This window comes from Lycorma delicatula, chromosome 5, assembly GCF_047948215.1.
Source record: "Lycorma delicatula isolate Av1 chromosome 5, ASM4794821v1, whole genome shotgun sequence".
NCBI lineage: Eukaryota > Metazoa > Arthropoda > Insecta > Hemiptera > Fulgoridae > Lycorma > Lycorma delicatula.
The window spans coordinates 26,360,367-26,432,455 of NC_134459.1; positions in this window are offsets into that span (position 1 = coordinate 26,360,367).

Consider the following 72,089-nt stretch of genomic DNA (forward strand, 5'->3'; position numbering starts at 1 on the left):
TAAGAACTGGTTTTTAAATGATGTACAAAGAAATCAATTTTTCTATTTTATACTCACATGATATTGTTAAGAAAATTATAATTAATCGGGTTTGAAGTGTCCTCCTAATTAGAAAATTCTTAGTTAAAGTTTACTGCAGATAGTTTACAATGTACAATTCATACATAGTTTTAATAGTTAACATTGTATTTACATCAAACAGTCTAATTATTATTATAATATTAAAAGGAAATTTATGTTAAAGACTGAGAGAAGATACAATTAAAATTTTCTTTTTAAGAAGAGTCTACTCTTCTCAAGTTCTACGAACTGTGAAGTTTTATGTTTAAAAGAGAATAATGCTTAAAACTGAATTTCGTAGAACCCTGCATTAATTTGTATCCTGTTAGATATTATCAGGGAACTCTTAACAATGAGAAGGGTCCTTTGTTATAAGTTCAGAGTAATTTGATTTGTGAATTTTGTAATAGAATGACTAGGGAATATTTTCAGGAAGAAAACAATTAAAAACGGGAATTCGTAAGAGTAATAGCTATTAAATATATTAAATTTTATCAACCTGATATAAGTTTCGTGTTACAATGTTTATTTTTAAAAATTATAGAATAATGAATAAATAATATTTTCCTACTATAAGCTGTAATAATAGGTGCTTCTTTGAAAAATAGATTTTTTAATATCTGTAAGGAAAATTTCAATCAAATCTCTAAAAAAATTTTCTTATGAAACTTATTTAAAATTTTAATTATTGTCCATCAAAATATTTTAACAAATCATAGACTGAAAAAAAATTTAAAAAGAAATGTCCTCGTTACATGGTAACGGTTACCGATGGTATTTACGTTATGGTAAAGATGACATTTAAACTTTAAATAAGGTTTTTTTTAAATGTATTTTACGATTATATTTGCCTTAGTTTATTTATCGCTTGAATTTTGTAGCTAAAATGAATATCGGATAGTAAGCACACGACTTGTATGCAACATTGGTTACAGAGACCTTTGTTCTTGATAGAATATTACTTAGAAGAAAAATTTACATAACATTAATGTATATATTACAATGCATGTAAAGAATTATATGCATAACAAAAAATTATACCAAGTATGTAAAAAATAAAAATAAAAATTATACTTGGTAGAATTAAAATAATAAGTAGAATTTTGAAATACGGGACCCGTATTGATCGTATCAACTCATCCTCTCGATCAACCGTAACAAAAAAAGTTAATGGGAATCGTATTCAAAAATTATCCCGCAAAATTTCAAAAACATTTTATAAATGCAGTCTGAAGATATTATGCAAAACGATAACTGACGAAATAAATAAAATACCTATTACCTCTTATTCCTGAATCAAATTAACCGAACACATACCTAAAGTTATATATTCAAAGTCCAGAAACAACGAAAAAATGAAGCAGAATTTTTGCTCCCATCACTTAAGAGCGGTTTGAATAAAACAAAATCAAAAAGTATCTTAGTAACTTAATGGGAATTAAACTGTATGGAAACCTACTTTTATGTAAAATTTTAAGATACGTGATCCACGAAGTCCACATTTTCCTGAATAATTAATTTAAAATTAAATACCATCAGTGTCCTACAAAAAAAAAAAAAAAAAAAAATAATCAACTGTGGGAATTTCATCTAAATCAATACAACTACCTGGAGACATCATTCAAAATTCAGGGTCAATATATTTTTACATCTAAGAGGAAGAAAGTTTTTATTGTTCGGAATAAACAAAAAAACTACTTAACAAAAAATTACTCGATCAATAGCAACCAAATTTAATCCATATTTCTCGGAAAAACTACTAAGGTTTTAGATATATTTCATCTCGAAAAAAAAAGAAATATATATATTTAGTAGAGGAGATTTGCTGATTGAAGCACAAACTTGAATGAATTGCATTAATGAATTTTGAGCTAGAATCGAAGTGAATGATTTAAGTAATCGAATGAATAATATTACAAAAATAATAAAATTAAATTGTTATTTAATAAAACAATATTATTAAACAAATTTCTTTTAAAAATAATGGGTTTTCTGTGGGGACTGTGTGAGAGGCTAGAGTGCTGAGTTTTCGAGCGCCTTGTGGGAGGCTAGACCAATCATCACTATCAACTGCTAACAAACGGACTGCTATTAGGGTGCTGTTCTGAAAAGTGCAATGGGTTGCTCTTATAATACCTCTTCAAATAATCGTCTGATTTTGAAAATTCAAACGGGGTTGTTAGTAGGTTGAAGACTAACTTTTGCATGCATGAGGTTCACTCTCGATCTAACAGATCACGGTTATAAGGAAATATATATAAATAAATTTTGTCTGTTATCGCATCACGCGAGAACCAACTGACAGCTACTTTAAAATTTGCAGGATACATCTGTGTAATTCCAGGGAAGGTTATAAACTATCGACCAAAATCCATGCTCCCTTGAAGGTTAAATATTAAAAATATTCATTCTTTCTTCGCCCTCAAGGAGAGTGCAGTTGTGAATTAAAAATATTCATTAGGGAAAGATAGATTAATCTTTTTATTTCATTATTATATTTCTGCCACCATGGCAAAGAAATAAGTTATTAATTTTTCTTCTTCAAAGGTGTGTGTACCTTAGTTACCATAGTTACTATTCTATTATTCTATCTTTTGTAATTGGGTTCTTTTCAGGTTTCTATAAATCCTGAGCACTAGAATTATTATTTATCAGTATTATTCTCACAACCATGATGATAATATACAGAGCGGGGCTCTAGGGTATAGAGCCCTTTAGGTAAATGGGAATGTTGACCGAAGCAAATTCAGATGGTGTTCGGGGCTCTGGTCATCCTGATAAATTGGGAATAGTGAGCGAAGCAAGCTCTGCGGCCATAGGGTAGCCCCTTGGCTCCGGGAGACCTCGAGTAGCCCCTGAGTTGGCTCCGGGATTCGCCTTTGCTAATCTGAGCCCTGAGGGTCTAGGTTTTGGCTAGACGGCCGGCTAATATATATATATATATATATATATATATATACGAATATCCATCATTAAAAAAATTTCAATACTAAAATTGCCTTTTTTGGTTTGAGGATGTCATGAAACTTCAAAAACTGAAAAAAAATTCCGACCTGCGAAATTTGACCAGAATAGTATATTTTTACTATTTTCGGTGTGACGTATCTCACATAACTCAAAAACGATTAGCCGTAGAAAGATGAAATTTTGGATTTAGGACTATTGTAACATCTAGTTGTGCACCTCCAATTTTGATCCCAATCGATTGGACTAAAAGTTTCCAAAAAAGCCCAAAATCCAATTTTTTTGGATTTTGTGCTTTTTCTTAACCTCATTAATAAGCCCTCATTGAGAACTTTTCAACAATATATCGTAAAGTGGTACTTACTTTTATTGGTTGCAGAGGAATACCCAAATAGAATTTTAAGTAACAAAATATTTGGTTCTTACAATGGGAAGGCATATCGTTCGATTCATCTCCTTTTTTTAACTTATATAAAAAATAAAAAAAATAAAAAAATAAAAATAAAATAAAATAAAGAATATAAGAAGTTATTAATGAAATAAAATTTTATGACTCATTTAAAAAAAAAAAGTATATATATAGTTTAATAGACGCACAAGAAATTCATGTGGTGTCCACATCAGATTTTTCCTTACGCAATGTATACAATATAACTATATCGTCGAAAAATAATAATATGCGTACATGCCAGTAAGAAAGTAAAACGTCCTTCCCATCTCTAAATGAAAAAAAAACATCTCTTAGGAAAGGATTTTTCAATTTGCGTGAACAAATATCTCTATGAAGAAATAACACACATTATGAAGATTTTAATTTTAAAAATTGCTATCCACAGTTAAAATAAATTTGTTCTTCAATAATAAGGTAGATAATTGGCAAAATCAAAATAAAGAAAAAGACTTTCCTGACCTCAGAAGCAAACTTTTAACTGACCTCGTTGTGGAAAACCTTTCCTTTCTCTTTATTACAATTTTATTCTAATAAATATTTTCAGTTAAATGGCTAATGTTTTGAGAACTCGAGTTTATGTGACTGTTACAAAAAAATTCTTATGTAAATCTTTTCCTAATTTCTACTCGGAGAATCCATGTTATTAAGCTACACGTTAGTAAACCCAATATGCTAATTGTAAAATAGACCACATATTGGATTGCTCTATTTCTTTCCTATTTACGAATAAATTCATTTATGCCTATAATAATTCTTAAAATTTATTAAAAGATTTAATAAAAGAATTGATCAGGTCGGCCCAAAGATTCATGAATTTTAATTCAACATCGTTAGAAACAAATAAACGTTCACATCAACATCGCAATTCATGTATTACATTGTTTACCATTCATTTAAATGTTTGAGTATAATGAACGAACGAAGAGCTTAATAATTTTTTTCCAATTATCTTAATCCGTTTAAATGTTTTAAATGGTCTATTAATATATATCTACTTTAACACGTATATAATCTACCCTAATTTAACTGCTGAATATAAATCTCAAATAGATTGTATTTAAATTTTGATCGATTATTCATTTCTGCATGTATATTATATATATATTATATTATATTATATTATATTATATTATATTATACTAAACGATTTAAATAATTAAGTTTAGTTAAAATTTGTTAAATTTAGTGTTCAAATCAGTCGTAAATTACAATATATCAACTAGAAATAATTTTCAAATTTTACTTAATATAAACATTACTTACTCGTATAAACATTACATTTACTTAATATAAACATTTTTTATTGTATTTCCAACTATTTTATGATTAAATAAACTTGAAGTATTAAAATAATACGTAATATAAACTAAGTTGTGGTAGTTTTAATGTGGTTAAGTCTCTTACGGTTAACCATCTTAATATCCGTGCTTAGGTACACAGATTTATAATCCAAATTAATATATGTATTCTCGAACTTCACTGGAAATACATAAACACGCAATATACGCAGAGCGCGCGCGGCCACAGACACACAAAATACTGAAGCTCACATGCACGTACATTTGTTGAAACCAGACAGGATTAGTTAAGACAAACTCAAATTTCAATTATCACCACAGTGATCTTATAAAATATAAAATAGCAAGACATATTTTCCTTAAAAATATTACTTTTATTAATCTCTTAGGTTAACCAATCAACTATACAAACTTAAAAATTAAGTACGCTACATTTCACTTAGAATTCTGTAAGCTTCCTAGTGACAATACACAACTCGTCTACCGATCCTAGATAACAACTGTTTTACATTAGACAAACATCTCAATACCTTTAAAAAAAATAATAAAAAATAGAAGCCCATAAATATAGAAAAAAGGAAGTGACAGCGCTCAGAAAACATACAATAGATCATGAACACTCGTTCAATTTCAACAGCACCAAAATATTAGACAAACAACAACAAAAAATATAAAAGGACCACTCTAGAAATGATAAACATCAAGAAAAATATAAACGCTGCAACAATAGAATTAAAAATATATTTGTATTCTAAACATTATTTTCTGTAAAACTAAATTTACAATAAATTTATCTCTAAATTTCAGTGAGAAAAAAGTAAATTTTTTTAACAAAATTCATTATTTCTTAGAAAGCGATTACAGCTTTGGTTGTTTTACGATCCATACAACCTTAAATTGAAAGGGTGAGGGAAAAACATTTTTTTTATACATTAGTTAAAGTAGGTCAAAAAAAATGTATATAATTTTTTTTTAAATCAATGGGTAAGGTCGTGAGGTAGTCTATACTTAGGACTAATTAAATATCCCGATAAAGATTAGTCACGGAGTTTTAAAAACTTCCTCAGTGAATTGCGTGTAAAAAATGTAACTGTCGAATGTATAGTAATAGTTGAAAGATACCGAGGGTTAATTACCTCTCGTTAAGAGTTAGATCTATAAACTCGATCTTGAAGAAAGTTATAAATTATATTTCGAAATACCACCTTCATTCGAAATATATGTTTGATTTATGAAGTATTAATGAATTTATGATTGAATTATGGAGAATTTTTGAAAAATTATTTCATTAGTTTTGAAAGAACGAGTACTTGTCCTTTGAGATTCGTGATACTGTTAAAACAGTAGATGCTAACATAAAAAGAAATTTATAAAAATTTGATATAATTTATATTTATTTGTTTAAAAAAATATAATAAGCTAAATATAACTAAGGTAATAAATTTTAATAATTTACAAAATATACAGAAAACAAGTTTATTATCATTGTAAAAATATACTATTTTTAGTTTTCGTAGATGACTCGTCTTTCAACTGTTAATATATGCTGAATAGATATTCAATCAACAGAATTATCAGTGTTATTAACTGCAAAATATCGTTATATGTAATGATTATACTGTAATTATTTGTACAGTCGCCGAATGAAAATACAAGCTTGGTTGTGAGAGGCAGGTGTTTGCTGTGATACACATTATATTACTCTTTCTGTAACATTTTACACCTACATCAATCGTATGTTTTTCATGAGTTATTACTTTAATCAATAAATACTAGAAAAAAGGCGGGCCTGTAAAAAGGCGGCGAAAATATTACTGGATTATGTTTTATTACACATAATTTTGTTAACTAAATAACGTTCACGAATTTAACGTACTAACAATAACAAAAAACTTTTACAACGAACACCTTCAAAATCCTGAACATTTTTAGCTGTTTCTTGAGTTGTGATTTTTTTAACACAGCTCTAAACCCAATGGTTTCCTTTTTGTTTCCAAAACCTAAATATAATTTTAGATAAGTCGTTCGAATCAAGAAGTATAAATCGTTCGAACGAATGAATCGCTCGAAAAGTATAAATCGTTCATGCGCTGTGCAAAGCCGCCCGGTGCAAAAATAGCAGCTAAAATGAAAATGTCAGCACATAAAGATACAAAAAACCCACTTTCAATCTTTGTTTTATAGGAAAAAATATTTGAATAAATGAAGAAAGTTTGTTTTATTCAGCTCTTAATTGTATCATTTGTAAATAAGAAATTGTGTTTCAAGTTTACGTATATTTATATATTTTTATATATTTATTTTGAATAATAGTTATAAAAAGCGTTTATTTTTAAAGTTATTGTTATGCTTGTAATTAATATATTAGTGCAATTCTATTATTTTAAAAAACATTTTTTGTGTATTGGTTTTGTTTTTTCAAACCAAAAAATTAATATAATTGTGAAGGATACGTTCACTCCATCCTGCTAAAATACTCTTGTTATCTTTATTCATTTGACAGGCGAGCCCCGATGTGTGTGAGTTCCTACTTGTGTAAGTGTTACTGAATTTCACCGTATAAGTGTAAGCTATGCACGACACTCATCCGTCTCGCGAGTCTATAGCACGGGTGAAGCTGCGCAATATTGTTACTGCGTTACTTAATTAATACTGTTATATGTCTGGTAGTATAGATATAAAATAAAAGTATTCTGTATACATAATATACCTATATTTAATATATTTTTCGTTAATACAGTTAATTAATATTATTTGTTATATCGACTAAAACGTGACCTGTCGAGAAAGATATTACATACGCGTGGGAGTTACAATTATTATCTAACCGATTAACATCATTGTTTAATTTTTCTTTAAAATTATGTATAAACTCATGCCAAATTCCACCAGTATAATAATAAATTATTCTTATTCTACCAAATAATCTTTACTAAAGATTTATTTACAGATAAATTATGTGCTACGTGAGTTTAGCTTTCCCGTAATCTGAGTATAAAAGTTACGGAACTTCTTTCGGTACTAGTACGATATAACACGGTACTAATTAATTTCATTGTTAATTAGAGCATCATTTCTCTACAATAAACTAATTAAAAGTTTTTCTAACAAAATTTCCTATTATTATTTGATTAACTGCTTCACCCGCATTCAATATCAATCCGCTACATACACTTTTATATTTATACAGTTTAATTAAGCATGTCCCCATTCGTATATGATCATTTCTGTTAGATTGCGTATTAATAATGAATGTAGATGAGCTGCGGTATATATCTACGGAGATGTATAATAAACAAGTTTCACACTATAATACGGCATAGATTATCAATGAAATTTTATCTATGGCATGACGTCTGTATGAATTTTTCGTCTACCACGATACCTCTTTTCTTTCTCTTTACCGAGCATATTCATCCCAGATATATAATAGGATATATACGAATTGAATAAAATTAGTATAATTCAAGTTAGATTTAACAATTTATATATATTATAGATCTCAATTTGACTGACCTAGTCTCTTTATTATTTTTTAATAATTTTGATTTTATTTCAATAATATTTTAACATTCAATATAGAAGTACAATGGTGTATGTTATTTTCTTCAATTAAAATAGATCAATGAGTGATTTGATTTTATTAAATGGTTATAAAATCCATTAACCAATTTCCAAAAATCGCTTTCTTATAGTGGATTTTGCGGGTAAAAAACTCAAATTTATCATTTTTAAGGGATAATTTCTTTTACTAGAGAAACAAAAAGATTACTATTCATTAACCTTCTAAAGAGATAAATACGTACTTTTCTGAATACGATTATAGTTCTAATCGGTATAAAAATTATATTAATAAATTAAAGATTTTATTGTATTAATTCAAACTTCAATATTTCAATAATTACTGAACCGTGTTTCATGATTAAAATTGTATTTTCTTTAAATTTTTATAATTGAGTATTTTTCATTTTTATCTACATTCATATTTAAAGACTTTAAAGTATATAATATGATTAGGAAAAATATTTTAATTTGTTAACTTATATTTTTATTTTTATTCATTACAGTAGTCTTCAGTAAGTAGACCAAATAATCTGACTTTCTCAATCATCGACGTCTTTTTTACATTATTATTATCGTAATATTTTATATTAGTCCATCATTAACATATTATGTAGTCTAAAAAGAGAAATTTTATTTCTCCCGTTTACCATATATTCAACGGAATCTTTTTTTCAAATGCGATAATCTACTTTACATTTGTTCTCCAGTTTCCAGAGCCTTTTTTTTATTCATTCGTATTCCAACTGTCAAGTAAATTAATCAGTTACGCTCCGAAATAAGAAAGTTAGTGCCTCCAAACGTCAAGCAGAAAAGTTTAAGTCCAACCAGAATTAAGAAATAATGTCGTCCAACAAACTTCTCCATTCCGATCAAAAAATCTATAATGCAGAGTTAATCTTTTTTTATATACATAAATTACCAATCACCGTAGCAAAGAGATAGCATCTTGGCCTTTTTTTCGAAACGTTCCGGGATTTAATCCCAATCAAGTGAGACATTTTTCATGCGCTATAAAACTCTATTTTCATATTTTCACGTACAACCTTTACTCTATAAGCTTCTGTTATGAAGTAATTCAACAAGAAAAAAAATCTTTATTTTTTTTTTATATACGTGCGTGTGCTTTGTTTAAGTGAAAAGGATCGAATCCTAGTATGATATATATTTCATGAATATATTTAATTACTTTATTAATATGAGTATTTGTTCAAAATTTTATTTTTTTATAATTTACATAATTTTTAAATATAATTTTAATTTATATAATTTTAATTACTTTTAGAGTAATATAACTTTTTTCTTCAGAACTGTTAACAAAATTCTTCTTTGTTTTTTTAATATATATTTTTTGTTATACCAAGGATACGTTTCGACATATATGTATTATACTGATTTATGTAATCACTTAATTCATATGTATATTAGCACAGTAAAACTGTAATGCAAGTAGAATTTACCTTTGTTATATCTAAAATTAACTCATAATAACGTTAGTAAAACCCAACAGTGGACCATATTAAGCCGAAAGTATTAAGACTACGTTATTAAATATGAATATTCGTCTATAATTAGGATTACTTTCAAATCTAACATTAATAAATCAGATTTATACTGAATTTAATGTTATAATATTCGATTAATAAATCAAATCAAATCATATTAAGTTGCAAGGTACATCAGTAACACAAAACGTGCATTCCATTCGACGTTCAATTGATGAATGTTATCAACTTTATCCTCCAAAATTCAGTGTTTCAATTCCAAATTTCTCAGTTATTAATATTTAAAGATGAAATGAATAAATAATTTAATTTCATTATTGTCTTTAATTATAGTATAAAAAATAATTTATCAAAATCGCTTGTAGTAATAGATGTTTATTTTTCTTATTTAATCATAAAAATCTTTATATAGATAAATATTAATAATAAATAAATAATACATCGATTGATTAACAAATAGATAAAATTAAATGAATAAATTGTAACTAACATAAAATTCTCTGGTGAATCACAAGCGCTGCGTAGAATATCGATATTAGTTGCAAAATAACAAAACTAATGATAAGGACAATAACAAAACTTTAAGTAATAATTTCAAATAAACAACCGCTATCGCCACAAACTCTTGATTCTGCTGACGTCAAGCAGTATTTTCTTTTTATTTAAATATTAATACAACCAATATCTGAAGGCGTTAAATGCATAAATTTCGCCGTTATTGTAGTCTTCGAAATCAGATTTCTTTTTCACTTAATCAAACTTAAAATAGAAAAATTTCGATTGGTTCAAAGATAAATTAATGAAACAGTAATTAAGTAAATAACATAAAAATGAGAAAACGTTACAAATCTAACAAACTGATTAAAAAAAAAAAAAATAGTATTTATCAAGTTGTTTAATAACTTGTAACAAACAAGCCCGGGCAAGTATAAGATCAAACAAAGGACATAAAAACAATAATTAACATAATGTCGGATCTGGAAATATCTACGAAACTCAATTAAATATTTACATTATGTTTCATTAAAACTAATAATTATGTTTTCTACAAAATTTAGAAGAATATAATTTTGACAGCAATGAAGGCTGGCTGGCATTTCATGTTTTATTCTTGAAATATTAAACTGTCCCAAAAGAAAATTGGTTGCTGATAAGCTACGGAATTTTGAAGATGATTCTAATATCCTGGATTAGAATATTTTAAAGAAAAGAAATAGCATTCAAATATTTGAATAAAACAGTAAAATTAATGTTTTTTTTATTTTTTTTTAGTAAAAAATCCATATGAAAAATCAATGAAATATTTTCATAAACAAATTATTATTCTGTAGTATAGTAAAATAGTATAATTGTAAAAAAAACTATTAGAAATCTGAATTATTATAATTTTAGGAAAAAATGTATTAAATTCACATTTAAATAAAATTTCAAACAGGAAAATTTATAAAATAAATGGACATTGACGCGTCTTTTGTAAACGTATTGTTATTGTACAGCTGAGTAATGAAGCTAATTAAGATAATTTATTGCCCAGCAAACGAATGTTTCATGAGGAATAAATTGGTGGCTGCAATTGCACATATGGTAACTGCCAAGTAAATTTAATAAAATATAAGCAAATTTGTATTCAAAACAAAATTTATAAAAATTAAAAAAAATATATATCCATGCATTTATATATATCTTGTCGAGTCAGGTTTTGCGCTTAACAAATATGGTTAATATTAAAATGATTCTCAATCATTTCCCGAAACAAATCATTTCCGTCATTCAACACCCGAAACAAAGAATTGTTGCCAATTTTTGTTGAATGCATTTAATTTTGTTGAATGGACAACACTTTTCAATATCCTTCGAGAGCTCGGCAGTGGTTCTAAAATGTTTCATCTGATAGAGAAACCTTAACCATCATAACAGAGTTAAATTAATGAACTAAATTTCAAAATCCTTTCAAGTAAAATCTGGCGTCAGGCAGCGTGATGGATTGCCACCTCCTTTTCATCTGCGTTTTTGACAGGACGCCGGGGAAGGAGAAAAGGAACTCTCTGACCTGAAATTCTTCAACTGAATTAATCTCGGATACATAAAGCATAATCTCAATATCAACTGCTTTGCTTTTCTCGGTGACATCGTTCTACTGTCTGAAAACATAGATACCGCAACCAGACAACTTGAAATCCTTCAAGGAATCACAGCTGAATCTGGTCTCCATTTTTTTGGAAAAAAAAACGATTGATTACAAACATTATAAATTCTTCCAAATGTATTAGAATCTATAACGATCAAATTTCTAAAGGAAGCAAATTCAAGAACCTCGAGGAAATCATCACATCCAACATTATGAAAAAAATTTATGAACGAACGAGCAAGCAAACTGAAACTCTCATACCGACTCTTCAGTAATATCTACAATAAAACTCCATCTAACAAAATTTACTACTGCTACTATAGGACCATCATCCAACCCGTATGCTTGTATGCAGCATATTGCCTGAGATCTCTAACAAAACACTACACCCAGTTCTTGAACGTAAAGAAAGATGCTCACAAAAATCATAGGTACAAGGAAAACCGATGATAAGTACAAACACCAAATCGATAAGGAACTCTACTCGCTTGTGAAAAAACTTATTGAAATATTCCGAAAACACATCAAATTTATGGCTAAATTCCTCGCAAAAATGTCATAAGACTAACAAAACGTATCCTCGTGTACATTAAAACCCTAAAGAACAATTTATGTTCGACGAAATCCGTAAATATGTACAAGAAATAAATATTACCAATGAAGAAACGCAAGACCGGAACACATTTCGAGACAAAATCTAGAATTTCAGATTTTTTAATGAATTAATAAAACATGTCAACAACCAATTTGTGAAAGATTTATTCGAATAGAAAAAGATCAAAACAAAAAAAAAAAAATAACTTGGTATGAATTAAAGAAAGAAAATAATTTTATAGTCTATTCAAGAAAAAAATGAAAAATTACTCTAGTCAAAACAATAAAAACCATAGTAAAGTTGTTCAAGCGATTCGTAGATTGCCTAAATGAGAAAAAGAATTGTATATATATATATATGTCGGAGAATAAAGTACAGTGGAGTATCTTCCGACAAAACTATAGAGAATATTCTTTAGAATATCGGTATTTTTAGTAGTTTTAAGAAATGTACTATTACTTGTAATATTTTGTAAAATAAGGTTTAAATTGTTTTATTGCGGTAGGCTTAGGCCTAGGTAGGCACATGGTTGTCAACGTAGTCGGGATCCCAGGACGATAGGGGTATCATAAAATTAATAAGGAAAAGGAAATATGCAGTAGGTATATTATTTGAGAATATGGAGAAAGGGTAGTCTTGCTTTGGAACCCAGATCGAGCGGACGTCCTGGTGGTCGCGAATTCGTTATTTCCCTGAGCCTCGGTCTATCGCAAGTTGTTTTAATATTATTTGAATTCTAAATTGAATTAATCTTATATTGTAATTCGTGTGCTACTGAGTTATTGATAAGTGATAATTATCATTTGTAATTATTTCATTGTACGAGTTATCTACTCATTTTTATTAATTGAACTTTATTGTAATCTTATATATTCTCCACTTGTAATGGTGGGAATGAGTGAAGCACAAAACGTTGAATCCCTGACAGATCTCCTCGCCTCTCCGACATATATATATATATATATAAATAACATTTCAGTTTTTCTTTAAAAAAGACTTGATTTTTAAGTAGATTAACCTAAAGAGTCATGATTGATGATCTCTGTGTTTAGATTGTGCCAAATGTAACAAAAAAAAATTAATATTTAAAGAAAAATTTAATAAATAATGTTTTTTTTTCCTTTACATATTTCTGCTTTATAATATGGCCCGATATTAGCTTAATTTATATACACATCCCAAAAAAATATGGAAAAAAATTCTTTCTTGAATGTAGTAATATATTTTATTTTTCACCTTAATTTTACAAGTACTCGTAATTCCTTGAATTTTTTCGGGAAAATACTTTAAATATCAAACATCAAGATATTTAATTAAATTAAAATTTCTGGATAAGCATTTTAATAAAGTGTTTCTACCACACGACCTAGATGGTGTAAATGACTTGACGTTGACGTTATCGAGGTTAACATCATTAAAGGATTTCATTGTCGTATTGTTAACCCTGATGTGAGATTAGGCTACTTATTCAAAAATAGATTAGCGACAACAAAAAGTAGACAGGCTTGCAATACCATCTAAAATTTACAAAAAAAATAAAGATTTTTTTTATAACTGTATTCTTTGCTCAGCTAATGCGTTCGATAAAGTCCGGCACCTAGACTTTAATTCCAAACTGAAAATGAAACTCCTTCAATATTATTTCGTTAAATTACATCATTAAACGGGTATTTTAAAATTTAGAAATTTCATAAGAAATAAACAATACAAAAATCCACAAAAATAAACAAAAAAATATTAAAGGAGTCTTAATGGAGTTTATGGAAGACAATTTTGGGGGTTAGAAAATGCCACAAATATTGCAAAGGTTCGGTTGGTTATTTAAAAAAAATTTTTTTATGGTTTTTTTTGTTTAAAAGGCTTTTTGTATTACACTTAGCATATTAAAAATAGAATTACCTCAAGAAAATGTAATGAGTTTGGTTTTAGACATACTATTTACGTCTAATCTAGAAAATGCCAATTCCATAGTCAAAAAGATACAGCTATATTCATGATGAAGAATCTATCCGCAAAGGCTTCCAGATAATTTCAAGGCCACTTCAACGAAAATCAAAATCTGTGTAAAAAGTGATGTATTAAAATCAACTTAGAAAAGTAAATTGTGTCTTATTTAATCTAATAAATGAAGAGTGCCTTAGATAGTCCAAATAACTGACTAATGAAAAATATTTTGAAATGAAGCGCTTTAGAATTCATTTGTATCGCTCGCTGACGTGGGCAAACTTCTATGTAATCTACAAAAGCGATTAGAATTAAAATTTGCTAGATTTAGTATTGGATAATGAGAAAAAGATAATAATTTTTGAAATAAAATTGACCCATCATACAAATGGGAGCTTATGGAATACAATTCTGGGGATAAGCGATTATTACAAATGTTGCTAACGTCCAGAAGCTCGATTTAAAAGTCTTGAGAATCTCTGTGGAATGTTATAATCGATAAATTTCGTAGCCGTTTTTTACAAGTAGAATCGTTAAAAAGATAAATTCGATTTTCCAGCGTGAAATATCAAAATGAATCGGAAAACCATCCTAACGTTTAAGTGCTCACTCTATTGGTTCAGTGAAGACTAATACAAGCTGAAGAGGATCAAATTACTACACCTTACATAAAATTACATGATTAATTAGACTCATTTATTTTACTTCATTCTGTTAAAACGAATATTTTAAATATTTTCTTTACATTCCTCTGTAGTTTTTGTATACATTACAGCTTAATCGTATGTAATTATTATTATTATTATTATTATTAATGATCCTTATTTATTATCATCATAATCTGTGATTATTTTATGACTTTACTCACAATCGTATGAAAAAAAAAAGTTTTAATTAATTTTGTAAATTTATAGGAGTAATACGCATTGTAGTAATATATATCAAATATGGGATAATATAAATAGCATAGATAACATCAGATCTAACTAATATCTACATCTGTTAAATAATTACATTCTACACTGATAGTGAATAGAGCTAATAGTTTAATAAATAAATAAATGTGTATAAACATTAAGCTTTAAAAAATACAACCCTTAAATAAGTTCTCAATAGTTAAGGATAGAAAAATGAAATTTAATAAACGCTTTTGCATTGAAATATGTTTTTTGGTATGAGACTACTACATCCGAAATGATCAGAGAAGACGATTCAAACTTTTAAACGGAAAGAGGAGGGCAGTGACAAATCATTTGACTGATATTAATAAACTTTTAATAAATAGACTTTAATAAACTCTAAATAAACATTAATAAACCTCTTTTGCCTTCGAGAAACCAAGCCCCACGTCCGGGCAAAAAATCTGTGCACACGTCTAAGATGGGCAACAACTTCGGTAGCTTCACTTCTGTCGGCTAACAATGGTCTTGCTCAGGAGCTTCCTGTGGAGTATGGGATTGGCGGTCCCCAGCTGGTTGCGGTTGTGCTCTGGGTTTTGCTGTTTGGAGTTTGGGTGAGAGGCATGGTCGTAATCTATTTAGCCGATGCGGGTGGAGTGTGCTTCGGTGGTGTGCGGACGGGGAGTACCCATCCCTTTCCCCGCTTGTGAAATCGGGTTAAGAATTGGCTGCTGTGAGTTTAGCTCTGCCGAAGATTTGCGCCGCTCAGCATGAATCAGTCACTTCGGCCCGTGGCAGGGATTTTCCTATGCGTAAGGGTATCGGAGCCCTACTGCTACGTGCGAGCCCTGAGATGTCGGGATCTTGGGTCAGGTTGCCTGACCCAAGATACCGACCACGGGCCGGGGAGTCAGGTACTGACCTGACTCCCCGCCCCGGATTAAATTTGGAGGTGGGATGTGACTGTCTGGGGGAATCCAGGTAGAATCTATCCGGGGCACGCCCAACCATCTCTCCGCCCGCACCTTACGACATACTGACTGAGAATACTGTAGGTTATGATAGGTTATTACTAAAAGTTATTACAAGATGTCGGTTCTATGTTCACATCTTCCGTAAAGGGTTCACTTAAAAACCCTCGTCCAGGAGAACCTTTGTCTTCGAATGCGAAGAGAAAGAAGGGCTTTAGTGAGCAAGAGAAGCACATTTCTACTAAGTTTTGACCTAAGAGCTTTGGACCAATTCCAAATTATCTGGTGATAAAAAAGAAAGGAGGGGATTTTTCCAAAGTAAGTCCTTTCGTGATTGCTCATGGGGTCACGGAAGCTGCAGGAGGACCTGTAAAAGAGACCACGAAGACAGCTATGGATTTGTTTGTGTAGACCATCAATAACCTACAATCATCACGGTTAATGAAAGCTACGAAGATAGGACACATTGATGTTGAAATTGCACACTAAGGTACAATCGTGAAAGTCGTACACTAAATACCTCCTAGAGAGTTGCGTACAGGGACTTTCTAAAGCTGCACAGAAGAAATGATCGTCGAGGAGTTTCAGGAACAAGGAGTTGTTGCATGTCGACGTTTGAATACCCGAGTATCGGGGAAGTTGTAATTTCTGTAATCGTTCAGACAAAATTAAGGCTTACTTTCATAGACTGGATGTCAGTACTTTCATCCCGACATCATTGCGGTGTTTTGGATGTCAGAAATTTGGAGATATTGCGTCTAAATGCACTAAGAAACAGATACCTGACCCCCCCCCCCCCACAGACGACCCCTCTTTGTAGCGGTCGTCCCTCCGAACCACCCCTGCAGAGATCTGCCGACTTGTGTAAAATGCCATGGACATCATTCTGCTAGATCGCAAAACCGTCCGATCTATAAGCGAGAAGCTGCAATACAGGAAGTAAAGACCATTCAAAAGGCCAGCTACTTCGAAGCTAGAAAAATTGTGCTCAGCAGATCACTGAAGCCTACGTTCTATTCTTAAGTAATTGCGGCTTCTGCAGCTTCTTTTAAACCAAAGGACGTAATTTCTGAACTGTGACGAGCTTTGATAAGCGTGGTCGAGCGTATCATCGATCAAAAATTGAAGAGTCGACCATCAAGAGGAAACAGCCCAAAGCTAACGCAGAAGAAGGAGGATTTTATCAAGAGAAGAACTCCGTTACGCCCTAGAATGAGCCTACGAACAGACGTAAGTGATGTAAAATGAAGCCAAAACCGACAAAAGGTCTTAGCTAATTACCTCAAAAGTAATGTCCAGATCGAGAAAATCCCCATTCAGGTAACTGCGAAACAGGAGATAAAGCTGTTAGAAAAAGAAGATTTGGATAGAACAAAAATGGAGCTCCCGAATGCAACTAGGCCTATTTGGGAGAGGGCCAGGCTTTCAGCTGCCTTTAGCAGGCAGCGCTTCGAGTCTCGACTCTGATGCACTCCTGATCGTATCATCACAACCGGAATCATCTGATGCCGGCAGCAACAAATCCTCCGTGGTTTACTGCGGAGAATTAGATGATTCCATCTCCGAGCCCTCAGATACATTAGAATTGACGTAGAGGCCTTTAGGAAGATGGAAAAAAGAAGAAAAAAAGGATGATCTAAAGGTAAGCCTAGGCGATACCACCAAAGAATGAGATAGCTTCTATAAACTTGAAGAAATTTAATATTCGTGTGATTATTTGAAAGTTTTTAAAAAATTTCATTGGAAGTAGTTTAGTGTTATAGTCTGTAAGTTTTAAGTGATTTTAAATGACAAGGACCCTTTCCACACTCGCCATATTGCGTTTCTTCTGGTGTTTTAATCCCATGACAAGTTTATTTGTTAGATGACAAGAATTTGTATTGACAAGAATATTCTACTGATTTCGTCGCTAGTGTCTTGTTAGGGGGAAGAGAAATATTTTCTTTATTTTTATTTTTTTTAATTGAAGTGGAAACGGGTTAGTAATCAAAGTAGTAGATGCCCCTAAAACCTCAAAAACATTAAAAATATAATAATAAATTTCTGATGAAAACGTTACCCCAAACAGTGATCCAACACCCAAAATAGATTTGTTTTTAGGAGCATTTAGGGTAATGTATGAAAATTTATTTAGTATTTCCTATACTTTATTTATAATGTAAATATGTGTGTGTGTCAAAATAAATAGAGATGCTTACGAAGATAAATTGGTCTATTTTTTTCTATTTCGTTTCACTTTGCATCTGTCCACCAATTTGTTTTTTTAAATTCATATCTTCAAAACATTTTGTTATATTTTAATGAGATTTGATATTGATATATATGTACACTACACCTTCTACTAAATAAAAAAACTTTGGAAATTTTACCTTCTAAAATTTCTAAAAATTTCCCCATTTAAATTTCTTAATAATTTTATAGCCCGAAAATACTAGTATTATTGAATTATATTTTAGATAAAATGTGTAGAATGTAACTGTGAGTAAAATAACCCATTATTTCTTAAAATTGGTCGCTAAACGACTGAAGTTGTTAAAGCCGATCAACAGTATGCTTGTGGAAACATAATGTAATCAGAAAATTTTGTGGTTGTTCACTTCTTTCATTAATATGTTTTTTAACTCTTCCACCGATAATACTCGTATGAGAAATGTTTAATGTATCAGAAAATCTTCCTCTAAAAAATCAAAAAAATTATAATTATTAAAATAAATGGATTTTATGAAAAAATAAGTCTTGAATAAATATAAAAATATATGAGGGGTTCCAAAGGTCCTCTTTTTTTATAAAAATACGCTGGCATACCGTCAGCGTTAATCCTGAGCCAGGATCAAACTCAATAAAATTATTTTTTTGTTAAAAGAATGATGCTTGACTTGTTTAATTTTTAATAAAAATTGACGGATTAATTCTTGTTCTATTTAATTTTCTAGCATCGTTTTTTTTTTACCTTGTAACCCACTTATTTTTAAGCAGTTAGATAAAATTAATATTTAGTTTTTATTTCAATAAAAGCTTAATTTAAAGAACAAATATTTTCTAATGTATAATAATGAAATGGATTGATGACAAATAATCCATATTGTTTGTTACTTGTATAATATGGACAATTAGAAAATTTATAGCCTACAAAATAATTTTTTTAGAAATTCAGAATTTTTCACTGTCGCATGAATTAATTGTGATGTAAAATTTTTATCTAACACACACACACACACACACACACACACACACACACACACACACACACACACACACACACACACAAACTATTTAAATTCAAAAATTTAAATGATTTTCATTAATAAATTATATAATAGAATATCCATGAGTAAATATTGTCACAGACCGTTTAAAGTTACCAAACGTTAAATTTTAAACCGGTATAAGTAAACGTACAGAAATAAATTAATTGATGTTCCAAGTGAAGATATTTCACAATAATATTGATTAAAATAATTATTAATAATTTCATGATATTACATATTAAAAATATATATGTGTGTTTATATTTAAGGAAAAAAATTGATTTCAATAAAACTAAATTATAAAAAAAAATTGGAATATCAGTCTACAATACTTGGTAACACTAAAAAGCGACATACTTATAACTGAAAGGAAAATCATTTTATTTTTAATAACAAGAAAATTAAAAAAGAGAAGTAAATTAAAAGTTATTTACATACAGTGAATAAATTTCTTGGACAAGCTTTACTAGTAATAATTAAATTTAATATTTCTTTGTAAATACAAACGATTAAGCCAATTTGTTATTCAAATATTTTAAAAACAGATTTTTATATAAATCAAATTGCTAAAAAATGATATTGATTAAAACTGGAATAAAAAAAAAATATATCACGAAATACTCCCAGGAATTTCCTAATCTATTCTACTTGAGAAAATAATGGAAAAACGTTCGTATAAACATATAACCTAAAGTTTTATGTGTTTATTACCCGATTAACAAAGTTCTTGTACGCAAAATATAAAAACAGGGGTTTTCACCTCAATTTATTGGATTTCACCCCGAATTTCTCAAAACTACTGCAGACACGGTTCTGGGACCAATTTTCTTCAATTTATCAGATCAAAAACCATTATAAATTACTAATTATGCCTTTTAATGAACGTCCTAAAAATCTCAGTACAATCTCATTTCACCGGGGTAATAGAAATCCGAGCGAAATCTTTCCTAGCCGTAACTCGCAATCGATGCATTTTAGGACATATGGATTTTTTAAATTATTTTCACTAGTATAAGAAGACTATCAAAGTACCACAAAAATTTCGTGATAGTCTCTGTATATTTGAATTCAATAAAATTTAATAAATAAAAATTTCTTACATAAATCAGAAAACGCTTTGCAATACTATTTCCAAAAAGGAGCAGTAAAATGTTTTAAAATTTAATATGGACTATAAATTACAAACGATGAAGTTAACTCAATCCGGAAATAATAATAATTATACTTATCTATATATATATATATATATAAACATATGACATATATAAACATAAATTAATGTTTGTCTGTCTTTATGTCTCTTATGCCTTCCTAAACCGTTCATCCGATTGCGATGAAACTTTGGTAAGTAGTTGTGCGCAAACCTACGAAGGTTTCTGAATTAGTTTGGACCCGCTACGTGGCACTAGGGGTCGATATATTTCGAAACATTGTATTTATAGTCCGATTTGGCTCATATTCAGAATATATGTTACTTACATAGAAAGAAATGCCTCTACAAAAAATGGATCCGCTAGATGGCACTGGGGTTGAGATATTTTGAAAAATTGTATTTACGGTCCGATATTCAGAATATACATTAGTTATGTGAAAAGACAAATTTTTGCAAAAAACCATAACCGCTAGGTGACGCCGGTTTCGAAATATTTACGAAACAAACAAATATACAAACAGACTTTCTTCTTCTATATATATAAAAGGTAATGTTCGTAAGTATGTCCGCTATAAACTAAAAACTGCTGGACCGATTTAAATACTGGAAAAAGGGAAAAATCAGAAAAGGGAAATAGGGAAAAAGGTAAATAGGGGAAAACTGAAGATGAGAAAAAGGGAAATATGTAAAAGGAGGAAAGGGAAATAGGGGAAAAAGAGATAAAGTGAAAGGTTAAATTTTGTGATGTTCCGTAATGTTCATTTTTTTAATGTTTTATCAAATTTTCAGTTGTGTTTATTTAATATATATATATATATATATATATATATACATACACTCAAAGCTAGCAAAACCGAAGAATTGCCGGGTCTGCTAGTTCTTAATAGTTTTAACTAAAAATTTAATAATTACAATTTTTTGAGAATTTTTTTAACGTCAACCTAAATTATATTAAAATATAATTTTATATTAAGTGAAAGAAAATAGATTTTTTATATAATATTTTTCATATTAAATCAAAATGTATATTTTAAAGCTCTTAATAACGTCACGTTTTTCACTTATCACCTATCTTATCACTTATAACTTACAGTTATGTATTACGTCATTAAAACTTTAGTATATAAAAGCTACACAAACTTGTTATTGTTGTTTTAGTGATCATGTTTATTCATGACTGATTTCCTATCTGTCCAACGTTGAAATTTATTACTACGGATTGCTTAATTTGTTTCTGCTCTGAATTTAATGGGTTGATATATGACCTGCGTACAACATACGATATTGGCTATTGATGATTGATATTGATGACCGGCTAAGCTGTAATCTATAGATTTATACAAAAATAAGCGTTACTCTAGTTGTAGTTTTTTGAATTATTCTTTTCGGCCTACGCAGTAGCTTTACAAAATACTATTTTTTTCTAGTGTTTATGGGGCAGTAGAGCTACCTATCAATATTATTCCTTAATTAGACTGGTCAAAAAAAAAAGATTTTACTCCAGGGCAGCAAAATGTTAAAAATGCTCCACTTGTTGAGCCTCACCAAGTAATTTTATCACATTTACGTATAAAACTAGAACTAATGAAGACTTTTTGGAAAGAATTAAAGACATGATGAAGAAGGCGTGGAAAACCTTTTTTAAATGTTTAAAAAAGGTTTTCCACGATTATATGAATTTAAATTAATAGATGGAATATTCATCAGGTCTGAAATCAAAAGTTAATACTTGACCATATATTTGATATCAACTTGTATCTTCAGGAAAGAGCATCATGGATATCATTAAAAGACGTTTTTAAAGGTTTTCTTGGAATAAATAATGCTGGATATAGTCCGTTAATACAGAAGCAGTCACTGAGAAATTTAGGCTGAACAATGTTAATGAAAATTATTTTTTTTTTACGTTTTCATCTAGATTTATCCCTTCAGAAAAAAGAGAAAAATTCCAAATATGTTAAATAAAACAGCGTTATCAAAGACAAAACTTAGTACATAAATAATGAGTAATGATCCGTATTCGAACCAATGTGCCTTCCCCCTGTAAGATCCAAATATTTCATTAATTAAAATTTTATTTGGCTACAACTGTAGAACCAATGAAAATAAGTACCACTTATGATATATCGTTGAAAAATACTCAATGAGGGTTCATTACTGCAGTTAAGAAAAACCCCGAAATCCAATTTTTTTTTTAAATTTGGGCTTTCTTTGGACACTTTTGATTCATTAAAATTAATATACAAACTTGTTAATAGACACTTTTGGTTCAATCGATTGCAATCAAAACGGGAAGGGCAAACTAGTTAGAACAGAACGTGTTAGAACAGTCCTAAATCCAAAATTTCAACATCCTACGGCTAATCGTTTTTGAGTTTTGCGAGATACAGACGTCACGCCGAAACTAGTTAAAATGGATTCAGGGATGATCAAAACGGATATTTCCGATGAAATCTGAAAACCGAAATTTTTCACGATCACAATACTTCCTACACTTCGTATAACGAAGGAAAAATAGATTTAATGTTTACGCTGTGATAAAGTTGGAACTGATCTTTTTCTGATAACGTCTCTGTTAGAAAATGGTATAGGAGTACATAAGTTAAAATAATTAAAAGTTAGAAAATAACTGTAAAAATAGTATTTTTAGTGGTAAAAATGTTTCGAATTGAGAATATGAAAGAAGATATTTCCATTATTACTGGATGAGCTAAGCGATTTTCTATTTTAAATCGACCTTTAGATATTTCATCTGTTTATTTATTTGTGACGCTATTGAAAAATGTTTTTTCCTAATTTTTATTAAATTTTGTTGGGTGGTTCGGGCTTTAGGAGGATTGAAAAATTTTCTGCTATTATTTTTAGGTAAAGTATTGGGAGATCAGTAATGAGAGCGTTTCCATCACCAAGTCACGTTGCCTCTATCCACTTTGGTCACGAGTTGCCAATGGCAACACCTGATAAAACATATGCTGATACAACAGCTACTATTTCCAGTTTAACTTTTATTGGGTATGCGTTAGATAATCTTTGTTTAAGGAAAGAAAGCTCTTCAACGAGAAACAAAAAATCCGCCTTACATTAAAAATTTAATTGTTTTTTTTTAAATCTCATTAAAATATAATTTCTTTTAGATATATTATATTATATTTCTTGTAGATATTTTACTGGACTTATAATAATTTGTTACTTTCGATGAAGTTCAAAAATGTTTTTAGATTTTAGAAAAATAAAATTTTTTATCGATAAAACCTAGTAATGTTTTGATTTAATCAGAATTACTACTAAACCAGCCAACATAAAACAGAGAAATTTAGTTTGTAAATTCTTTAAATTCAATTTAATAAATACGTATTATATGTCCAAGTTTCAGAAACGTTTATGTACCAGTATTCTGAAAAATATATAGACTGACTTCAAAAGAAGCATTTCGAGAAACTGTTCAGCCATAAATAACTTCATTGCATATTAAAACTGTACGATGTAGTTAAACGGATAAAATTTATTTTCCGTAAAAAAATTTTTCGTCTAGAATACGATATTTTTATTTTAAAATACCTTACATTCATAACGGCAAGATTAAAAAAACCCTTCTTCATTCTCTACCTTTTCCTTATATTTAATCCTTTGAGATCGTTTTCCTACTACTGTACAGTATCGTACCTTTCTAATTAAATTATTAAATGAACTCTTAAACAGGTTTCAATAAAATTATTATTTTAACTATTTTTAGCTCCCACTCCTTTACACATGAAAAAAAAAAATTTTTAAATACAAAAAAAGAAAATGGGTATATAAGTAGAAGTATTTCCTGTGTAGTTTTCAGTTTATGACACGGAATGAATGTTTACGTACTAATAATACATATTAATTTCGGCATTCGTGGCGCGAGTGATAGCGTCCCGGCCTTTTCATCTGGAGATCCCGGGTTCGAATCCCGGTCAGGCATGCCATTTTCACACACGCAACAAATCATTCATCTCATCCTTTGAAGCAATACCTAATGGTGGACCCGGAGGTTAAACAAAAAAAAACAATTTTTTTTTCTTTCTGACTATTCTCAGAATTAATTACTATTTCCAGTTATGTTTATTTTAATTTTCAATTTATTAATTGAATCGTAGTTCTAACCGTAATTTTTTTTTATAAAATGATGAATATCAAATGTTTACAGTTCTACTAAAGACATTTTTTAAAATCCAAAATAAAACTTACACGTTAAAATTCCAATCCTCTTTAAAATATAAAACTTCCTCAATATATTCTCAAGTTCTCAATAAATTTTACAAAGATTTTTCAAAAAATTATAAAGCTGGTAGATGCTAACCAACAAACATGCACACAATCATTCATTCATATACAGAATTTTAAAACAAATTCTTATACTTTTGCAATCAGAGGACGTCGAAAAGTCAATGATTTAATATTACAGAATATGATATCGATAACAATACATTTATTACATATTAAATCTATCAGGAAATTATAATATTTAAAAAAATTGACAACTTATAATTTTTTTAATATTACACTGAAATTATTACGTAGTTTTAAATTTATTTTTTCAAGTATTCTTTTACAATTTTTTATCCTTATACAACATTTGCCTTAACTTAAAACAATTTATTTTATATCATGAAATAAATTGTTTAAGTTTATAATTTGAAGATTCAGTATGATGTTGATTTGAAGTAATTATCTATTTTAATTTTAATGATATATGATTTATACAGTGACCTGATTATATAATTTACATGTTGACTCAATCAACAATTAATAAACAGTCCAAATTTACATTGCTTATTTACATAATTCTAATTATTATTTAAAATTAATATAATGAATTTATTCAGCCGACCTCCGTGGCTTATTAGGAAGCTTCTCGGTATATTGTGTGAAGATCCCGGATTCGAATTTCGGTCAAGGCGTGCCATATTCTCATACGCTACAAATTTCCACCGGGCTAATAACCATAGCTGTTGATGACCGCTCTTTCTTAATAATTAAAACTTATTTTTTAAATTTTTTGATAAATAATATTTTTTTTTAAATCCAAAATAAAAATTACACGTTAAAATTCCAATCCTCTTTAAAATATAAAACTTCCTCAATATATTCTCAAGTTCTCAATAAATTTTACAAAATTATACAATGATTTTTCAAAAAATTATAAACCTGGTAGAAGCTTTAATATATAGAATTAATATATATATTTTATATACGTCCAAAGAGTACAAATATAAAATTGGATGTACGGAATTAAACAATGAGGACAAGTAAATCGGAGAACGGACGTGTGTGACGTTTCAGACAAATGTTGAACACTAGGAAGATTGATGAAGTTGGAAATGAAGAAATTTAAAGACAAACTAGTCTGAGGCTAATTCTTATAGAATTTAGTTGTTAAGAAAAAAAGACATATATTAAAATACACAAGGTTTGTTAATTTACTTTTAGAAAGTGATCTGGTACGAAAAATTATACAGGAAGGAAAACATTTACATTAAATTTTGTAAATAATTGAATATCTAATATAGTTATAATAAAAAAAAAATAAAAAAGATATAAAGATAAATTCATTATAGAGATTTTTGATAAATATTAGATAATTTTTTAAATTACAAGAATTAATAGTCTTTAGAATTAATCTACAAATGTTAATACGTCTATACATAATACAACTTCCTATCCTTAATAGCTGATTAAATAATGCAAAAGAAGCATGGCTTGGAATTAAAAAAATACGCTTATATAACATCTATTTCCAAATCACTGTCAGTTCAGTGATGGTATTAATGTTGAAAGCTTCATGAGAAGAAGTTTTATGTGTAAAGCCCATTTGTCATCAGGAAAGAAGTTAAAAAAAATAATTTTGTTTTTAAAATAGGTTAAAAATAATTTTTAAAAAATGATTGAGCGACGTCATCTGGCAGTTAATATAAAATTGTACAAACACTTGTTCACATTGCTTTTAGCAAGAAATGTTTATTAAATTTTTATGCTACGTGCTCATTTTCATATTTTTGTTTTATTTTAAATAACTACAATTATTTCAACGTCAAAAATATTTTTCCAAAAAAATAATTCAAATCAATGTATTTGTTTTTTTTTTTAATTTATCATTTTTTATTATTAAACAAAAAATATACATCTAGCTATTATTAATAAAAAATATAAAATAATAAATTATAAAAACAAAAATATATATATATATAAAATAATACGCCCTGACTAATTCATCAATGCCCAGCAAAAACTACTGTAGATAAATTGATAAAAATTTGTATACATGTTCTTCATATGTAAGTGCAGACTAAGAAAGAACTGTTTGAAATTACTCCATTTTAAAAGGTTAAAATAGAGTAACAACGAAATTTATTTTTTTTTAATTTTTTATATAATTTCTCGGTAACAGATAAAGATATCATCTTAATTTTTGGTGGGCGTAATCTTCATGTGAATTTATAAAATGTAATTCTAGATTTTTTGAAATTTCGAGTTTAAAGGGTTAATATGGATTTTGAATTTGTTTGAAACCCGGTTATTCTTTTAATTACTCGGTAACGAATGGAAGATATCAACCTGATTTTTGGTGTGTCATGTAAATGTCTAAAAACCAATTTCTAGATTTTTCGAAATTCGAGCTTGAAAGTGGTGAAGATAGGTAAAAATATTTGTATAATGCTTGCAAATTTTCCCCATTTCCGACTATACTAAACGATATATTCAATAGATTGGAACTTGAAAATACTCTTCAGATATATATCTAAAAAGCGCTTTTGGTTTTTTGAATTTTAATTTTTTAAGGGGTGCGATGGTGTACGGCGAGGTGGTTCAACCTACACAGACACTGTTGTTTTATATACCACGAGAATGGCTGCATCTGTATCCGGTTACTTGACTATAAAAAATAAAAGTAATTAAAAAAAAAAAGAAGTGAAACGGTCACTTCTCCTAGAGTAAAAATACATTTTTATCCGTACTTCGTACGGGTAACCAGTTACAAATTATATTTTTTTAGATGGAGGCTGACTGTTTTAAAACCTACATTCTTAGATCAATAAAAGTGAAGGCCTGTACTGACCAAACTGTTGCTGGGAAGAAATTACAATACACTGATTTTATAAATTGAACTGGCTTTATTATTATTATTCTCGCAAATATGAGTTTAATGAACACTAATAAACACAGAAGGATCCAAGGGGCAGAGCTTCCTGTCTAGACGGGAAGGGAAAGTGAAGCCAGCCCTGACCGGCTAAACATCCCCTGACATAGACGGGAGCGCAAGTAACCATAAAGTGCGGGTGAAACCGTAACAGGTCCGCTATAGTATGTATAAGCTCCGTTTTTATTTACTAACCCTTTCTTTGTGTGTCTAGTTTTTATTTAAAAAAAAACCTTCTGATTGGAACTTTATTTTTAAATAATGATTAAATTTTGTATTCGGCATTTAATCAAATAAATTCCTTGACTGACATAAGTTTTAACTATAATAAAAGATTTTATAATTGTAGATTGCTATAATTGTAGAATTTTCATAAATAATGGAACTATCAAATTTAACAAAAAACGAAATCATTCGGGAGAAGGACATGGTGGATCATATCCTCTCAGTACGAAAGGGAGAGGAGAGGAAGTTGAAGTCAAGCTAAAGGAAGGAAGGAAAGTGGCGCCTGGCCTTAGAGAAAAAGTAGTTGCGGCTTCACGAGACATCAGAGTGGTCGATAAAGGAATAGACAGTAGAACAACCGTTGTCCAAATCAGAGACCTAGACCAGGAGGTAACTAAGGAGGAGGTCATCCGGGCAATCGAGAAAACACTACGAGGGGGAACGGAGGCAACAGTGACATCCATCAGGCCGGCTTTCGGATGCTCCCAAAATGCATGTTATATATGTATGTTTTATATATATATTATTATTATAATTATGCTTTTACGGCTAACATGGGATCACTTAAGTCAATTTTAGTTAGATATTTTCTGAGAAAAGCGTGTTATTTTACCCTTCCGAGCTGCCCAGTATTTCTTCATCCGTTCCGATCTTGCTTTCTTTTCTTCATCTGTAAACACCCTCTTCGTTGTATTTTGTCGTTTGTCTATCTTTTCTTTAAATCTAGTGTTTTTTTCTTTTACCTTTGTAATTTTTCCAGTTTTATTCTGTAGGTCAGTCAGGGAAATTTCCAATTGTTTCATATCCTCTAATTTCTTTGATCCATCCTACTTCTAGCTTTTGGAACCAGAGCTTTTCAATGATATCTCTTGACAGTCTTGTTTCCAGTGTCTTTCTTTTGTTATATATAAATTTTTGTTTTATATATATATATATATATATAGATAACAAAAATTTACACACGTGCGCGGGCACACACAGTCACACAAATGAGTACTTTTATAACTTATTTTTATAAGTGTGAATTTTAAAGAATAAAAAGATAGAACCCAAGCATAAATAATATACCCAAGCACATTTGTTTCACAATAGTTATTAAATCCAAATCAAAACAACCAAACTAAAAAAAAAGGTCTTTTAAAAATTTCTTTATTTACGGTATTAGTGTTATGAAAAAAGAGTTCACCAGCTACTCATTATTGGGTTTTAATAAATCTGTTGCATCTTGTTTTCCAAAAATTATTCATCTACTTGAATGCATTTAACAGAATAACAGTACGTTAATGAAATTCAAAAGTTATCCAACAAACTCAATGGAAATATTTTATTGAAGTTAATAAAATGCTAATAAAAGTGAAATCTTTCTGTCAATTTAAACAAATTAATATTATTTTGTTTATAATGTTTTACAAAATAATAAAATATGCCAAATAAATACTTTTTTTTAATCTTTTTATAGAAAAAAAGTTACTCTAGCAGTATACAAAATTTTAGCTCGATAGATAAATATTCCTGAGAAATAAATCTTAGTTAAAAATACAAAATGGAGGATAGCCGGTAAACTAAGAGTTTCCGGACATATGTTAATATAAAGTTTTTCTTTATTTCGAAATGGGGGGAACATTCCCTGAACTTTTGAAACGGTTTTCATAAACACTATGTGTGTGTGTATATATATATATATATATATATGTGTGTATATATATATATATATATATAGAATGTAATACGAAGTTCTCGCGGGACTTTCTTAACCTATTTTACTTGAAAAATATTGGAAAACATTCATATAAACATATATCATAAAATGCTTCGTTGGCGAGTTACGGCTAATGAAAGATGAAATGAGCTCGTTCTGAATTTTTCAGGACATAAATTGAGGGAAAAAATTAGTGATTTCTTATGATTTGTGACCTGAAAATTGAATAAAATAGATCCCAGAACCGTATTTTAGTAGTTCTGAGAAATCTGGGGTGAAAACCAATAAATTGAGGTAAAAACCCTGTTTTTATGTTAAATTAGTAATAAACATATAAACTTTAAACAAACTAGTAGAAAGTTTAATTTTGAACAAGATGATCTAAGATAGGTTGAATAAAACAAAGAAAAGTTAGGAAAATTAATATTTCCTTTAGAAAGAGTATACTAGACCAAAGTGCATAATACGTACCAGTTTATAATAAATGTTCAAAAATGAGCCCGGCATTTTCAACAAATTACTTGGCTGTCTTCTGCACTGTTTTTTTGCTCTTCTAGTTCTTCAGGGCTGTCATTAATTGACAACATAAAATTTTGTTGTAGTTACAGGAAGTAAAATGTTATGTTTGTATTTTAGAAAGAATTAATAGATTCAGTGTTACCCAAAAGGTACTTCAATGGACAAGCTTATCTTATAATGCAGAATAACCAGACCGTCTACAACCTGACCTTTCTTCTACCAAATCACAAAAAGGATGCACTGATACTACTGATTCATATATCATTATTTAAACTTATCCAAATTTATTTACACCTTAAAAACTGTGATTGGGAAAATGAAACCTAGCAGAAGGAATACGGGTGGATGTTTAGAAAGAATAATCTAGTCATGAAGTCCTCGCAGCAAGAGACAAAGTACTACAAACAAAATACTACACTGAAGGATAGCTTAAAGTCCCGTTCGAGCTGTGAACACTTATCTTGATCTTTATCGTTAGATAAATATTCCCATAAGATGAGAACTTTTTTATTCAGGAGGACAAATTACACTATTAAATTGTGATTTTGCGTTGGAAAATTTAATTTTGGCTCGAACAAAATTTATTTTGGTTCGGAAATTAAATAGCTACCAGACAATATATTGCGAACTCTAAAGGAAATATTCACAAATTCTATAAAAAATTGTGATGAATCTTTCATCCGGATCAACGTAAAAGAGGTGGTATATATTTTCAGCCATACCGGATTGAAATTCTTGTTTATAATTCAGCAGAAATATAAATTTTATTACTGAAGTAAAAGTTAACGTATTTATCAATATAATTCCAAATCATTCTATTTTAAAGTCTACCATTATTATAATTTTACTATATAAGGCAAAAATAATGTAAATTAATTTTATTATTCGCGGCCCGTTGGTATTGATATATAAATTATTTATATAATAATTTCCACTTACCAACAATCTTTAATAGTATGTTCGAGCATTTTCGGATTATTAATCCATCCTCAGAAAAATCGATGTATTACACATTATAGTAATTTACTTCACATATCGTTAATTATACTAAATTAAATTTTAAAAAACAAAAATTATAAACATAACAACAGATCGTCAAAAGGTAAAATAATGTCAACGTTGTCCGTTGACATTAGTATAAAGAGCTCAACTTTATATATATCTATATCTACATAACAATTGAGAACTTCATACTGACGTAACGGATAACGTTGACATTATTTTACCTTTTGACGATCTGTTGTTATGTTTATAATATTTGTTTTTAAAATTCACATAAGTATATTAATGATATGTGAAGTAAATAATTATAATGTATAACACATCAACGTTCCTGAGGATGGATTAACAATCCGAAAGCGATCGAACATACTATTAAAGATTGTTGGTAAGTGAAAACTATTATATAAATAAAGAATAATGTAGAACCGTCACTTTTTTTTACATCGAGATAGTATTTGAAGTTAGGGGTAGCTTTATGTACTATTGAGGATGTTTTTTAGATTTCTTAATTTGTAATAAATGCGTGTATAATTTAAAGTAATACTTTTATTTTTGGATTTTTTCTAATTAAAAAAAAAAGTTTTGGTTTAAATATATTAATTTTCTAGTTTATTTTTTATCTGTATAGAGTCTACATGTTAACGGCGTAACTAAATTGGATGTAGATTTGTAGACGACCTCACATTAGTTACAAATCTCTCATGAAAATAACGTAGTCTTTTCCTGTAGTCTTTTTCACGAGTCAAATATACGGTTGCCAAGTCTTAACAAAATGCAGGTGATATTCAGATTTATAAGCAAAACCTTCAATCAATTTATCTGATTAACCGGCTGTTTAGTTAACATCATTATTCTTAGAGAAAGCAACTATTACTGATATCTAAGATTCTTTACATACATTGCAGATAAAAGAAAGACTATAAAAGATAACGCAATGCAAAGAATTAATGTATTCCTAATTTGCTGAGATGCAATATGCGATATACACTACTTCAAATCAGCAGTAATGGAATTTTTTTACAGTTTTTTTTTTTATGAAAAGAAAATGTAAGGTAAATAAGTTCATTATCTAATTAAATCTGATTACTAATAAAGTATTCTGTAGAAGCTGCAAGCCAAAAGAAAATGAAAAAAAATATACTACGTTTTGTGGAGAGAAAGAATACATTCAATATAACCTAACGTTTCTGTATAATATAGAAATAAGAATTCAATTTACAATAAAAAAAGCTTTATTTTTCTACATTTCTCTGAATACTTGTGATAATAGAAAGTAAAGTACGATTTTAAAAGATATATGAAGTAAATTGGATTCCTATAACTTATTCATTTGATTTTTTTTAATATATATATATAATGGACCCAGTGTTATATACTCATTCGTTGTGGAGGATTGATAAAAATTAGTTTTATTTTATCTCACTACAATTTAAAAAATACTGTTACTGTAATTATTCCGTAAATTCTGGATGAAAAACAATTAAAAAACAAATCTAACGAAATAAATTAAGAGAAAAAAAATTGTGTATTTAGGTAAATGTAAATACCTGCACAAAGTATAGAAACTTTCAAATAACCTTTCAACCATTAAATATTGAAACAGTTTTGAAAAAAACCGACCACTCAAAAACCTCTTTATTTAAATGATCTTATTTAGAATGTATCAACACATTTATAGAAATGGTAAATAAACTTTTCAGTGTTATATTTTGCTAAACGTAGTTTAGAGAACGGAAGTACTCCGAAACAACACATTGTTAGAAACAACACTCAAATAAATTGTGATAATCCTAGCGGATATAAAAAGTATTGTGAAAAAAATAAATTATTTATTACATAAAATAACGGAAAAATCAAGTAAGATTTAGTGATGAGCATCAAGAAATTGAAGACGGCTGTAGGAACATTTTTGAATGTTAAATATGATAACCGTTACGTTTTTAGGTGAATGGTATGAGTTACACGACACTATCAAAAATGGCGTAGGAGCTTTAAAAGTTCTAAATAATAGTTATATAATAATAAATATTAGTCTAATATGATTAAAAATGTTTTTGGTAATTATTTATGTTTCTAACAAGACATTCTGTTAAATTTTAAAATTTACAGCTATAAAAATAAAATGAACAAGCGCATCATTTAATTATTAATAAAAATTATAAATAGAAAGAAAAAAATAATATATATATTTTTTGATAAGGAGAATACATTTTTAAAAAAATATATTTGTTTTTAAATATTCATATATAGGTTTAAGCTTAACAAATTTGCTTAAGTTAAGTTTTCTCTAACACTCCCTTCAACATAGGCTAAAATCAGATAAAAAATTTCAAAAACGTTTTCTGCATTTTTAAGTCCGGTGTCGGACCTAATTTTTTAAAAATGTAGACGTTTCTTAATAGTTCTAAAAGTGATATATAAACTTACAAAAATGTTCTGAATAATTTTGAAACCGAAGGGAGATACAGCAAAAGAACAAATAAAAATTAAATTTTACGAGGTGGAAGCTGATTTTTTGAAAAAAATGATTTTCGATTTTTTATATATGCGCTATAGGTAACAAATCCCTTTTAATAACGTTTTCTTTAAAATACCTCTGAAGACAATCAAAATGACTTTTTTTCGCGATATCCCCCCTACTCACTTACGAATTTAAAAATAAAAATAAAAAAAATAATACGATTAATGCCTTATTAATAGAAATATTTGAGTCAAATTTGAAGAAAATCGGTCTGTCAATCCTGAGATATAAGGCCAAAGGCAATGCGACACGTACGTACATAAGTAAGCACATATATCCTTAAATACTTCTTTTTTTTGGTGCAAATAAACTAGCGGGACCCTATAACGTAAAGATATGAAAAAATCCGATCCCTATCTTTGACATAATTAGCATAATTTCCACTTTTATAGAACTTCTTTCTTTTTCCTGTTTAGCCTCCGGCAACTACCGTTTAGATAATTCTTCAGAGGATGATATGTATGAGTGTAAATGAAGTGTAGCCTTGTAGATTCTCAGTTCGACCATTCCTGAGATGTGTGGTTAATTGAAACCCAACCACCAAAGAACACCGGTATCCACGATCTAGTATTCAAATCCATGTAAAAATAACTGGCTTTACTAGGACTCGAACGCTGCAACTCTCGACTTCCAAATCAGCTGATTTGGGAAGACGCGTTAACACTTTTATAGACCTATTCTACCTATATTCGCCCGGAAATTAATACAGAATATGATTATGAATATCGGTTATTTTAAACACATTTTTTATGAGCTAAATAATAAACTTATCATTTATTTACAGTTCATTACCAGTTAAATTCAATACTGTAAAACCAATATTAAATTAACTTTTAATATCTAATATAGTGGCTCTATATATATTTGTGTCAGCATTTTATATAAATTCATTAAACTGTAATTATCTGTAATTAATGATAAAACTAACGTTTACCAAAAATTAGAAATTAAAGATATAGATTAATAATAAAGTGATAAAATGCACCATCATAAACTTTCTTTTTTTAATAATCTTAATAAATTGAATTCGATGGAATTTTAATTGACAAAAAGCTTAATGATATCCTTGTTTCTTCACTTTTTTCAGCTGAAATCTTGTCATTCTAAAAATGAATATATATATATATATATATATATATATATTACATCCGGTGTATATATTTCATACACCGTATGTTCAAAGAACTTCGCGGATTTAAATTAAATTTACATTATTAGTTTTAGAATTACAAATTTATGTATTTTTATATGAAAAAAAACAAGTTTTTATCTTTTTCCATTAAGAGGTTTTTCTCCTCTTAATGTAATTCAATAAGAGCACCATTTACAGCCCGAAGACGGCAAACCTATAATCCAACTCATTCCATATTTTGGTAAGAAAACATATCTAAAAGAATCTCTTCTAAAGCTCATGTTATTTTTAGACGGAGGGGTCAAGTTTCTAGATTTTTTCGTGCTATACGATACCTTTTATGTAACCAAAAATAATGAAATCCACTGGCATTAAATCAGAATTTCGTTGTGGCCAAAGGATGGGAGAATTTCTGCCTACCTGCCCTTCCGGGAAACTGTCGCTGAGCGCAGACCGCACAATTCTGCATGAAATGTTAGATCTCCATCCAGTTGGAAAATTAAGCACTTCATATTTTCAACGTGTGGAAAACAAAGTTTTCTAACATGTCCTAACGTGTACACTATGCTCGTAATGTGTTGATCATGGAAAAAAATGACCCCCAAAGACTCGATAATGCACGATACCCCACTACATTCACTTTCGGACAGTCGTTTTCCACCGGTTCGTGTGGATTATCTTAGCTCCATTTCACAACTCTATGAATATGAAATGTTTTATCAGAAAATAAAATCTACTATAGGGATTTTTCATCAAAGAAATGAAGAATAAGGGCATTCAATGAAATCGAAGGCCACGGGCATAGCATAAGGGCTTAATAAATTCACGCCATGAAGTAATTAAAGTGCCTACATCAATATTATTCGTAAACCTAGAGCCTCAGAAGAACAATAAAATTATATTTGAGTTAAAATGCATTGTGAATTGCAGCTTGTCGTTTGAAACACCAGCAGGCCTCGTGTAGTGCATGTAGAACTACAGAATCATAGACAAAATTATTTGTAAATTAACAATTATGTTATGTTATGTTATAATTAACAATTATTATGTTATGTTTGTTCTCTAGATCTTTCGGCTTACTATACAATACAATCGGCTTATACAATTTCATCTTCGGATTATTACAATTCAATCAAAGTTTAAAAATCATAGTTAGTTTAAAAACAGTCATGACTGTCCCGGACCTATTAGTATAATGAAATAATATACATATACTTTGGTGGATTAAAATGAAATCAAACGGAACTATGTTATCAAAAAAATAATTATTACTTCTTTATATTTTTAGTATGTTTTTAAATAATATATCGTCTTAAAAAAATTTTGTTCATTAATTAAATTTTTATTATTACAATATATATGATATTTTTCCAAATTAGAAGTATTATAATATTTGTAAGAAATATCTAAGATTTTCATGAAATTATTATGATTGTATGTATCAGACCGTATTCTATTACATGTTTGGCAAAGTTAAGTTGCCGCACAAATACATATCAGCGGTACCATATTTGAGAAATTAAAAATTATTTGTATAAAAATAAAAAGGTAATAACTGTAAAACAATGTATAAATATAAAAATGTATTAAAATAATTGTAAACAAAAAATGCATCAAGGTTAAAAGTTGAAATTAGTTTTAATATTTAATACAATAATTTATATAACTTTTTTTTTTATATGGAAGTGATACTTGGACGATTGGAGTATCTGAGAAGAAACGATTAGAAGCTCTTGAAATGTGGTGCTATAAGAGAATGTTTAAAATCAGATGGGTGGATAAAGTGACAGATGAAGAGGTGTTGCGGCAAATAGATGAAGAAAGAAGCATTTGGTAAAATATAGCTAAAAGAAGAGACAGACTTATAGGCCACATATTAAGGCATCCTGGAATATTCGCTTTAATATTGGAGAGACAGGAAGAAGGAAAAAATTGTGTAGGCAGGCCACGTTTGGAATATGTAAAACAAATTGTTAGGGATGTAGGATGTAGAGGGTATACTGAAATGAAGCGACTAGCACTAAATAGGTAATATTGGAGAGCTGCATCAAACCACTCAAATGACTGAAGACAAAAAAAAAAATTGTTTTCATTAAATTATAATAGAATTAGACTGGACTCCCGTGGTTAAGATCATCGTTGATATTTATTTGGAGAATTCTCCCATCAAGCGTTATTCCGGTATCCCACCACCCCTGCAGTTTCTAAGCTTGAGTTTTTACCTGCAGTCCTCAAAAGCCCTCGACGCTGCATCATACAGCACTCGCGCGGCAACGATGTCCATCCCCTCAGCCTTTCTCCGATCACCTCCAGCTTCTTCGGGGATTCTCGGTCCGGCACCAGAGTACCTTCATATTTTATTTCTGTTGCCATGGTGATGGAACTTAATTTAATATTTTTTTAATGACCCTGACAAAAAGGATCTATCCTTTATATACAAAACATAACGCACCAAAGTCCAATTTTCTCAAAATGAAATGTCTGCCTATTACGGTCTCCAAACCTTCTACGTATTCACTGTAGTGGATATGAATCAACTTCATTGTATAACGGTATAAATAAATCATCGGTATAAATAAACTAATTATTATATCATTGTAAAATGAGGAGAAAACACCTCTAATATTGCAGTTTTTTTCATGCCTAGTTTTTTTTTACGCATGTTTAATAAGAATTTTTATATGTTATTAACTTAAACAATTTTGTTGGTTTTTGAACACGTTCAAGATCCTTAGAAAACATCCAGAGTGAATTGTTAGGAGAATGGATAATAAATATTGGATCTCCAATAAATATTTATCAGCCAAAAATATAGGCCACTGAAGATAATAAGTTGGCAACAAACAGTTTTGAAATTAAAGAAACGTGATAGGATTTTTTTTACTTTGTACTATTGATAAATATGAAAACTGATCTTGACGATTAACATGCAAATGTAATTCTGAAAAACCACCAATAATAAAGAAGCAATATGACATCGTGTGTAAGGCATCAAAGCTAATTAAATGTATATCTTTAAAAGTCGCTGTCTATAAATCGATAGAGTAATTATATTTTCTTTCGTTATAAATAAAAAAATAGCTTTCTTAATACATATTACTTGAATTTTATACAACAATGTAAGAACATGAAAAAATAATTACTTATTACTACAAATAGAAAATAAAAACTTGAAAAATTAAAGGTATAAATTAGTTTACATTCTAATAACCTATTTTAATGAAAATTTATATTGAATAGGTAAAATGTTTTTGTAAATTTATTTTGTTTCTATGAAACTGTTATAAAACTTTTAATATCATATTAGTATTCATTACTTCAATATAAGATAAACTTTAACGGAAAGGCTATTAATACCAGGAAACAAGCATACATAGTTTTATTAAAAAAATATATAATGTGAAACTATACTGTAGATTTAATATTAGTATGTGTGAGAACATAATAATTATGTATAAATAATTTTATATAAACTTTTTGAAATTCTATATTATATAATATAAAATTATTTTTGCGCATAATAATCCATCACTACTCGATTATTCGGAAAAATAAAGTGAGATTTAAATGACAAAACAATGTTATTCATCTGAAAAATTATGATAACTTTATTAGATAATAAAACTAACTTTATTAGATTATAAAAAAGTATTAAGTAGTTAATTACAACTTTTATACCTCATAAAGAGATACAATTATTAAATAAAATTTAAACAAATATTAATTTATCACGAAAAGAATTATGAATTCACATTTACCTGTTCTATTATTACCCGTTTATATGCTACACAAGAAAATATACACAGTCCCGAATTATTTTAATTTATATGGGAAGAAATCTTTAAAATCCAAATTTCAAAACATTTTTAATAAATCGCCTTCACACATTTTAAAAATAAATAAAAAGGAAATATTTCAGATAGAATTTTTTAATTATTTATTATCGGATATTTCTTAATAGTTATGTTTAGTTTTATTATAAAATGTTTATTTTTTTCATTCACTATCCCTAAAAATGGATGCGTGCATGCGTGAGTGCGTGGGTTTATTTGTTTGTTTGTTGTATGTGCTCACATTTTTATTTTAACTGCTATTGGCGCAGAGTAGACCAATGGTGGTGCACCGGGCGGCTGAGCGCAGCGCACGAACGATTAATCCGTTTAAACGATTTATACTTATTGATTCGAACGATTTATCTAAAATTACATTTGTGTTTAGGGATAAAAAAGGATAAAAACATAAACGAATAAAAGGGATATAAACAAGTAATGTACGAAAGAGTACTTCAAATAGTATTTTCCACATATACTAGGCAGTTAGTAAACCATTTGCTCGCTAGGCGTTGACAGTACTGCTAGGCGTTAACGTGGCTGCCACGGGAGCGAGAAGTCGTTTTGTGTGTTAGAATTTCACTTCTCAAAGTCAGTAATTTCTGTGCAACGTGCGTTTCGGTTGAAATTTCACAAGCAGCCACCAAGTGACAATTCAATTCGTGCATGGTATAAACAATTCAGTGAAACTGGTTGCTTGTGCAAGCGAAAATCAACTGGTCGTCCATCAACCTCAGAAGTCAATGTCGAACGTGTCCGTGCAAGTTTCATTCGCAGCCCGTCAAAATCGACTGCGGCTGCAGGCAGAGAATTAGGAATTCCGAAAACAACAGTTATCCGTAAAAGTTTATTATGCAAACCGTACCATCTTCAATTAATCCAGCGGCTTTCTGATGGAGGTAAAACACGTAGGATCGATTTTTGTTTACAGTTACAGGAAAAGATATTGTTAGATGAAGGTTTTTTAAACAAGATAATTTTCAGTGATGAAGCTACTTCCCATATTAGCGGTAAATAAACCGTCATAACGTGCGAGTTTGGTAAACTGAAAACCCACACGCTTATGTGGAACACATTCGGGATTCTCCGAAAGTAAACGTTTTTTGTGTGATCTCTCGTGAGGGAGTGTATGGGCTGTTCTTTTTTATGGAAACGACAGTAACCGGCATGATATACCTGGATATGTTACAATTATGGCTTATGTTACAACTTTACAACTTTATGTTACAACGACTTTATTTTTCAGCAAGATGGTGGTCCTGCCCATTTTCATAACGAGGTTCGACAGTACCTTAACACAACATTACCTCGATGCTGGATAGGACGTGCGTCTGAAGAAGACCAACACATTATGCCGTGGCCACCAAAATCCACCAGACCCCACGCCATGTGATTTCTTTCTCTGGGGTTACGTGAAAGATACGGTGTTTATCACACTGATGCCGCACGATATCACTGAGCTAAAGTATCGCATAATCAATGCAATCAACTCTATCGAAAATTACATGTTATAACGAGTTTGGCAAGAGCTTTCGTGTTGATGTGTGCCGTGTCACCAGAGGAGCACATATTGAACATTTATAGATTTTAACAAAAACGTGTAATTTTTTTTTGGGTTGTACTGTATGAATAATTTTTATTCATATTAAGTTAATAAAGGAATCTGCTGATAAATTTATGTCTTAGTGAAACCCAATTTGTACAATTTCGGAAACAAGTATAAATAAAATAAATTATTATTAGTACTAAACTTAATAAATTTGTATTAATAATAATAACAAATTATTACTACATGGAGAAAATTATTCTTTTTAAATCCAAAACAAACAACAATAATTTTAATACCTATGTAAATAAAAATAATTCAAAACATAAATTTTATATTTTACAAATTTAAATATAATTATCTCATTTTCAAATAATTAAACACAAAAATATTGTATATGCATATCTCTTTAATCGCATAATAATAAAGAGCGAATATTTATACAAGCAAATCAACCTTTGTTTATCAATTTACAACTCAAAAACATCAAGCAAATTAACCTTAGGGCAGAAATACAGAATTCCCAATTTCTAAAAGTAGTTTATTCGATTCTTTATCAATTAGATATACAAAAATAGTAATAAAATATCAGATTGACATAATATCTTTAAAGATTCAATCAAATTGAGTACATAGTCTAATTATAGTTAGATATCGGATTGTTTTTGTGTGAAATCTTTGTTGTTAGAAAAAGGCGTGAGATCACCCTTCTGTAAATCGGTTAATTTGGTAATTGAAATTTGTGAGTTATGGTAGGTGATCGTGGATGGAAAAGACCATATAAAGGCCACAGTAGGTTGCATAAATACACTGATGGAAATGTCTGCCGAGGGATTTGCATCGGTGGATCCAGACACAGGTCAAACGACGAATAACTGTGTTGTGTTATGTTGTTTTGATGACTGCCCTGTTGTTCTGTGTTAGCTTAGAGGGTCTAAAAGACGACCTCCGGTAAAACCCAACTAGACTAGAACGGAGGGGGTGGTGTGGCGACGGGATCGTCGCAAGGCAGTTGTTTTCCCCTACGGGGTCAGGATGTAATTTACAAAACAGAATATGAGAAATACATATTTCATAGCATTACTAATGTACAAATCCTGCTAAAAAAGATAATAACTAATTTTCTCGTAACTCCTGAAGGTCTTTATTTTTTTCGTAAATTTAATCCGAATTTGATGTTATAGCCAACTTATATGCAGAACGTTCCGCATAATTTTTATTTCTTTGCTTGTTGTAATTAATTGATTTATAAAATTCCTTTTTAAAAAACTGAATTATTTTCTCATGACAAATAACGATATATTTATAAATATATTTTTAAATTGCGTGGAAGGTAAAAAAGATATTTTCAGTAAAATTAAATATAAATAATTTGAAAAATAAAATCCAGTGGGAATTAATCAATGGAAAATTCTATTTTTAATATCAAAACAAAACACAAAAAACGCTTATTTTGCAAATATTTACATTTAATATTTTTACTAATTTCCAAAAAAAAAAGTGATTGTGTCACAAATTATTCAGTTCAAATTTAATTTAAATGACGCCAGAGGCCGTACTTTTCAATTAGAATAATATATATAAAAAATAAAAAAAATTGGAAATTACGCTATAAGTCAAACAATTTCAATTTATAAAAAGATTGAGCTGCTAAAATAAAAAAAGAATGTAAGAATAACACACTACTAATACCACATCGTTTTGAAGATAAACATAAAAGCGACAATGGATTTTGCAGTTAGAGAAGAGAGTTGGATAATGCAACAAAACGAGAAGTAAGCTGTGATCAAAATAAAAGGGATTTAAAAATACAACAGGAGACAAATTTTTTTTTTTCTTAAGTATGCTGGAGGGTCAAAAAACTATACATTTTATTATCTTTTTTGATAAACTTTAAAAGATTTTAAAATATCGTTCATGAAATATTTTATAATAATTGTTTTCTACCCATCATCTACTTTTAATCTGTACTTTCCGCAAAAAATGCTAGTAAAGAAAATTAAAAAAAAAATCTCAACCCTTGCTAAATTAAAATAAAACCAAATATTCATAATTTAATAATGAAAGGATTAAAATTTACCTAGAACTGATCAAACAGATAAACAATAAGGGTGACAGTACAGTTGTAGGACTTTTCTATGTGCCTGTATATTAAAATATAAATAAAATATTTTGTTTTCAAATATATTAAAAATAAATGCTTACTAAAGATTGTTTAAGAATGCAAAGCACTTTAAACACATTAATAAATGTAAAAAAATAATAAAATGTGATTGTAAATTAAATTAATATTTTTTTAATTTAGTAATTAAAGCATTTAAAGTTATTAACGTTATTAAGCTTTAAAATTATTTTAAGTTACTAAAGCCTTGAGTAGTATACTACTTCAAAAACTGCCTATTTAAGTATTTAAATAAAAAAATTCAAAACTATATACATCCATCAATCTTCCTTCAAATAAATGTAATAATAATAAAATTTAGAGACGGTAGCTAAATTTAAATAGTAATATATAGAAAGTTACATTAGTGAGAGTATACTAAACTCTAATTCTATTACAAGGTTTGAAAACCTTTCTTACCCTCATAAAACACTTCAAATAAACAGTATTTAAAATAGTTCATATCAGTAAGATAAAACAATAATAAGTTTAAAGGTTAATAACTCCTATATATAGAACAGGATATAAATGAATGATACGATTCACGCCCATACATTATCATCTTTTTCCTTTATTGCATCATTGTATATTGCTTGAACACACTTGGACAGTTAAAACGACAAACGTTTACAACACATTAAACATCATATCATTCAGTTCTCATCCATTTTTATTTTCCTGTTTTAATTATTAAATTATTAGAAATAAATATGTTTGATGTTATTAGATCGCCTACGACATTATTCATTACTGGAAAATAATTAAAATTAAAATGTAAGCTTAAGTCACTCGTATTCATGATAAGCCCTGATTTTAAAATTAGCTAGGTTATATTTTCTTTCTTATTTTTTTTTTTAATATTATAATTAATTGTTCGACTTACATTTTACAAAGGATTATCAAGTTCTTTTTTGCATTTCTAAAAATTCTCTGGTAGGGATATAGATGAACAGCTGATAGATACTTTTGTAGATGTTTTTTTAAGTCGTACAATTTCGGGAATGGGTGAGATCATTCTTCAGGAAAATTCCGTACCAATTTATAGGATGTTTTTTTTTAATTTTTGGGTAGATAGAAGAAGTATTTGTGGTAGTATATATTTAAGCCGCTCAATATAAAATCGTTTACGGATTGCAAATGAATTGTTCGCTTACTAGCCGAAGATAACTTAAGCTTTTTTCTGGTTAGGATTATTTGGCTCGTTATACGATTCTTCCGAGAGTAAATCCAAATATTTTCCTTATTATCCTTTTTCTTTATAATTATTCTCTTCTTTCCTATTGTTAACTCTATGGATTAAGGTTTATCTAGTTAGATCCTTTTTGCTGACTTTGCCAATGCGTGTAGAATTTTATTTGTTGTTATCAAGAAGAAAGCATTACGTAAATCTAATCGGCCATTTCTAATCTATTGGCTATACAGTATATCTAATATCGTAAGATTTGAAGATATTTTTTGACTCAAATATGGGTTTTTTATACTCTTTCCTCCTCTATGAATCATGAGACCTTGCCGTTGGTGAGGGGGCTTGAGTGCTCAGGGATACAGAGTAGCTGGACCGAAGGTGCAACCATATCGGAGAGGTATCTGTTGAGAGCCAGACTAAGGAATGATTCCTGAAAGAGGACAGCAGCTCTTTCAGTAGTTGTTAGGGGCGTGAGTCAGGACGACTTAAACGGCCGTATCAACATCACTCAGTCCTCTGAGTACTGCGCAGCTGAAAGCAATGGAAAACTACAGCTGCTTTTTTTTCCGAGAAAATGTGGCTCTCCGCATTTTCACATAACAATAATGGAGGCGCCTTCCTTGGTAAAATATTCCGGAGGTAAAATAGTCCCCCGTTCGGATCTCCGGGTGGGGACTACTAAGGAAGGGGTCACCAGAAAATTAAAAAATAACATTCTACGAGTCGGAGCGTGGAATGTTAGAAGCTTAAAAAAGGTTGGTAGGCTAGAAAATTTAAAAAGGGAAATGGATAGGGTGAATGTGGATATAGTAGGAATTAGTGAGGTTCGGTGGGAAGAGGAAGGCGACTTTTGGTCAGGTGATTTTAGAGTAATTAACTCAGCGTCAAATAATGGGCAGGCAGGAGTAGGTTTCATGATGAACAAGAAGATAGGGAGGAGAGTGGAGTATTTCAAAACGCATAGCGATAGAATCATTGTAATAAGAATAAAATCAAAACCTAAACCGACAACGATTGTTAACGTTTATATGCCTACAAGCGCCCATGATGATGATGAGGTAGAGTGTGTATACGAAGAGATTGATGAAGCAATTAAACACGTAAAAGGAGATGAAAATTTAATAATAGTTGGAGATTGGAATGCAAGCATTGGAAAAGGCAAGGAAGGAAATATAGTGGGTGAATACGGGCTGGGCAAAAGGAATGAAAGAGGGGACCGACTTATAGAGTTTTGCACGAAGTATAAGTTAGTAATTGCCAACACCCAATTTAAAAATCATAATAGAAGAATATACACTTGGAAAAAGCCAGGCGATACTGCAAGGTATCAGATAGATTATATCATGGTTAAGCAAAGATTTAGAAATCAACTCGTTGACTGCAAAACTTACCCTGGAGCAGACATTGATAGCGACCATAATTTGGTGATAATGAAATGTAGATTGGGGTTTAAAAACCTGAAGAAAAGGTGTCAGATGAATCGGTGGAATTTAGAGAAGCTTGAGGAAGAGGAGGTAAAGAAGATTTTTGAGGAGGACATCGCAAGAGGTCTGAGTAAAAAAGATAAGGTAGAAAATGTAGAAGAAGAATGGGAGAATGTTAAAAAGGAAATTCTTAAATCAGCAGAAGCAAACTTAGGCGGAATAAAGAGAACCGGTAGAAAACCTTGGGTTTCGGACGATATATTGCAGCTGATGGATGAACGTAGAAAATATAAGAATGCTAGTGATGAAGAAAGTAAAAGGAACTATCGGCAATTAAGAAATGCTATAAACAGGAAGTGCAAACTGGTGAAAGAAGAGTGGATTAAAGAAAAGTGTTCAGAAGTGGAAAGAGAAATGAACATTGGTAAAATAGACGGAGCATACAGGAAAGTTAAGGAAAATTTTGGGGTACATAAATTAAAATGTAATAATGTGTTAAACAAAGATGGTACACCAATATATAATACGAAAGGTAAAGTCGATAGATGGGTGGAATATATTGAAGAGTTATACGGAGGAAATGAATTAGAAAATGGTGTTATAGAGGAAGAAGAGGAAGTTGAGGAGGATGAAATGGGAGAAACAATACTGAGATCTGAATTTAAGAGAGCATTAAAAGATTTAAATGGCAGAAAGGCTCCTGGAATAGACGGAATACCTGTAGAATTACTGCGCAGTGCAGGTGAGGAAGCGATTGATAGATTATACAACCTGGTGTGTAATATTTATGAAAATGGGGAATTTCCATCAGACTTCAAAAAAAGTGTTATAGTTATGATACCAAAGAAAGCAGGGGCAGATAAATGTGAAGAATACAGAACAATTAGTTTAACTAGTCATGCATCAAAAATCTTAACTAGAATTTTATACAGAAGAATTGAGAGGAGAGTGGAAGAAGTGTTAGGAGAAGACCAATTTGGTTTCAGGAAAAGTATAGGGACAAGGGAAGCAATTTTAGGCCTCAGATTAATAGTAGAAGGAAGATTAAAGAAAAACAAACCAACATACTTGGCGTTTATAGACCTAGAAAAGGCTTTCGATAACGTAGACTGGAATAAAATGTTCAGCATTTTAAAAAAATTAGGGTTCAAATACAGAGATAGAACAACAATTGCTAACATGTACAGGAACCAAACAGCAACAATAACAATTGAAGAACATAAGAAAGAAGCCCTAATAAGAAAGGGAGTCCGACAAGGATGTTCCCTATCGCCGTTACTTTTTAATCTTTACATGGAACTAGCAGTTAATGATGTTAAAGAACAATTTAGATTCGGAGTAACAGTACAAGGTGAAAAGATAAAGATGCTACGATTTGCTGATGATATAGTAATTCTAGCCGAGAGTAAAAAGGATTTAGAAGAAACAATGAACGGCATAGATGAAGTCCTACGCAAAAACTATCGCATGAAAATAAACAAGAACAAAACAAAAGTAATGAAATGTAGTAGAAATAACAAAGATGGACCACTGAATGTGAAAATAGGAGGAGAAAAGATTACGGAGGTAGAAGAATTTTGTTATTTGGGAAGTAAAATTACTAAAGATGGACGAAGCAGGAGCGATATAAAATGCCGAATAGCACAAGCTAAACGAGCCTTCAGTAAGAAATATAATTTGTTTACATCAAAAATTAATTTAAATGTCAGGAAAAGATTTTTGAAAGTGTATGTTTGGAGTGTCGCTTTATATGGAAGTGAAACTTGGACAATCGGAGTATCTGAGAAGAAAAGATTAGAAGCTTTTGAAATGTGGTGCTATAGGAGAATGTTAAAAATCAGATGGGTGGATAAAGTGACAAATGAAGAGGTATTGCGGCAAATAGATGAAGAAAGTAGCATTTGGAAAAATATAGTTAAAAGAAGAGACAGACTTATAGGCCACATACTAAGGCATCCTGGAATAGTCGCTTTAATATTGGAAGGACAGGTAGAAGGGAAAAATTGCGTAGGCAGGCCACGTTTGGAGTATGTAAAACAAATTGTTGGGGATGTAGGATGTAGAGGGTATACTGAAATGAAACGACTAGCACTAGATAGGGAATCTTGGAGAGCTGCATCAAACCAGTCAAATGACTGAAGACAAAAAAAAAAAAAAAATACTCTTTAAGAGAAAATTTAAAAATCATTTTTTTTAAAGAAATAAATTAATTACAGGTAAGGGAAAAACAAATAAAATTGTATATTTTCATTTTAAAATATTTTTATAAATTTAAAAGTAAGAACATTTGTAAGGATCAATAAAATATAGATATTAAAACATTATTACTGGATCACTAGGGTAGTGGAGAAAACTACTAGTGCAATGTAATTTACGAAAAGTTTCATGATTTATATGAAGCGATTTTATGATTCTATCATAAAATTAAACTTTTCACTAAGGTGGAAGACAAGAATAAAAATATAGATTCAATTTAGTAGAAAAAAGTCTTGAAAATTAAGCGTATTTAACTAATTTTTTTTCTTCAGCATGGAAGAGTGTTCCTCTTCTACCCGATATATTCATTACAGTTTTTTTCTATCGTTGAATTATATCTCTCCTATTAATTCAATAAAAGATTCAATTTTTTTTTAGTTTCTATCAAGTTTCTCTTCTGATATTAAAAAAAAGTTTCATTGCAATATACGTTAACTATCTTTCATAAATATACGTACGTTCAATACTTTTATCTTTACGTAAAACAATCGTTAAAAAATAAAATTCATGAAAAAGTGCATATATTTTAAAGCAAAATAATGCGTCACATTAAATGAGCATCAACTAAAATAAATCAACTACAACAGATTAAAACGTAAAGTCATTCTTGTTTTGTTCTAACAACAGCGATTTGTTAACTGTAAAACAGCTTTACCTCGATGACAGAGAGTAAGACGTTTAGCTTAGTAATCAACTGTTACTATTTGTTAAATATAAGATAGAAATTATATTGGGAAGATTGTTTACGAAAATATATAAAAGACAGATTTCTTATTTGCACTCTAGTCGATATTTATGTATTATTAAATTTAGTACTTTATCTAAATAATTCAATAAAGACATTTTTAGTTTACAAATGTTTCAAAATAATTACTAATTAGTTATATTACATTCTATAGATATTTATTTTTTTAATTACTAATTAATGTAACTACCTTTCAAAAAATCTGATGTATAGATTACTTAAATTTCTTGTACGCCTATTAAATTACACATACACATTTTTTTTTTTTTTTAATTAAAAGTACATAACATTTTATTTCATTAATAACATCTAACTTTTTTATTTTTTATTATTATTATTGAATTATTATTTATCTTAAATTTTTTTTTTACAATTAGAGCTTAATAATTATTAATAAATTAATATATTAAATTTAAAAATAAATAATAAAAAAAAAGGAGATGAAGTCTGATTCGCACCGATGTGCCTTCGTAAGATCCAAATATTTCAATAATAAAAATTTTATTTGATTATAACTCAGGAACCAGTGAAAATGAGTACCACTCATCGCTGAAAAGCTCTCAATGAGACCTTATTACTGCAGTTAAGTAAAAGTCCAAAATCCAAATCTTTTTCGATTATTGGCTTTTCTGGACACTTTTGGTTTAGTCGATTTTAATCAAAAGGGGAGGTGCAGAACTATTTGTTGAAAAATTCGTAAATCAAAATTTCAACATCCTACGCCAAATTGTTTTTGAGTTATGTGAGGTACATATGTACGTACAAACGTCACGCTGAAACTAGTCAAAATGGATTCAGGGATGGTCAAAAATGGATATTTCCGTTGAAATCTGAAAACCGAAATTTTTCGCCAACACAAAACTTTCTTTACTTCGAACAAGGAAGTAAAAATATGAATAAATGATTATTAAAAGATAAGAAAATTAAAAAAAAACAAAGGATTTTAATTTTAAATAAATATAAATACAAAAGTTTTTTTGCTGTTTGAATTTTAAAAATAAAAATAAATTGAATGAAATTTTTTTTGAAATGTACATCATCTCATGTGAAACAGATTAAATTATGTTAAATTACGATACTCTTTTTTGTACTTGAAAAGCTATGTTAGTTGTTTAATCTTTACATTAACAATAATAATTATTGTTAATTATTGTTAACTTATACAAATAAAATTTATCCTGATCAAATGATTACAGAAACCATTACTGGCTGTGTTTACTTTTGTTTTTTCAAAATTAAATTCTCTACAAATTTTATTACTAAATCTTACACACATATTAGTTATTTAACAAAGCTATTTACTACAAAGCTAAAAAAACTTGTTTTTCAACATTGAATTTTGTGTTTTACGTCGGATATATTAAAAACTACTGGAATTAACTGTTCTGGGTCCTGTTTTATTCTATTTCCCAGTATTAATAATAAACCATCAACTTTACTTTGTAATTTGGCACCCAAAAATTACAGTAGGGTTTTTTTTATTAGAAGAGCTGAAATTCGGGCAAAATCTTTCAATAGCCGTAACTCAAAAATAACACGTTTCCAGACTTATGTTTTTCATTATTTTCACCAGTAGAACATGCCCTGAACTTTTCTTCATGGGACATCCGTGGAGCAGCATAACTATGTACGAATTTTAATTTGCATAATAATACACAATATAGTTCACGTTACAAATCAATAGAAGTGCTACTCTACGGCTACAAGAAAATTGTTCTAGTACTCGGCATAAAATAAATAGAACATAAACTTTAATACCGAATTATGGATATTTTTATACATAAAATTTAAAACGTTTTGGATAGAATAGATATAAATAAGTATTATTAATAATTATTTTTTTTTAAGTTATATGAACTTGAATAAACTAAAATATGTTTTTTCTTAAATAAAAAAAAAAAGACAAAACAAAAAAATCATTGTTAGATTCTTCTGTATAAAAAATTTATGATATTTATCTATTCAAATTGTAATCAAACAGTTTTATTAATTAAATAAAGGCAATAAAATATATTATGGAAAAAAGATTCTATTGTAATTTAATAGAATGTCAGATACATACTCCACGTCATTCTGTTTGATAAAGAGTATTGTTTCGAAATACCAATAGATATCAGTCATAACAAAAGATACATGAAATTTTGAACACATTAAGAGAAAATATGTACAAAGCAGACAAATTAATTATTTGTACCATCAATATTTCTAAATTGATAAGACTATATTACTATTGTTGTTTTCCTTTTATTTGTTTTAGTCTTAAATAAACTTGCTGATTTTTCTATTTTTCCTGTCAATAATATTTAAAAATATAAAACAATTAACATACGAACAGGTAGATTATCTACATACCCATAAATTAATGTATAAGATTTGTCTGCGCAATGCACCAAACAATCTTTGGAAATATCAGGAATAACTATTGATGATCTGGTGCATCAAGTATGCCAAAAAAAAGTGAAGTGTAGAAAGAAAGCCTACATTTTCTTTCTAAAGCAAAGTGATAAGTTTACTCTTCTCACGACAGTGACTGACTGTATAGTAGAAATCATTAATTCAAAGACAGCAACTTAAAGATTAGTTTCTACTGGTACATCAGACAATTTACATGCTTCATAGTTGCAGGAAAGAATATGTCATACATTAAAAACAACCTTTTTCTTCGAGAAGTTATGAATTATAGGTACTGCTACTGTTGCTGTTAATGCTATCAATTTTCCACGCTGAGTAGTAGCAATGTAATTTAACAATAAAGTTACAGAAAGTTGTAGAAGTTTTTGGAATTTTTATAATGGTTCGTATTTTGTTGTATTCCTATCATTAATATACAGAGTGTATCAAAATGAATGGCCCAAATTAAAAATCATACAATTGGATAACCACTCATGGTTAGTGAATCTAATTTACATTATTTGAAAGTACAAGTCATACAGTTTTAAATAACGGCCTGCTGATTTCAATACTGGCGCACAAACGTAGGCTAACCTGAGTTGTAAACAATATGGCATCTATGCAACAAACCCCGTTTTATATTTTAAAATTAAGCAAGACAGAGCCCATTATAACGGTTCAGTGTGCGTTTTGACAGCGTTACAGGATCGATCCATCACAGGCTACGAATATTCGTTACCGATATAAATAATTACAAAAATTATGATGTGTATTTAAGAGAAAGAGTTTAGGGCAACCACGCACTTCAGAGGAAAATTTTCTACAACAAATTAAAGGTTCAGTGAAGTCCGTAAAAGCCCACACTTAACGCAAGCCGAGAACGTGCGATCCCTCATACCACTTATTTGGGGTGTGTTAGGACAACACTTACACTTTAGGCCATCCCGATTACAACTGATACAAGTTGTTCATGCAAATGAGAAAAAATATAAAGATTTTTGTGATGTCCTCTGAGTTGATATAGAAGAGTTACAGCGGTTAATTTTTAGCGATGATTTCATTTAAGCGGAAAAGTTTAACGTCATAATGTTTGCATATGACTTGAGAATCTGGACGGGTATAATAGGAGCGAGATTTACCAAAACTTAGTGTTCTTTTTGTGGGGGTTTCATTTACAAACCTTATGGCCCTTTCTTTTTTGAAAGAAACACAATATTAGAGCAAACATAACTTCAGCTGCTGCAGGACTGGTTTGTTCCATAAGTAAATGAAAACTCTGAAGAATCGATTTTTCAACAAAATAAAGCACTACCACATCAGAACAACCGAGTTCGTCGGTTTCTAAATAAAACATTGCCTGTACGTTGGATACGGCGTATTAGAACCGAAGACTTATTACTACATTCTTGGACTCCATTATCCTCAGACATTAAATCTGTATTTCGTTTTTGTAGGAATATGTGAAATAAAGCGTTTATATTCTATTATTACTTGCGGATTTGGATGAGCTGATACCTAGGATCACAGCTGCAGTAACTTCTGTAACAAAAGACTGCCTGCAAAATGTTGCAAAAAAATTCAGCTATCGTCTCGATATTATCCGTACAGAAAATAGACGGAATACAGAACATTTATAATTGGGTGTGTGAAATTGTAAACATTTTTGAACAGTACATAATTTGTCTTGGAACTGTAACACATTTTTATTATGAAGTAAATCTGATTGAAATCGGGTCACTCTTTTTGATATACACTGTACGTTTTCGTTGATTGTGATAGATTTTACAATTAAGAGTATTAGAATAATATAATATGATGATACACTTTGAATAATTAAGTACTTAATTGCTTATTCATTTTTTTTTATTTCATTTTATGTTTGTACGAATTAGATTAGATTAATTTCTGTAGATATTCATAAATAGAGGATGTTATTTGATTAAGTAGTTATGGTTTCTTTATTAAAATTTTTAATAAAAAAACAAACAGATAAATTTGAAAAACAAAAAACAAATTTTAATTAGGTTCCCTATTGCCTTCTTCACTTATCCAAAAATGCTGTTGCGCAATAAAATGGTAATGGATATGTTAGCCGTAAAAGTATAGGTTTACTCTTCTAATGACAGTGACCGAGTACATAGTAGAAATCATTACTCCCAAGGAGAGCAACTTATGAATAGTTTCTAGTGTTACGTAAGACGATTTATATGCTTCACAGTTGTAGGGAAGAATATAACATACATTAAAAACAACCTTTTCCTTCAAGAAGCAATGAATTATATGTACTGCTACTGCTAATATTACCAATTTTCTACGGTGAGTTGTAACAATATATTTTAACATTAAGGCTACAGAAAGCTGTTGAAGATTTCGAATCTTTTATTATTGAGGTAATATTGTTTTACATTTTCTAACCCAGTCATATTTATGTATTTGATTTAGGAATAAATAACATTAGCTAGAATTACTTTCTCTGACAGTATTATTGTTTACTATTTAGCCAATTCCTTTGGTGGAATAAAATAGTTATTTCATTTTGTGCTGAATGTTTCCTACATTTAGATGGACGGCATGTTCATTTGCAACTATATATTTGATTGAGTAAAGAAGGTATTGAGAAACCGATTTAATCCTAAATTTCTTTAATAAAGCAGTAAGAAATGCTTCTTACAGATCGTTACGTCAATTTTGAGAGTGAACTTTTACTCATGATTGGTCAAGTATAACGGTGATGTTTACAGTTATGGTATTTAACTTGTACATACTATTACTAAGCAGGTGAACTATTGTATAAAAATCTTTAAATAAAGCTATCAGTTCGGTTTATATCATACTGAAAAGTAAAATAATTTTTTTTTTACTTTATCAATACATGGGCTACAACACACAGTATAAATTAAGTACCCGTTCGTCAGTTCGGAACGTAGTTATTAAAAGCTTTCTACAAGATGGCGGTTTTGTAAACTTTATTATTTTTTTTTTCAAATTTGTCAATCAACATTGAAAAAAGCCATTAATATATTCATGTATGTTAACTATTTTTTTTGGATTTCAATTTTACTTTAATTTTATTTAAAGAAGTAAAATAATTACTAATTAGGTAGTTTTTATTTAAAATATTCAATTATAAAATTTGACTACCTGGAAGTTCATTACAAAAAAGTATAATTACTTAACGAAAAGATTGTTTTATGTAAGTTAATTGATATGAGATTATAAAAATTATCAAATATTATATTTAGTTAATAAAATGATATGACTATACTAAAATAAAACTATAAAAGAAATATTGGTTTGGCTTAACATACAAAAACATAACGATGTGTAGACAAACTACTGAAAAAAATGTTAATAAACGATAGCTGAAAAAAAAAAATTAATAACTTGCTCTTATAAAAAAGACTTCATAATATAATAATACTACTGTTCTATAGTTAGATATACATCCTCTGTCATTTTTCAGTTCAGATATACCGATACATTTAATAATACCTCCACTCTCTTATGAAAAATCTTCTTACTCTTTCGTTCAAAAGACTTATCTCTTTACCTAGCCTTCCAATTTTCATTACTCTTAGTTAGTCGTTTGGATTAAAAGTACACCTTTTTATTAACAACATATTTTGTAACTAAACATTTTTTTTAAAGATACATTGATTAAATTTTGTATTTTTTTAATCTTTCATCATTAAACTTTTTACCTAAATTTCAGTTTAAAAATTAGTAGGTAACTTAAGATAAATAATATAGATAATGGATCTTATTTTAGCATTTCTATAAACAGAATTTTTATAGAGATGGAAATAGTACCGTTACAAGTTGGTGATTCAGTCAATGAATTAAATGCTTCCTTTAAATTCAATGAGTTGTCGAATGCATTAAAAAAACTCAAGTGACACCTTCTCTGGATCTCACAACATTCGACTAGGTATACTCTCAAACCTTCCCAATTCGGAACTACAACACCTATTGCCTATTTAAAATGTGTCCTCCTCAGCGCAACTTTTCCCAACCGTCTCGTCGGAAGCCATTGTCATACCAGTTCTTAAAACCTGGTAAAGACAAAAATGCTCCTCAGACTATCTACCCCCTTATTTCCTTGACAAGCATTTCGTACAAAGCGGTGGAGAGAATCGTGAACCACAGACGTACATGCTATTTAGAGAAAAATACCTTTATATCTCCAGAACAGTGTGGTTTCAAAAAAGGATGATCTCCATTGACCATCTGGTATCAATGAAAACAGCAACCCAAAACGCTTTTCTGTTCCGCCAGCATCTTGTCACTGTCTTCTTTGACATAAGGAAAGCGTACAACACGGCCTGGCGACGTGGAATTCTAAGCACCCTTAAAGAATGGGGAATTATAGGCAACATGATTGTCTTTACGGTTTCGTAAATAACAGAACTTTCCATGAACAGAACAGAATACCATCATGATTCTGTATCGAGTAGCGTCATCTTAGAGAATGGAGTCCCTCAAGTAAGTATATAAGGTGCGCCTTGTTTGCTATGGCGATCAACGGTATTACTAAATATGTGCAGCAACCTGTTTCATATTCTTTTTTTTGATATAATATAAATATCTTATTATAACGAAAAAATTTTTGTTGAAAAATCAAACTCAAAAATAAAAAAAATGCAAAAAATCGCAAAAAATTGCAAAAAAATTGCAAAAAAATTGCAAAAAAAATGCAAAATATTACAAAATAATTTGCTAATAATTTTGCTACATATATCACGTCCCGTTCAACAGCCACAGCTGAAAGACTACTATAGAATATTATATCTCGCCTTGAAACTTGGTTCAAGGGCACGTCTTCACGGCTTAGCGTATATTATCATAAAATAAGTTTGTTTATTGTAGAAGCATTGGCTTCCGGGAAATAATAACTAACCTTTGTTGTGCGCCCAAAAAAAAAAAAAAAAAAATTATATGGAACATTTATTAAATTCTCATTATTTTTTAGTCTCTCCGTTAAACAATCATAATCATATACTACAGGCCATTTTTGAAACTAATGTGAAAAATATTAACTGACTGCCACTCTGGTTAAGGTTGTCAGCCCAAAATTTCTGTTTTCCAGAAATGTTAAAATTATTTTTCACATTCTATCCTTTCCATTTAAAACTTTCACGTTCAATTATTTAATGGTCGCCGTTCTAGGCTAACATTCTGTATAATATATATATATATATATATATATATATATATATATATATATATTTTCGACCTTGGTCATTGTAGGACAACATAGAATAGTTAATTTCTGGTAGTTTTTTAGCTTTCCAATCATTTATTCATTCTTTCACTGTGCCGCTTTCTTTTTTCTTCCAACCGCTTTAGGTAAGCGCCTTCATTCTTCTCCTTCTGGATCCCTTTGCATACTAAGGTTTTTTCCTATGCATCTTTCTATCTTTTAAACACGTAACGTTTATATCTGCTACCCTTAAGTCCTTTTTAACTTGCTTGAACCATTTAAAGTTCATCTTATCACCATTACACTTGTCAAAAGTGTAATCCTTTTCGTAAGTCTATTTGCATCCATTCTTTTCAGATGTTCATAAAATGCCAGTCTTCGCTTACGTATTGCTTCCATGATTCTATCTAACTCCCGGTCATGTTTCTCACTCTTCTTTAATTTCCGACCATCTTAATTTTTCTGAACAGGATTTTCCTTAGTACCCGTCATTCAGAAAGTTCCAGTACAGAGCTAAGCATTCTGCCGCATTTAAAACTCCTGATCGGATTGCTGTTGCGTAGTGCCTGATGTTGCCCATCCTTGAGATCCGTTTCTTATTGTAAACAATCTTCGTTAGGCCATAGGATTTTAGAATTTATTTATCGTGACTGATGTTTCTATATATATTATGTATATCTAGAATATGTAACAAAGATTTTTAGTATTTTTGAACTTACGGGGCTCGAAGAGTTGAGAAAAATTTAAATTTAAACGGGACTGTCGTTAATCTGTTGCAATATTTTATATTTTTTATTTATTTTAACAGGTGAAAAGTAAAATTCTACTAGAAATCTGTTTTGATTGTATTTTACTAAGTAAGATGATTTTCAAAGTACATTCAGTAAAAATGGAAATTATTCTAAACCGTATTACATATTATTTATTCCAGTACATTTGTTAAACCCACCGGTTTGGTCAAGTGGTGAACGCGTCTTCCCAGATCAGTTCATTTGGAAGTCGAGAGTTACAGCGTTCAAGTCTTAGTAAAGCCAGTTATTTTTACACGGCTTTGAATACTTGATTGTGGATACCGGTGTTCTTTGGTGGTTGGGTTTCAATTAACCACACATCTCAGGAATGGTCGAACTGAGAATGTACAAGAGAATGAAGTGTAGACTTCATTTACACTCATACATATCCTCATTCATTCAATTTATTATCTGAATGGTAGTTACCGGAGGCTAAACAGAAAAAAAATAAGTACATTTGTTAATTATTAGTTTTTATAATAAATAGAATTTAATTTATAAATAATTAAAGAATTACCTTAAAATAAATTTAAAAAAAAATTATTATTACGATTTAAATAAAAATTAAATGTTGAATTTTATATTCCGTTAAAAAATCGTTTATTAAATGTAAAAAAAAGTGAAAAAAAAAATCAAAACATGCAAATTAAATATTTTAAGTTCTCAAGTTCTACTTAGCACGAAATCGGAATAACACGATTTCTTGAACTAATCGAATCCGGTACATTATACGAGATACTCCAAAAACTATTCCAATTAAGGAATAGCGTGATTTAAAGTGGTATTACTTTTCGTGGTAATCTAAATTATTCAAGATACAGAGAATTTTACTGTGAAAGAGATATTAACTCTTAAATATTTTATTCGCAGAAAAACTTTCTGTTGATTTTAAACATTATTGATTTCACGAACACTTTCTATTGATTTCTTAAACAAAAATATTACAAGAAATAGAATTTAAATAATAAAAAAAAACATTTCATAACCGATTTTTAATTAATTTAAATATTATTTTTAAATAATCTCTCCTTGCATATATATAACATTGAATATCTACGAATGATTCATATTACTACTAGTAGTATGACAAAATTACTCAGACTCTAAGTAATTTAATAATGTTTGAAAAGCTTTCTTTGTGTTTCAAATGTGATTTCTAAGTTAATTTTCTCTTCGAAAAGTAGGTCATATACGGTGAACCAAAAATAAATTCGGTTCACGAGATTGATCATTATCAAAATAAAGGTTAAAGAAAGTATTGCTTTATGATAGACGTCTCTAACTTATCGTATCGAATTTACTATTGAAGTGGTTCTGATGTTTTACCTGTGTAAACTCTATTACATTTTAAGATCTCTAATTTTTCAGGTTGATCCATTTATCCATTATCTACCATAAGTTTTTTTTTTAATTTCATAAAATCTTAAATTATTTTTAGATATTTGAGAGATTTTTGAATTTTGGTAATTCAATTCCTTTAATCTAATTTCTGACTCTGTATGGCACTTCATGGTTTGTTTTTTTATATACTGTGTAATTGAACCGGTTAATGCATATCGCATTTCTATAGTAGACATGTAAGTTAGTAACTTCTTAAATAGCTTTATAGTTAATTAAAAACTAGATAAATCTTACTTACAGTTAAAATTATATCTTACTGTTAATGTTTAATACCGAAAACGTTTATGAAAATTAAACAGTATTTCTCTTTTTGTGCTTCTTTATGATATTATTCATATTTAATCCCATTATAATAAGCTTTCCAAAACTCTTTCAGAAATATTTCCTATTAATCCCTTAATTCTGTTAAAATAATATCTAATTTTAACCTATTTATAAAAATATTATTGGTATTATTAACCATTTTTAAATTAACTTTAAGCTGGATTTTTTTTTTTTTAATTAAAAATATTAATTTCATTAATTTCTGGCCTGCTCTATAAATTTAAAAGGCCCTTCCTCAAACATATTACTTGATCCTACATAGCTACCTGCACTGAATTAAAAAACTTTTTCCAGGTGAGTACAGTTAAGACTTATCTGTATTTTTATAATTGGATCAAGTATTCCTCAGGGCTCAGTTCTATGGTCGGTTTTATAATTGATCTTTAATGTGGACCTCTCAAACTCCAGAGAACTTTACAGTTGCATCTTTGCGGTTGACATAGTAATTCAAACTGTGAGTGCTGACCCTATCGTAGCTTCTGCTAAACTATAAACAGTACTGGAACTAATTAATGAGTGGCTAGCTAGATGGAAGATGAAGGTTAATCTAAGTCTATGCACGTTACGATAGCGAAGAGGAAAGATAACTACTCACGAGTTTAACTTAATGGCATTTTTGACCCGCATGCTAACAGCATGCGATACCTAGAACTGCATCTGGATCACCAGCTGACGTCGTGCAGGAGGTTGCAAATATTATTATCTAATAAAAAATTGCTGTACTAAGCGGTCCTGAAACCTATTTGGACCTGCAGAATTCAACTATGGGGTACGACGAGTGAGAGTAACATAGAAGTCAGAGCGACTCCAGAACAAACTATTGAGAAAGCGCCGTGCTTTGCGAAAAATATTAAAATAGAATTATGGGGGCTGCAAACCGTTCGAGAAGAGGTACGGCGGCGTATCAGTATACATAATTAACTGAATAAACATATAAACTGACTGGCAGTTAACGTCCTCGATAACAGCGAGATTGTAAGACGCCCAAAGCGACTGGATATATTAGATCTATAAGTTCTTGATCACAACACCCTAGGGTGTTGTGCATTTCAAAATTTTTCATTTCGTTTAGCCACTTACTTTTGTTGGTTCTTTGGTTTCTTTAGTTACTGTTTGTGTGAAAAGGGAAGACAATTTTTTGATGAACTTGATCAATATTCTCTGACCTCATCTTTGTATATATTTGTTTATATTTATTATATATTTACGTATACTGTATAAGATACAGTACGTGATATATATTAAACATATACTATACTATAATATATTAAACTTATATTATAGTACAGTACATATTAAATTGTTCTCATATTTTATGAACAACCTGGTTATATTTTTAAAATACCCAACCCCGACTTTGATGTGTGATATTGGAAAAATTATTGATAAGTAAAAACCCATTGTTCCAAAAAAAAACAAAATTTTTAGCAGTTTTTGAAGGCAAATTAAATTAAATTGCATAGTTTAATAAAATAAAAAAAAAAATTGAACAGTCTGACAGTATTTTATGTAGTTAAATGTACCTATTTTATATAAAACCTAACCTGAATTTTTTTTTTATTTTATTTATTCTGCCCATACGGGATAGCTTTAGTCGAGACTGTGTAGAGATTATCTTTAAAATATATAAAAAAAATAAAAATAACAGTTTTCTTAATTAAAATTTTTGTAAACCAATGTTGCAATTTTTGTAATATTTTTCATTTCAAACATTTTTTTAAATATATTTCATTATATTAAATTCATTTTTGAAAGTAAAATCAAATAAAATAATTTTTTTTAATAATGAGATGTTGATTTTTTTTCGTATAAACTTATATCTATAAACAAATATAATAAAATCTTGTCAACTGAATAATATTCTGATAGTTATATTTTATCGAAAAGGTTTGGTGATAGATTAAAAACGTGACGTGAAGTTATTGTACCCTGAGGTAGGGAAGTATTTCACAACATCAATGCGTCCCTTAGGATCCATTCCCTGGTGACAAAAATATTACTCCCATGAAATTACATTCCTTACAACCGACCGTTTACTACTGCTAGAATTGAATGTTCAAATGATTTTACGTATGAACCAACCAGAACTAGGTCTTATATTAAATATAATGCACTACACAGCCAATTTTCAACAAAGAGATTTTTTTTTTAAATTCAGTTACTTAAACTTGAATGGAAATACAATATACGTTTTGTACCTATGTACAATCGACTTCGAATTTTGTTAAAATATAAATTACAAAGCAGAAAATATACATTTTTTAACGTCATAAAATTACTCTCAAATTTATAAAATTAGTTCCATGAAAATCAAAATTTATACTTTATAAAGCTAAATTTGTATATTTTATTTTTATAAATAATTATAATAGTTTTTTTTAAACTTGTATTTTAAGAGAACTTAGAAAGCTAGGATTTACTTAAAACTTATTTTAGATTTACTCAGGTTTATTTTGTTATTGGCAGATAAATAAGGAAACTCAGGTCAGTCCTTACGGATCTCCCAAGCAGTTAACATCAAGACAGCTGCACTGGCAGCTGTCAAATTTTTAGATTCTGGCATATTTCATACAGAGGATTAAGCAGGTTCAAACCTACGTCAATAGAACTGATAGAGGAGAACAACAGGTTGAGGGACTCCCTCTAAAAAAACAGCACTACGAGACAATCAGCTTCTCCCCAAACATTCAAAACACTCAAAAGTTCAAGGTCCCCTCCATGCAGTAAACGTTTATTTCATTCATGATTCCTCAGAGATATTTTTACTCAAATGGGAGCACCACATTACTTATAATCGATTTTGCGTTTAAAAAAAAAAACTCAAAAAAATTTTACAAAAGATCTTACTTAAATTTAAACATAGACGACCATTTCGATAGTTATATTTTTAAAAATCTGGTATTATACAGTGATCACTGAAAACGATTGTATTAGTGAAAGGGTTTAGAATATAATTTTGTTTTATCATTTATTTCAATAATTGTTTACCGCAGGTTTTTATTTTTAATTGTCTTGAATATCTTTAAAAAAACAACCTTCGTCAGTTTCCATAAATCCTTGATCTTTAGAAATTTTTTTTTTTTAATTTCACAGAATTTCTCGTGGTATAAACTCTTTAGGATTTTTCATTCAATTGATTTTTTTTTGGAGTGTTTTCTGGACGAAAAATTTCAGGAGAAACCCCCCCCCCCCACAAAAAAAACCAGTTGATGAAAAATCTTAAAGTGTTTATAATATGAGAAATCATATATGAGAAATAATAATAAAAAATCATCCAATTGCGACTGGATAAAACGTTTATAGTAAAGCTGCATATTATAAAACTCCAGCAAAGTTCAAGGAATAATAAGATTGTTCCTTTAGGAATCTTGTATTTGTTTTTAGATGGATTTTTTTTTGAAGGCTCTAAAAGAAAAAGAAAAAAGTGCTGATTTCATTCTTGTTAAGAATTTTCTAATCTGCCATGAAAACTTTGGGTTAGGTGGTGCCCACTGTATTTAAGACTTCAATATCACTTGAAAATGGGGGTTATTAATCTCTTTTGTTAGTGTATCGTTCATTTTCACCATCAATTCCTTCATCTTACCTTTGATACCTTTCAATTTTATTCTTCTCAGATGAGGCTACTTGGTTTTTAATGGTTTTATAACTAAATCAATATATTTTTAGCCAACAGTTTTTTTTGTTGTTGTGATAAGGCTGTTTATGATTTGACTCGAATATAATATATACTTTCTATCCACAGACGTATAAAAATGCCTAATGATTGAAGTTCCTGTATCGGGTATATCTATCCCTCCTACCACACATAAATACAGCTACAAATATCTGCTACAAACACTTGTTTTTTTTTAAATTGGTGATTAAAATTATTATTAATTCGGTTTCATTTTATACAATATTTCTAAAAAATACGAGGTTACAAACATAAAAATTTGTAATGTTTTAAATTTTTTTTTGAATTATAAGCAATAAACTAAATTTATAGAAAAAGTTATTTTTTTCTTAATATAACTTAATTTAATGGAAGTTGGTCGTAAATAGTAACAATTAGAGGACAAAATCTTCGTTGTATCTATATCACAAGATTAAAAAAGGTTAAAAAATTGTGACGGAAATCAGATTTATGTAAAACACTACTATTTAAAACTCATAAACAGTTTAATAGGTTGTATTTAAAAAAATAAATAACAAGATTAAAAAATTTCGCTTTAGCAGTTTATAAAATCATTAGATAAACTTAACTAAGTTTAATAATTAATAAATTATTATCCAGTTTCCAATTCCAGACTTTCGTCTTGGATTTTAATTTCTATTACTTATTACTTTAAGCCTTTCAAGCATAGAGCAAGATGATCTCCTAGATTTTGAGAGTTGGAGGTGAACATTTTTTGAATAAAAGGGGTTTGCATGAAGAGAGTAATAGAACTTGGTGTTTGAGCAGCGAGAGACGATTTTGAAACAACTCTGTAAATATGTAAAGAAGATAAAGTAAAAACATTTTAAAGCACTTCACAAATAAACGTATCTTGGCAAATAATATTATATGGTATTGGAATTAATGGTACATTAGTATCACTGATGCCCGTTATATCAAATTTATTTTTAAACTATTAAAGCAAATTGATATCATTTGTAATAAGATCAAATGATAAAGTTTTGCTACAAGATCTTTTAATTAATCAGAGAGCTTGCGAGAATTATTTAATATTTATTGTTCCTTTGTATACTTTTATCTTTACATAAAATTACTTAGAACGAGTTTTTTTTTTTAATGGACTGTTAGATCTTTGCTTGGTATAAATAAATATGATTCATGCAGACCGAGTTTTTTTTTTTTTAATTTAGGGTTATAATATTATTATATCGTTTGAATTAATAAAAATATTCAGTTTCGTCAAACAGTTAATAGAATTAGTTTCGTGTTCATGATATAATATTTCACCCCACGATAAAGAATTTTATTTTGTTAAAAATTCAATATTTAATAAATTACCTAACGATATTTTATGAATTAATTAAAAATCTATATTATCAATTTTTTTTATCTATATTATATTAATTATGGGTTTTAAATAATATTAATTAAGATAACTCTGAATTTTCGTCATATTTTTTTAAAGTTGTACTATATGTACAAAATTAGTTCTTAAAGTTTTTATTATATTCATACCAATTTTATTTACGTGTACATAGTTTTATCATTATTACTTTTCCGCAATAAATATGAACTACGAAAACTTATATTTTTATCCATTAACGCAATTCAAGATTTTTCTTTGGTTTTCTTGATTTTTGCAGTGAGGAAAATAGAAGATTTTTTTTTTATTACTCATAGTGTTCCTGGCACGATCTGACTGGTACATGATTGCATTTTTAACTGGATAAATATTGCCAGATTAATATGAATATATATGTAAAAATAAGCATTAAATTATTAAGACTCTTTTTCTTAATTTTCTTTTTGTTTTCTAATATGGAGGTTCTTCTTAAACTGTTAAAAAATATTTAGATAGAGTAGTAATACTTGGTTATTCGGTTAGGATTATAAATACTACTCGTAAGTTATTTAGGATAACTGTAGAAATCCATATTTTTAAGAGAAAAAATTCACTATTGGTATCAGATTCTCTTATCTTGAGATTTATCGATGATTAAAATATCTGTGCTAAAACAATTTATTTCAGACGACTACTTAATTTATTGTAATAATTTTTTTAATTTTCAACCAAAAATTAATAAATGCAACAATTGCTTTCTTTTGCTACGAGAAAAGGAAAACAAATATTTAGCTGATAAAATTATAAAACCCTTATTATTTCATAAATCTTTTAAGTAATTAAAAAATTATTTAATTTAGTTAATTAAAAATTTTTTTTGAGTTTTTGTTAATAAGCTTAATTATTGGATTTAATTAAATTTTATCAACTTTGAAGGAGTAACAGGATGAATTGATTTTTATTATTTATTCATTAATTAATAAATTAAAAAGTTGAATGGTACAAATTTAACGTATGAATAAATATAACTACAGTCTAGTCACAGAAGAGATAAAAAAAAATCATCATTTAAGTCATTTAAAACAGGGAATCGTAATAAAATTAACTGGGAGCAAAATATAAAGAAGATTTAAAAATTACTTTCTTTTTTACTTAAATTTATAATTAATTATGTGGTTCGTTTTTATATAATTATACAGAAATAATGCTTTTTTTTTAGAGAGCAGTCTTGAATTTTAGTGACAACACCGACTAGGATTTAGACAATAGCACAGAGATTTAGAAAAAAACAGACAATCAGATAACGAAAACAAAAACTTTCTTATATAAAAAGAAAATACTGTATTTAGAACCTATTTGCTCATGGTTTATTAAACTTATTAATTGCGGTATAAAAATTATTCCATATTCTGCTACCACTTTTCTTTCTTGGTAATGTAATCAAAATATCAGTTAGTCAAAACATTCTGTCATTCCCATTATTTCTTTCTATACGACTGTTAATTTTTTTTTTAACGAATACCAATTCATATCTAAAACATATCTAAAATCAACAGATATTTTGGATTAGTTTTCTGTTGTCTCAAAAATAAGGAAATTAAAAAAAAAAATTAATTAACAAGGTGGTTTGGTTTTACCGTTTGAATTAACTGTTAAAATTAAATAAATACTAAATTTAATTCGTAGCATTACTGCCCTATTTAACATTACATTAAACACTCGTCTAATTCAGTATATCTATTGAATAAATTAAAAATGTTCGATACGTATATTTACGTTCGTATTTAAATAAGAAAATGAGATTATTAATTACAAATTTTTAAATCCTTGCTAAGAACTGTTCCCTATATGAAAGTCGATACTTTCAAACTACACTTATTTAAACGACATACAATCACCAACTGCAAATAACATTCGTTTATTAAAATCAACACAGGTTTAGATTATCAAATTTTTATAGTTAGACATTCATTGTCTTTCTTTTTCTGTTTAGCCTCCGGAACCACCGTAAGATATTACTTCAGAGTATGATTGAAAATGATATGTAAATGATCATTGATGATGTGTATCAATGTAAATGAAGTGTAGTCTTGCGCAGCCTCAGGTCACCATTTGTGAGATGTGTGGGTAATTGAAACCCAACCACCAAAGAGCACCGGTATCCACAATCTAGTGTTCAAATCCCTATAAAAGTAACTGCTTTTACTAGGATTTGAACCTTACAACTCTCGACTTCGAAATCAGCTGATTTGCGATGACGAGTTCACTCACCACTAGACCAACCCGGTGGGTTAGATATTCGTTGTGTAATAATAATTTTACATTCATTGTGTAATACTTTATCGTCTATCGTGTATTTGTCAACAGTGATATAACTTTAAAAATAGTTGCCATGTCAGTAAATCGTAATTAGCTCGATTCAATCAGTGCCAAATGAAAACATCAAACATAAAAGATCAAAATATTTAATTTTTACACATAATTTTCGAGACCGACTGTTACAATACCATGCGGTATGATTAGCGCAGAATAGCTCTTAAAATTGAATTGAATATATAATTTTTTTTTTACTTAAACCAAAATATTTCTCTGTCAGCACATCGGTTGCTTCTTCTTGGTAAAATTCGCTGTAGTTCGTAATATTATAGTAACTACATTATGCGTGTTCTATTTTTATAGTCAATTAGCAGATTGTCCATTTTCAGTTTAAATATTTCCCGTTGTAAATATCTTTACAGTAAATCCCAAATAAAATCATGAATAAATTTTATTTATTTTTATTCGTTAATTTTTTAATGATTTTGAAAAAAAATATTTTTCAACTAATTTTTTTCATATTTTTTTTGTTTTTATTTGTAGTAGATATAAAAAGATCCAAAGTGAATAAAGTGAAATATTTGGTTGTACAGTATATTTTTTAAAAAAATTAACTAGTAAGAATAGCTTCTATCTTTTCTTGAGACAAAGAGTAATCTACGAAAATTAAAAACAAAAATGTAGTAAAAAAATCAATTTAAAATAATAATAATCATTAATGAAAAAAAATATTACAATGTTTTCAAGTTTATATATTGAGAAACCAAAAAGTTTTAAAAGAATTTATATTAATTAAGATTTAAATGTCATCTAATGTACGAATACGCTATACGTAGAGGCCATATCTAATATGAGATTTGGCAAAATCGAATGGTACGATTGCTAGAATACTTGAAAAGCCACGATAAATAATGATAAATTGTTGCATAATAAGCGATATGAAACAGAAAATAGTACAATAATCTGTTATAAACTTGGGAAGTACATTTGAGGCAAATTTTAAGACGCAGCTCCTGGCAGTTCACTCGCTTCGTGCGGCTCACACAGCTCCTGGCGGCTCACTCGGCTTCATCCACGCTATCTGTATAACCTGGCTCTGCGCTAGAATAGTTAGTCTCTTCCCATCGTTCGAAGATTCAAATTGTGTTTGTTACAAATGTATAATTAATTTAATAATGACATGTGAATTACACGATCAAGTTTATAATAAAAATAATTTATATTTTAAATGAAGTACAGCCTTTTATTTAATTTTAATGGACCTAAAAACAACAAAATATTTAGAAAAATTAAACCTATTCGAGGTGTTGAACCAAGGCGGCATATTATTCGACAGTAAGAATATAGTTTATCAGGAAGTTAACTAATTTTTATTTTCGTACTGTGTACGATTCAATTTGATCAACTAGAAAACAATAACCAACCTCCCCCCCCACCAATGCGATAAGAATGATATGTATGACATGAAGATAAGGTGTATTCTTCTACAATCCAGGCCGACCGTTACTGAGACATATGGTTAATTGAACCCCAACCACTAAAATAAACCGGAATTCACTGTCTAGTATCCTAATCCATATAACAGCATCAAGCTTTCACTAGGATTCGAACCTCAAAACTTTCGACTATGAAAATCAGATGTTAAACAACTGATTTGACGACAAGTTAACCACTAAACCAGCTCTGTGGGCTTAATGTGTGTTTACCAATGTAATAATGAATCAATAAATATAGTGAAAGGCTTTGATGACATATTATATTACTTTCTTTTTCCTGTTTAGCCACCGGTAATTACCTTTCAGATAATACTTCAGAGGATTAATGAAGATGACATGTATGAATATAAATGAAGTAGTCTTGTACAGTCTCAGTTCGACCATTCGTGAAATGTGTGGTTAATTGAAACCCAACCACCAAAGAACACCGGTATTCACGATCTCGTATTCAAATCCGTGTAAAAATAACTGACTTTACTAGGACTGGAACGCTGGAACTCTCGACTTCCGCATCAGCTGATTTGGGAAGACGCGTTCATCACTAGACCAACCCGGTGGGTTGACATGTTATATGTTACTACATTAATACTAAAACACAATAATAAATATATGAAATAATAATAATAATAATAATAATAAAAATACTATTTGAAGATAATAATGAAATAAAATAATTGCAAAATATATTTTAAAAGGAATTAGGTGGCTGTGCACCATGGCCGCTTCGTGACTGTCGCTGTAGATCAGTTAGGTCTCCAGTTATTGTAATTTTCCTGTTTTCAACTTTTTTTATTACCACTATATAATATAGGGAGGATAAATAGCATTTATTCAATCGCTTATTATTTGAACACAATAAACAAAAAAAAAAAAAATATTCAGGGTTTTTTTTCTTTAAAATTTCATCGACAGATTAATATTAGAATTATAAAAGAAGATATTTTAATTTTATTTTTTATAAGTGATGAGAAGATTTTATTAAATGGGTCATTATTTAAAAAAAAAAAAAAAAAGTATGTAAGGAAATGTATTTTAAGCTTAAAAATTCTTTGAATTGCAAAAAAATCAACTCTCTGTTTATTTCAATATGAATAAAAATGTAAAGATACGTTTATTTCAACAAATAATCAACTACTGCTTTTGAAATTAAATCTCTCAAAAAAAATAAAAATAAAAATTACACATAAAATAACATATTATTTTAGTCTGTTAGATGCAATTCAAATATTTGCATAAGCTTTAAATAAAGAATAAAGCTTTAAGTTTTTTATGTCTGTAAACATTACACAGATATGATAGATAAAAATAAATAGTTTTAATATAAGAATGTTGTAAAAAAAGGCAGTAAAAATTTCACAATTCCTCTCCTTCCACACGTAAACAAACAAACAGTGCATAAAAAAATATCCCTCGCTTAAAGTGTACTTTAGTTTACTGAGAAAAAAAAAAGGGAAATAAAAGAGAGTCAAGAAGAGAAATAGACGTGGTGAGAGATAGAGAAGGAAAGAGTTTTTCAGTAAAAGAATTAAGCTGTACGTTACAAGCTAACATTTATGGTACAGCATATATAATTTTTTTCGATATTAACAGTTCATTCGTGAATAACAATTTTTTTATGAAAAATTTAATTAATAAAATTATTTGGGTAAAAATTCTAAGCGACTACCGATTAAACTTTTTTATTTTAGTCTCTTTCAAATATTTTTGTTAACATGAAAGATAAAATCGTAACAAAAGTAATTATAAATTACACAAACAAACAAAAAATGGGAAATTAAGTAATAAAATTCTAGTTAGTTAAATTAATCAAGAATAATTTTAATTTATTTTTGTGATAATAAATACCTGCACACCATTAAGTCTAAACTGTATACATTGTTCTGATTATTATAAACTGTCTTATTATAAAATATATAACTATTGTTCTGATTATTATAAACTATGTCAGTGGTCTACAGTCTAGACCGTTGATTAAATCCCCGTGGCCCGAATTGGTTAAGGTGAATCACAAGGCTGACTCAAGGGCTTCCCAGGGCCGGGTGCGGAGCTGTCGAGGCATGAGACCGACCCAGGACCGCAGAGCTCAGTTCGCTCGCCATTACCGCCTAACCAGGACCCTTGCAGGATTCGGTGCCCTGATAGTTACGAGAATAAAACTAATAAATATCAATTCAAGTATTCAGACTTTATAGAAACCTGAAAATAAACCAAATTAAAAAAGAGAGAATAGCAGTAATTATAGTAACTAAACTATACAGACCTTTGACCAAATATTCACAACTTATTTCCGTTACCATGGTGACAGAAATTAATTTTTACTTTTTTTTTGTTCTTAATAAATTTCATTAACTGAAAACCTCACGCCCAAGAGGGCTACGTCTTTGATTTATGGGTTAAAACCTTTCCTGTGATAACACGAATTTGATAACATCGATCGGTTGGTTCTAGCGTGCATCGAGAACAGACAGACACAGAAAAAACTTTCGGCTTTACTTATTTTCGAAATTTCGTTTATTAAACTTAATAAATTAATTTTTATTACTTAAAACTGCCTTAATTATAATGAGATATTACGTCATTCAATTGTTTTTTTATTATTTTGTTATTAACAGTTACAATACATTTTTTAATAGTCCAACTATTAAAATTTTTAAATTATATTAATAAATTTTTTTTTAATGCTTTTATTTACAGTCGCATCAACAATTATAGTCATTAGCAACTAAAGTAACATTATCATGTAGTATTATATAAAACGAAAAAATCATAAACAAAAAAGACAAGTAACAACAACAAATACAAAATAAAATATATAAATCAGACAAAAATCACTAAATCGTACTCTTCATTTCACTGTAGGAGAGGAACCGTAACAGATGTTTTACACCTTCGTTGTGGTTTAATAGAAATTTCATACCCGAATCCAGGTCTAAGTTTTATCGGATGTTTCCAAAGATTGAGAAATCAAAGAGCAGATGGTGAACGGACCACTTGACCTACCTTGCAACCTCACAGATCTTCTGAGGAGAGCCAATTAGATGAGCGTGTGTGTACAATCTTTAGCCGAGTTAAGATGACTTAGTCTCTTCTGTTGCTCTGGGAAAGAGGTTTCTCGAGCATATTCTCCCAGATGTTGTGTAATGCCATGGGAGGACCCAGCAACAAGAACCTATTCCACTGAGCCCGCAATTTTACACGGATTGATCTCATGAAGTCTCTCTCACATGTCGATTGTACTCAGACGCCATTTATTGCAGCTCTCTTAGCAGCCTTATCGGCCCGTTCGTTCCCGAGGATGCCACAATGACCAGGAACCCATATTAGTACCACAGTCTTATTTGTCTTTAAAGGATATCATGAATAATCTGGACGATGGATTCAGAACGTTTGCAGCTCAAGCTCTCAAGTACACTCCTAGAGTCGGTAATTACTAGGAAGCTGTCATCGCTACGGGTTTCAATAACTTTCAAGACGGACTAAATTGAAAAGGCCTCGCGAAAGAATACAGAAGAACAGGCATTAAGTTTGTATAATATTTCGGTGTCACGAAGTACAGTATAACAGCCATATCCGTTGGCCGAAACAAAGCCGTCTGTGTAGATGAGAGTGTACCCATTGTACTTCTCAGCCATGTTGTTAAATTGGTCTCTAGCAGACTGGAAACCTGTGTTACGTTTAAGACTTCCAGATTGCAAGTATACGATCTCTGGAGACGTGCGTAACCAAGTGGTGCAGCATCCTGTTCCCTTTTCAAGGATCTTCGAGGCAATTTTTTTGTTAATAGAGGACATTTATACCTTTTTTTTTATGAAACAGCGTGCATCATTATATATTTATGAAACAGTTATGGTCATTATGCCAGGTGGTAGTTGGTAGCGTACGAAGTTATGCCATGCCTCACCGGGTTTCAGCACAATATAACTTTTCTTGTTTAATTTGTAATTAGAAAATATTTTCTGGTGCTTAATTTAAAAAAATAAGTTATATTTGCGAAATTTTATGACAAAAATATTCACAGAAATTATATCAAAATATTTTTTTATTAGAATTAAGAAGTTTATTAATAAATATGTATTTTTTTTTTTAATTGTTATAGTTTAACCAGTATTTGATGTAAAAAACTTTAAAAAAATAATAAAGTCTATTTTGGAAAAGAAGGAGATGGAATGTACAGATTATTTCTTAAAAACAGGACACATACAATCAACTGGTAAATTATGTTTTAATATCGAGGAATATATTTGGTGTATTTTGTTCATTTACTTACTTAAGAAACCATGAATATTTAACCAATATGACTAAGGAGAAATTAATTTTCATTTCTTATATACATAGTATTAAAAAAAATATTACCGCTCTTAAATAACTTAAAAATTATGTTACATTTCAACTATTGTGATCGCGAAAAATTCAGTTTCCAGATTTCAAAGGAAATATCCATTTTTAACATCCCTGAATCCATTTTGACTAGTTTTGGCATGACGTCTTTACGTACGTACATACGTATATATCTCGCATAACTGAAAAAACGATTAACCGAAGGATGTTGAAATTTTGGATTTAGGAAATTTTCCAAAATATTCTTTTAATTTTTTCCAAAAAATTTGGATTTTGGACTTTTTCGTAATTGCATTAATAAGCCCTCATTGAGAAAATTTCAACGATATATCATAAGTGGTACATATTTTCATGGGTTCTAGAGTTATAGGCAAATAAAAATTTAATTAATGAAATATTTGGATCTTACGAAGGTACATCGATTCGAATCAGACTTAAACTCCTTTTTTTAACTTTTTTTATATTTAAATATATTGATTTGTTAACAACTATTAACCTCTGATTGTAAAATAAAGTTTACGATAAATAATAATTCAATAATAACAATAAAAAAATTAAAAAAATATGAAAAAGTTATTAATGAAATAAAATTTTATGTACTTTACATTTAAAAATAAATGTTTATACGTTATTTTAATAGGCGT